The sequence below is a fragment of the Musa acuminata genome, chromosome BXJ2-2 (genome assembly GCF_036884655.1).
Source record: "Musa acuminata AAA Group cultivar baxijiao chromosome BXJ2-2, Cavendish_Baxijiao_AAA, whole genome shotgun sequence".
NCBI lineage: Eukaryota > Viridiplantae > Streptophyta > Magnoliopsida > Zingiberales > Musaceae > Musa > Musa acuminata.
The window spans coordinates 730,525-802,613 of NC_088339.1; the positions used below are offsets into that span (position 1 = coordinate 730,525).

The 72,089-nt window shown below is 35.0% G+C and overlaps 2 protein-coding genes across 3 annotated transcripts; one reads left to right on the forward strand and one right to left on the reverse strand.

Moving 5' to 3' along the window:
- Window positions 1-22,571: 22,571 nt before the first annotated feature.
- Window positions 22,572-28,279, reverse strand: LOC135605105 (peptidyl-prolyl cis-trans isomerase CYP22-like). The gene is made up of 7 exons (XM_065094805.1): window positions 27,953-28,279; window positions 27,835-27,858; window positions 25,294-25,381; window positions 24,127-24,219; window positions 23,435-23,467; window positions 23,087-23,143; window positions 22,572-22,859 (listed from the first exon to the last, which is right to left on the reverse strand). The coding sequence occupies exons 1-7, from the start codon at window positions 28,174-28,176 to the stop codon at window positions 22,749-22,751; spliced, it is 630 nt and encodes a 209-aa protein (XP_064950877.1). The 5' UTR covers window positions 28,177-28,279; the 3' UTR covers window positions 22,572-22,748.
- A 2,091-nt stretch (window positions 28,280-30,370) lies between these two features.
- On the forward strand, window positions 30,371-32,424 carry LOC104000727 (F-box protein At2g32560). 2 transcript variants are annotated; one of them, XM_009422843.3, is made up of 5 exons: window positions 30,371-31,459; window positions 31,526-31,605; window positions 31,688-31,866; window positions 31,933-32,007; window positions 32,189-32,424. In XM_009422843.3, the coding sequence occupies exons 1-5, from the start codon at window positions 30,824-30,826 to the stop codon at window positions 32,374-32,376; spliced, it is 1,158 nt and encodes a 385-aa protein (XP_009421118.2). In that variant the 5' UTR covers window positions 30,371-30,823; the 3' UTR covers window positions 32,377-32,424. The 2 variants fall into 2 exon arrangements, with proteins under 2 accessions (XP_009421118.2, XP_064950876.1); XM_065094804.1 differs by having other exon boundaries at window positions 32,204-32,424.
- The last annotated feature ends 39,665 nt before the right edge of the window (window positions 32,425-72,089 follow it).

The following is a 72,089-nucleotide window of genomic DNA, read 5'->3' on the forward strand; positions in this document are numbered from 1 at the left end:
ACTCGTTCCTAACAGTTGGTATCAGAGCTTGATTTTTCTCATTTGGTTTAACACCCATGAGAAATGACTTTTTTCGGCTTTCAAGAGATTCACTCTCTCTTTCGTCCTCTCATGTTCAAGGGACAAACTATACATATTGGAAAACTCGAATGTGAGTTTTCTTGCTTTCTTTGGATTTGAATTTATGGAATATTGTCAATAGCGGTTTTCAAAGGTCTTCTCTTCTGATGAACAATTGGAATGATTTGGAGAAGAAGATTTTTTCTTTAAATGCTAGAGCTATGAATGCTCTATTTTGCGCCTTAGATAAAAATGAATTCAATCAGGTTTCTACTTGCGAAATAGCTTTTGATATTTGGCACACTCTTAAATCACACACGAAGGCACTCGTAGAATTAAAGACTCTAAAATAAATTTTTGGATACATGAATTTGAATTATTTCGTATGGAACTAAGCAAGACTATTGGAGACATGTACACCCGTTTACGAATGTCGTCAATAATCTAAAAGCTCTTGGTAAAAGTTTTTCAAATCTTGAAGTTGTGAGTAAAGTTTTACGATCACTTTCTAAAAATTAGGATTCTAAAGTAATGACAATATAAGAATCAAAGAACTTAAACTATTTTTTGATTGAAGAATTTATTGGGTCTTTGATGACCTATGAAATGACTTATGTGACACTTGAACTTGAGAACAACCTTCCAAAGAACAAGAAGGATTTGACACTTAGAACAAATGAAGACCATTCAAGCGAAAGCTCAAGTGATGAGGACTTTGAACTATTAACTATAAAGCTTAAAAAAATCTTAAAATAAGAATCTAAGAACAAAAATGAACCTAAAAAGAAGAACCTACAAAAGAAGAAGAAAATACTCAAGGTGGCATGAGACGAATCAAGTTAATCCGAAGATAAAGAACAAACCAACAAATGGTGGCAAACTATGCCTTAACGACTTTCGATGACGAGGTAACTAAAATCCCTTTACTTTATTTCGAAATTACATGATGCATTTCATAGGCTATTTTTAAATTTAGAAATAAATAAATAAATAAATTATAAAAAAAATATCATGCTTCTTTTTCTAGCTATTTTGAAAAAATGATCATAACAAATTGCATGTTTTATGAAAATATAATAAAATGATACTTGTACACCTAATAAGATTAATCTTATATTTAAGAAGCAATAATGTGTATCATGTTGATTTCCATATTATTTTTCGATTTTGATTGAAGATGCCTTATGTTCAATGAAACCATTTTCATGTTTTAATGAAAATGCTAAGAGGTTTGATATCATGCTTAATGAGTTTATCTTTTAAAATTATGCATGATGATTTTTATGATTTATGGATTATCGATCTTTGTCATAATGAAAGTTTTTTTATTTTAAACGTTGATGCATATTTTTATTTGGCATAAAAAGACAAAGGCATGCTTGTATGAAACAAACAACTTCAAATGAAACATATAAAAAAGAAATACATTTTCCATCTCCATCTTATTAATTTTTCGATAAAAGATTAATGAATCCATGTATATTATGCTTTTGTGAATCTCTTGGACTATGAAAATGATTTGATGAATTTGAATGAGTTTTATCGTATCATAATTTCTTGAGACTTATAACATGAAATCTTTTATGAATCAAGATCGCTTATTTGATCTTTTATGCTTCTTCTTGTCATTTACTAAAGAGGAGAATTTTGTAGATGAATCATGAATTTTTCATAATTATAACTTTTTTTTTGAATTGAGACATTATGCATGAATCAAGTTCTCATGTGAATCTATCTACGTTGCCTTCATTGAATTTTCTGAAAAGTGATTTTGATGATGATTTTGGATTTATTTTTATATGACTAATGAGATGATATATCCAACTAAATCATTTATCATATTTATGACTTGTGATATATTCAACATGAAACATCTTTCTTGATGCGAAAATATTTATCAAATTGTGATAAGATGAGATTCTCTTTATACGAATCAAGATTTTTCATGATCTCCTAAGAATTCTTTTCGTTATTTATTCAAAAAGAGATTTGTTAAAATGAATCATGGTTTCTCTTGATTTCTTGGAATTATAACTTGAGAATTTTTTTATAAATCAAAATTATTTACTATGATTCTTTCTTTTCACTATTTGAGTTATCAAAAAAGAATTATAATATGTCTCTTGATATTCACAATTTGTCTTCATGATTTGTATATCTCATCACCAAATTTTTCTTGTTATCCTTCATGAGATGATATGAAATCGTGCAATATTCATGATATTATGTTAATGCATACAAATGAGAAGTTATGATCATGTATGGTAGGATGTAATGCAATTTGACATTTTGATACCATCATGATTTGAATTATTTATGATTTGGAATGATGCATGTAATACGTATGATTTTATTATGATGATATATATGATGTATTGCATATGATGTGAATCATGATTAAAATTGCTTTGACTTGAATTCAATTTTAATTCAAGATTTATTTTAATTATGATATATTAAAATAAGAATGATACTTTAACTTTATCATGATTTGAAAATTGATATAAAGGGAAATGAATTACAACATTATATTCTTCCCTTCTTTTTGACAATGACAAAGGGGGAGAAAAATTGCTAGCTCAAGATGCAAAATTTGGAAACTTACACATTGAAAAAGAAGCAAAAATTTGCTAGCTTGCTTGTTCTAATAGATGTAAAATTTTGCTAGCTTGCGCTTTGCTAAGGAAGAAAAAATTGCACTTCTCAAAAGAGAAGAAAAAGCTTGCTATCTTGAACATCACTAAGTTTGCTAGCTTGCATATTTCAAAAAGATACAAAAATATGCTATCTTGCATATCTTTAAAATTAATGATGATTTGGTGATTAGGAATGTTGTAAACTGATAAACAATTTACTAGCTTATATGTTACAAAACTTGCTAGTTGCACTTCTCCTTTTTGTTGATAACAAAGGGGGAGAAGTTATGATCACGCATGGAATGATGTATTGGATATTTTGATTATGCATGATTTTATGATACATGCAATGATGTGATAAATTAGTTATTTCAATACTCATGTTGCATGCAATGTTGAAATACTATGGTTTCAAAGCTTCTATCAATATGACATATTGATAGGGGGATTTAAGGTTAACTCCGTCATCAATTGGTTGTCATATCAAAAATGGGGAGATTATTGAATCTCAGATTTTGACGATGAAACCAATTGATAGTGTTTATGATTTGATTTACATTTTAAGTGACGTAGGATGCTTCGATCAGGGAGAGACAATTAAAGCAGGAAGAATCATGTTGGGCCAGAGAAAAACATATTAGAAGATTGGACGTCGAGCCGAATGATCGATCGACGTATCGATAGAAGGCTTCGAGCCATGAGTTCGAGCATTGGGCCAAGAAGAGCGAATATTGCGCAAAGAAAATTGGAGTTGCGAAGGTCAACTGGCCGATTGGGAAATAGGTCGCAACAGAGGACAATGCGTCGAAGAATCAGATGAAGCGTCGATGAACCAATGACATGCTGGACAACATTTGATTAGCTTAGTAATAATTGTCTAGATCAAAGTAGGTTTTAACTGTGCAGGATTAACTACGATAGCAAAGCATAAAGCAAAATGAAATCTCGGAGTCAAGAATGTGATTTTGTTGGGAGTTCAAGAGTTCGTCGGAAGTCCGGACGTTCATTGGGAGTTCTACCGGAATTGATCGAGAAGTCTAGGAGCTTGCCAAAGCAACTCATCAGAACTCGTCAAGAAGATCGTTGTGAAGTCCAGGAGCTTATTGGAAGTCCACTAGACCATTGCTGAGAGATCGCCGGAAGAAACCTAGACTACGGACTTGTTTAGCTTAGTAAATGTCTTAAATTTCGTAGTTAGCACATAATTGGGATTGGAATTGGGCCAACCCAATTAGGGGTAAGTTGGGCCCATGTATAGACTATGTTGGGCCAAGTAAAAGGCCCAAACAGTGACCCAATAGGTGGAACCATCATGGCACAGTCTTCGAGACTATGTCAAGCGGTGGTACCACCTAAACACAGTCTCCGAGTGACTGTCAGGCGGTGGCACCACCAGACTGGGCGATGGTACCGCCCAGTGTCAGTGTTGCAGGCAGTGGTACCGCCCAGCATAGGCGGTGGTACCACTAGGACCCGGGAAACCCGGGATGAGATATTTTTAGGTTCCAAGTTTGAATCAACTTAAGGCCTATAAATACTCCTCTCATCCTTGGTTAACATACACAAGAATAGATAGTGAAAAAGAAAGAAAACGCTACTGTAATCTTGTGTGAACTCCTTTCTGTTAGGAAAAGAGTTGGCACTAAGAGAGGGGTGAATTAGTGCAGCGGTAAAAAGTATGTCAGTTCAAAACTTCGTTGTGATTAAATCCATTTTCGACGAAAACCCATTTCATAAAGGTATTAACTTTGAAAGCGTACTGAAGAGTGTAATGGATATAAATCAAGTAAAGTAGTTGGTAGTAAAGTAAATTGGATAAGAGAAACGTAAACCAGATTTTTATAGTGGTTCGGTCGTCGTGACCTACATCCACTTCGTCGATTCCTCTTCCGTTGAGGCCACTAGCATCCATTATTGATCTTATTTCAATGGGCGAAGATCAACTACCCTTTTACACCCCTCTTTTCCTTTTCACATGTTTAGGAGATAACCTTTTACAACCCTCTTTTACAAGGTATCCCTCTTACACCTTCCTTAGAACTCTCTTTAAGCTTTGGGAGGAGGGAACTCAACTTTTTAAGGTTTATAACTTTAGAATCATAGAGTTTTGCTCAATATTTCTTACTTATCTATGCAGAAATAGCTGGGGAATTTATAGGCCCAAAATGGATTCAAATTTGGAGCCCAAAATTTAAACCCCCAAAATTTCAGGGTACAAGCAGTACCACCGCCTGCACTGGGCGGTACCACTACCTATAGCCTGACACTGGGCGGTACCACCACCCAGACAGTCTTGGAGACTGAATCTGGGTGGTACCACCACCCAGACTGGCGGTACCACCGCCTGATACAATCTCAGAGATTGTGCCACTACGGTTTCACTTGTTTGGTCACTGTTTGGGCCTTTCTCTTAGCCCAACATAGCCCAAACTTGGCCCAACAATCCCTTAATTGGGTTGGCCCAATTCTAATCCCTATTATGTGCTAACTACAAATTTTAAGATATTTACTAAGTTAAACAAATTCTGTAAGTCTAGGTTTCTTTCGGCAAGCTTCCGGCGATCTTCCAACGAACTTCTGACGATCTCTCGGCAATGTTCTAGCGGACTCCCGGCAAGCTCTTGGACTTCATGATGATCTTCTTGGTGAGTTCTGATGAGCTTCTCTAGCAAACTCTGAGACTTCTTGGCTAGTTCCTACAGAACTTTCGATGAACATCTGGACTTCCAACGAACTCTCGAACTCCCAACGAAATCATGTTCTTGACTCCGGGACTTCATTTTGCTTTATGTATTGCTATCATAGTTAATCCTATACATGTAAAACACACTTTGATCTAGACAATTATTACTAAGCATGAATCATGTTGTCCGGCGTGTCATTGGTCCATTGACGCTTCGTTCGATTCTTCGGCGCATCGTCCTCTCTTACAACCTATTGTCCAATCGGCCAGTTGACCTCCGCAACTCCGATATCCTTGGTGCAATATCCACTCTTCTTGGTCTGATGCCCGAAACCATGGCTTGAAGCCTTCTATCGATACGTCGGCCGATCCTCTAGCGCGACGTCCAATCTTCTGACATGTTTTCCTCGACCCAATATGATTGTTCCTACTTTAATTGTCTCATCCTGATCGAAGCATCATGCGTCACTAAAAATGCAGATTCAATCATAAACACTTATCAATTGGTTTTATCATTAAAATATGAGATTCAACAATCTCCCCCTTTTTGATGATGATAATCAATTGATGACGAAGTTTAAACAAACTCCCGGAGTTTAAAAAAACTCCTATCAATATGCCATATTGATATAATCTTGAGTTCAAGCTGAATTCAAGTCATTGCAAATTTCATCATGAATATTTGTAATCCGTTATCATGCATAACATGATCATACTTCTCCCCCTTTATCATCAACAAAAAGGAGAAGTGTAACTTTCAAGTGTTTGGATATTAGTTCAAATCATCGCATACTAAGCATAATCTTCAGTTTTATCATCATGCAAGCTAGCAATAATTTTATAATATTTTAAAACATGCAAGCTAGCAATTTTAAAATGTTCAAGAAAGCAGTTCTTGCTTCTTGAAATATACAAGTTTGTAAATTTTGCTAGATGTGCAAGTTAGCATATTTTGCTTCTTGAGATAAGGAAAAGCACTTCTTTCTCCATCCAATTTGCAAGCTAGCAAATTTTTGCTTCTTTTGCAATGTTTAAGCTAACAATTTTGCTTCTTTTGCAAAGTGTAAGGTTTTAAATTTTGCAAGATGAGCTAGCGATATTTCTCCCCCTTTGTCAATGTCAAAAAGAATGGAAGAATACAATGTTGTAATCCTTTTTCTTTTACGATAATTTTTAAAGTATAACAAAGGTAAGTAATCATTCTTATTTCAAAATACCATAATTGAGATAAACCTTGAATTCAAATCAAAGCAATTTCAATCATGATTTACATCATATGCAATATATCACATACATCATCATAATAAAAAGCATAAGTATTGTATGCATCATTCCGAATAATTCAAATCATGATGGTATCAAAATGTCAAATTACATTGCATCCTACCATGCATGATCATAACTTCTCATTTGTATGCATCAACATAGTACCATAAGTATTTCATGCATAATTTCAAATCATCACATTCATTTCATCACATGAAGAATATCAAAAATTAATTGGATGATGAGATATACACTAAATGAATACAAGGGGGTTTCTGAAAGAAAAATCAAGTTATGTATACTATGTTCCAAACTTCAAAGCACATCATCTCAAGTTGTGAGTATAAAAAAAATCATGGAAACATTGTGATTCATTTGGACAAATATTCTCATTAATAAACTACAAGAAATCATTCGAGAATAAAAAGTGAGGGATCTTTATTCAATTAGGGAAAATATCAAGATTTGATTCCGAGAATCCAAGATCATGAGTTTAATAATACTTCTTTTTAATATATAACAAGTAGAATAATAGGAGATCAAATAGTAAAAGATCTTCAAGAGAAATTTTAAGTCATGAATTCCTAAAAAGATGTTCTCTTTAGTAAATCGCAAAAGGAAATATAGGAGAAAAAGATTTCAATTCATGCATAAGAAATTTTATAATTCAAATTCAAATCTCAAGTAATTCCGAGGAATCAAAATCATGATACAGGTAAAAACTCATTCAAATTCAAATAATCAAAATCATCAACATCTTTTCGAAAAAATTAAATGAAGACAACGTAAATAGATTCTCATGAGAACTCGATTCATGCATACTGTCTCATTTTTCATGAATGTCATAAGACATGATTTACTTCAATAGATCTCTTTCTATAAGTGGATAAAAGAAACATAGGAGATCTTGATTCGTGCATAAGAAATCTAAGTTATAAATTTCAAAAAATCAAGATAAAGCTCATTTAAATCCAAATCGTCAAATCAAGATCATTTTTAAGAGATTACATAAGATAGATTCATCACTAAGAATCACTTTTTGAAAAAATTGAAAAGCTTTAGAGGTATTTTTAAGAAAAATATGCATTCTCCGTTTTTGTTTTAATCTAAGTGATTTGATTTCATACAAGCATGCCTAAGTTTTTTTTTTTTTTGTATGAAAACTATACATCATGGTTTAAAATTTGAAAAGGCCACGTTCATTATCGTAAAAATTGATAATCCATAAATCTCAAGAATCATCATGCATAAATTCAAAATATAAATTTATTAAGCATGATATCAAATCATTACTTCAAATCAAACATGATTTCATTAATCATAGAACATCTTTAATCAAAATCGAGAAATAATATGATTCATCTTGTTAGGTGTACATGCATTAGATTTATATCTAACATTCTATTGCATTATTAAAACATCAAGCATGATTTCATAAGACATTTTTAATCAAAATTATTTTGTTTGTTTATCATAAAACATGTAATTTTTATGATTATTTTTATAATCACTAGAAAGGTAAGCATGATCCAATTTTATATTTGCATTTTCATTAAACATGTAATTCAATATATATATATATATATATATATATATATATATATATATATATATATATATATAACTAATTTAAGAATAACTCATGAAAAGCATATGTAATTTCGAAATAAATTAAAGAAGTTTCATTTGAGTTATTTACCTCATTGTTAAATGCCGTTAAGGCGTAGTTTGCCACCTCACCTTTGTTGGTTTGCTCCTCATCTTCGGAGATATTCGTTTCATCCTAAAGTACTTTCTTCTTCTTCAATTTGTTTTTATTTTTTGATTCTTGCTTTAAGTACTTTTTAAGTTTTATTGTGAGAAGTTCAAGTTCATCATCACTTGAGCTTTCGCTCGAGTGGTCTTCTTTTGTTCGATGTCTGAAATCTTTCATGTTCTTTAGAAGGTAGTTCTCAAGTTCTTCACATGCATTACAAGTCATTTCATAGGTCATCAAAGATCCAATTAGTTCTTCGAGTGAAAAATAGTTTAAGTTCTTTGATTCTTGAGTTGTCATTGCTTTTGAATCCCAAGTTTTAGAAAGTGAGTGTAAAACTTTGTTTACAAGTTCAAAATCCGAAAAGCTTTTACCAAGTGCTTTTAAACCATTAATGACATCCATAAAACAGGTGTACATGTCAACAACGGTTTCGCTTAGTTCCATTCAAAATAACTCAAAATCATATATCAAAATATTAACTTTAGAATCCTTAACCCTACCAGTGCCTTCGTGTGTGATTTCAAGAGTGTGCCATATATCAAAAGCCGTTTCGCAAGTAGAAACCTGATTAAATTCATTTTTATTTAAGGTGCAAAATCGAGCGTTCATAGCTCTAGCATTTAAGGAAAAAGTTTTCTTCTCCAAATCATTCCATTCTTTCATTAGAGTAAAAGACTTTTGAAATCCGTTTTCAATGATATTCCATAAGTTTAAATCCAACGAAAGCAAGAAAACTCTCATTTGAGTTTTCCAATATGTGTAGTCTATCCCATTGAAAAAGGGAGGACGAATGAGAGAGTGACCCTCTTGAAAGTCGAAAAGAGTCATTTCTTGTTGGGTGTTAAACCAAATGAGAAAACGAGCCTCTGATACTAATTGTTAGGAAAAGAGTTGACACTAAGAGGGGGGGTGAATTAGTGCAGCGGTAAAAATTACGTCGGTTGAAAACTTCGTTGCAATTAAATCCATTTTTGATGAAAAATCATTTCATAAAGGTATTAACTTTGAAACATACGGAAGAGCATAGTGAATGTAAAGTAAGTAAAGTGGTTTGCAGTAAAATAAATTGCATAAGAGAATCACAAACCAGATTTTTATAGTGGTTCGGTCGTCGTGACCTACATCCACTTCACCGATTCCTCTTTCGTCGAGGCCACCAGCATCCACTATCGGTCTTCTTTCAATGGGCGAAGATCAACTACCCTTTACACCCCTCTTTTCATTTTCATAGGTTTAGGAGACAACCTTTTACAACCCTCTTTTATAAGGTATCCCTCTCACACCTCCCTTAGAACTCTCTCTAAGCTTTGGGAGGAGGGAACTCAACTTTCTAAGGTTTACAACTTTAGAATCACAGGGTTTTACTCAATATTTCTTGCTTATCAATGCAGGAATAGCTGGGGTATTTATAGGCCCCAAATGGATTCAAATTTGGAGCCTAAAATTCAAACCCCCGAAATTTCAGGGTATGGGCGGTACCATGACACCTTGTATAGCCTCTCTTTATAGTATATACTCTCTTCAAGTCTAGCCATAAGAGCGAAGGTTTCTTTATAGTATATACTCTCTTCTTAGTTGAAACCTTTAGTCACTAATATAGCATTGATTCCAACCACAATACCTTGTTTATCTTGCTTATTCCTGAATACCTATTTAGTGTCAATTACAAGATGGTCACTTGGTCTAGGAATAAGCATCCAAACTTTGTTTGTTTTAAATTAATTTAGCTCTTCATGCATTATCGAAACTTATGAGTCATCTTTTAGAGCATCATTAATACCTTTAGGCTTAATTTGAGAAAAGTAGTATTTGCACAAATATTTTAAAAAAAAATGAGTTTAAACACTTTTTGATGTATCTCTAATAATTAGCTCATTAGAATGTGCATCTATATACTTCTATTATTTTGGTAAGGTTTTTTAGGAAGTAAATATATCCAAGTTGCTTTGGGGAGAAGAATCTTCATTCAAATTTAATTTATCAAATTAAAAATTATCATCAAATTTTTTTTTTAGCTTTAAGAGATTCATTAAAAATAATATAAATAGATTCTTCAATAACTAAGACTCTCTTATTAAAAACTCGATAAGCTTTAGAGATAGAAGAATATTCAATAAAAATACCTTCATCAAATTTTGCATTGAATTTTTCTAAGGTATCTTTATCATTTAAAATAAGATATTTGTAACCAAAACTTTAAAATATGAGATGTTGGGCTTTTTATTATTCTACAATTTATAAGGAGTTTTAGATAGATAAGGTCTTATAAGAATCCTATTTATGGCATAGCAAATCATATTAATAACTTTGGTCTAAAAGTATTTGGATAGACTATGTTTATTAAGCATGGGCATTGTCATCTCTTGTATGTTTCTTTTCTTTCTCTCAACAATTCTCTTTTATTGTGAATTTATTGGAGTGAAGAAATTATGATTATACCCATTCAAATTATAAAATTCTTGAAAATTATGATTTTTAAATTCACCACCATAGAAAAAATTATAAAACCTTTTTTAGTTTAAGCTCATTTGCAAAACTTGGTAAAATATTTGAAGCAGTCATTTTTATATGCTAAGAAATATATCCATGTATATCTACTATAGTCATCAATAATCACAAAAGCATATTTACTACCTCCTAAACTTGTGATATCAATATGTCCAAATAAATCCATGTCAATTGGTTGTAATGGTTTAGAGGCACTTTAATTTTTGGGTTTGAAGCTACTCCTTATATGTTTTTCTAATTGACATGCATCATAAATTTTATCTTTAATAAATTTGATTTTTGGCATTCCTATTATAAGTTTCTTAGTTTCAATTTATAAAATTAATTTTATAATTACATGTCCTAGTCTCCTATGTCAAAGCTATGCATCATCATTCAAAACCAAAAAATATGTTACATTACAAAAATCATCAAGATCAATAGTATTAATATTATCACTTCTTAAGGCTATCATAGATTTGTTCTTACTTGATATTTCTATAATGCAAGCATGAGATTCAAATTTAACATTATATCTCTATTACAAAATTGGCCAATGCTTATTAAGTTGTGTTTCAAGTTATCTACCAAAAGTACATCTTCAATCAAGAGATTTGATTTGTTATCGATATTTCCAATGCCAATTATTTTTCCTTTATTGTTATCTCCAAAGATAATATATCCTCCATCTTGGCTAGTTTTTGAGAAGTTCATAAAATTTCTACATGAGATTCAAATTTAACATTATATCTCTATCACAAAATTGGTCGATGCTTATTAAGTTGTGCCAAAAGTACATCTTCAATCAAGAGATTTGATTTGTTATCAATATTTCCAATGCCAATTATTTTTCCTTTATTATTGTCTCCAAAGATAATATATCCTCCATCTTGGCTAATGAGTTTTGAGAAGTTTGTAAAATCTCTAGTCATGTGTCTTAAGATTCTACTTTCAAGATATCATCTTTTGCTCGTATCTCTTGTTTGAAAGCATACCTATAAGAAAAAAGTGTTTGCTTTATGTACTCATTTAGTTTTGGGTCATTCATGGTTAGATTTACCTTTCTTGTCTTTTGACTTTAAATCACTTATGGTTCCTTTAAGAATCCAAATTAGTTTAAGATAACTATATTTCCTAGGAGAGCATGTGTTATTATACTGACCAAACTTTTTACAAAAGTTATATTTAACTTTAGGATGTGTATGAGTACGTAATATAGGTCCTTTTACAAACTTGGTTAGCTTTTTAGGATGTGTATGAGTATGTGAAGCCAATGTCTTTTATTCTTAATACAAAACCTTGTTTAGCAAGAATCATATTAAGTGACCTATTTTTAATTTTAAAATTTTCTAATGTTTATCATAATAATATGTTATTCTTTTTATGTGATTTTATTACATCATTACTATCAATAGACTCCTTTAAGCAATGTTCTAGTTTTTTATTCATTGCAAGTCATTCTTTGTATTTTTCTAGACATGCAATTCTAGTGATTTTTGAATTAACTCATTTTTAAGTTCAAGATTAAATGATTCTAAATCTTCACATTTAATATAAAAAGTATAAGATGTTGACATCTAGTTGTCATACTTATTTTTCAATGCATCAAATCCATTAACGAGTGAGACATGATCCCTTTTTAGCAAACTATAATTTTTATGAACTTTTTGAACTTCATCATATAAATCATGAAATGCTTCAAGTAATTTATCGTTGAAAGTCATTAAAATATAATGTCACTTCTTATTCATTGATTTGCTCTTTCACTTTTGACTCACTTGATTCATCCCAAGTAATTCTGAGCGCTTTCTTCGTCTTTTGGGTTGATGTCTTCTTTTTCAATTGTGAACACTTATTTTCTAAGTATCCTGACTTTTTGCACTCGTAGTATATGACTGCATATTTCTTGGGTTCACTTTTATTCTTATCTTCTTGTCTTGTAATATTTGTCTTATTTTTTCTCACAAACTTTTTGAATTTTTTATAAGAAATGTCGATGTCTTTATCATCATCATTTGAGCTTTCACTCGAGTAATCTTCTTTGGATTTGAGAGTAATATCCTTTCTTTTCTTTCGAAGGATTTTGTTTTCTTCATTATGTGTTTTGTATATCATTTCATAAGTTATTAAAGATTTTATGAGTTCTTCGATAGGAAGATTATTCAAGTCTTTAGTTCTTAGATTATTATTACCTTTGGATCCTAACTTTTAGGAAGAAACCTTAAAATTTTACTCATTAATTCAAGATTAGTATAGTTTTTACCAAGAACTTTTAATGTATTGACAACATCTATAAAATAGGTGTACATGTCATCAATAGATTCATTTGGCTTCATTTTAAATAATTCATAACTATAAATAAAAAAATTAATTTTGGATCGAGTCGGCACTAAGAGGGGGGGGGGGGTGAATTAGTGCAGTGGATAAAAATGTCAGTTTGAAATTTCTTCATATGATAAAAACTGATCTCGGAAGATAACTTGAAAACGTACAAAAAAGTGTAATAAGAAAGTAAAGCAAGTAAGGCAGTTTGCAATAAAGGTCAATTGCAAGAAGTAAACGCAAACCGAGTTTTATAGTGGTTCTGTCGTCATGATCTACATCCACTCCCGATTCCTCTTCCGTCGAGGCCATCGGCATGCACTAACGGTCTTCATTCAATAACCGAAGACCAACCACCTTCTTACAACTTTATTCTCCTTTTAACGGGCTCATGAGAGAACCTTTACACCTTTCTTGACCTATCTTCTCCCTTTATAAGAACTTTCTAAATACTAGGAAGAAAGCACTCTACTCTTCAAGAGAAATTACAATTTTTACTCAAGGATTCTTTTCCCCTTTTCAACTCACTTTCTTGCTTTGCCAAGCAGGAAAGAGTGGGATATTAATAGGCCTCAAATAGATTCAAATTTGGAGCCCAAAATTTAAATCCCCGAGATTTCGGAATACGAGCGGTACCATCGCCTGCAACCTAACATTGGGCGGTAGCACTGCCTGACAGCCTTGGAGACTAAGTTTTTTAGGATTTTCAACTCATAAGCGGTTCCACCGCTTGTTTTGGCGGTGCCACCACCTGATCCAACATTTGGGTTATTGAATGAGCCTCCCAATGAGCCCAAATCAGTCCCAATTAAGGCTCAATTAGTCCCTAATTGAGTAGCATGATTACACCAAAATCTAACTCAATTAACCCCCTAAATTACTTCAATCTTAGATAAATTATTACAAAGCATGAATCATTTGTCCGGCATGTCATTGGTTCATCGGTGCTTTGTCTAATCCTTCAGCGCATCATCCTCTTTTGCAGCCTTTTACTCAATCGGCATGTTGACCTCCGCAATGTCCACTCCCTTTGGCGCAATATCCGCTCCTTCGGCTTGATGTTCGAATTCATGGCACGAAGCCTTCTGCCAACGTGTCGACCGATCCTCCAACCCGATGTCCAATCTTCTGACATGTTCACTCCGATCCAACGTTTGATTCCTCTTGCTTTAATCAATTTGCCACTCTTTGATCGAAGCTAGTCCTACATCACTCAAAACGTAGATTAGATCACAAACTCATCAATTGATTTCAGTATCAAAATTCGAGATTCAACAATCTCCCCCTTTTTGATGATGACAACCAATTGATGACAGAGTTTAAACTAAACTCTCCCTATCAATATGACATAGTGATATAACTTTAAATTCATAGAATTAAGAGCATTTCATCATTGTATGCATCATGAATATTGAAAAAACCAATTAATCATATCATTGCATGCAACATAAAATCATGCATAATCAAAATATCCAAGTACATCATCCCATGCATGATTATCATCATAACTTATACATCATCATCATCATATCTTCTCTCCTTTATTATCAACAAAAAGGAGAAGTACAACTATCAAATTACTGAGATATAATTTTAAATCATTGCATTATAAACATAATTGTAAGTTTTTGAAACATCATATATCATCATGCAAGCTAGCAAGTTTTTTAGATATAAAAGTTAGCAAAAAAAATTTTACTGAGAGGTGCAAGATAGCATATTTTCTTTTAATGTTCAAGTTAGCAAATTTTTGAAACATAATGCAAGATAGTGAATAGTAAGTTTTACATCATTTTAGAACATGCAAACTAGTAAGTTTGCTTTTCTTTGCAATGTGCAAGAGTGATTTGCTTCTTCTTGAATTGTGCAAGTTAACAAATTTTAGTTCTCTTTTGAGATGTGCACATTAGCAATTCTTTCTCCCCTTTTGTCATTGGCAAAAAGAAGGGAATAACACAAATGTGTAATTCATTTTCCTTTACATCAATTCTTTAAGCATCACATAATATATACAACCATAAATATAAAAGAATTATACATAATGAAAATCATGAAAGATATCACTATCAAAGATAATGAAGGATCAAGTCATGATTCATTTTAATAAGTCTTTTTTTTGTAAATAGTAAAAAGAAATCTTAAGAGATCAATTACAAGGCAATCTTCAAAGGAATTCTTAAGTCATCAATTTTGAGAAATCAAGAGAAAAATCATGTTTCATAACTATTCTCTTTAACAAAAGGAAATATAGGAAAACAAGGATTTTGATTCAAGTATCAAATTTTGAGAAATCAAGAATTTAACATGCCTAAGTTTAACATTAAGGCTAGCACTTTTTGCTTTCTTTTGCAATAATATTCTAATCATAACATAAATACAAAGGAGTCATATGAAAGATATGAAAGTTATTGATATGAAAGATCAAGAAGGATCAATTCGTGAATACCAAAAGACATGATTTATTTTAATAAATCTCCTCTTAAATAATCAAAATGAAATCTTAGGAGATCAAATAGCAATGATACCAATCATGATTCATTTTGATAAATATTTTCTTTAATAAAACAAAAGAATCATGGTGAATGATGTTGATTTACATAAAGTTTCAAAACATATTTATCGAGATCATGGTTAGTTTCATAGATCTCCTCTTTAGTAAGAAATATAGGAGATATAAGATTTTGATTCATAAATATCAAGAATATGTAAAATATTTGGATAAAAATAATTCAAATTTAAATCATCAAAATCATTTTCATAGTCCAAGAGATTCATAAAAATAGATTCATCAACCTCAAAACTCGATAAGGTAGGAATTGAAAAATTTTAAAGAAAAATGCTTTCCTCTTTCTTGTTTCAACTTATGTGATTGATCTCATACATGCATGTCGTTTTCTTTTATGTCAAATTCATGCATCATTAATTAAAACCAAAAAATAAATTTCATCATCAAAATCATCATAACAAAAAATATAACACATTAAACATAATACTTCTTTAAACAAGTGATTTGATTTATCATTTTGATTTCAATGATAATACATTTTCCTTTTTATGTGTTTTATTTTATGTGATTGATTTCATATAAGTATGCTCAAGTTTTTCGTATAAAAATCATCCATCATGTTTAAAACTTAAAAGCAATACAAAATCATCAAGATACACATAATTGTTTCTTATAACATACAAAGAATTAATCTTATTTGACGTGCAAGTATTATTACAAAACATGCAATTGTCATGATCATATATATATATATATATATATATATATATAACTAATCATGAAAAGCACTAAGTAATTTCATGGTAAGGAAAAAGATATTCGATTGAGTCACTTACCTTGTTGACGAAAGCCATCAAAGCGCAGGTCGCCACCTTGCCCTTGTTGGTTTGCTCCTCGTCTTCGAATGTACTCGATTCATCCTTGAGTGCTTCCTTCTTCTTTAGCAACTTCTTCAGTTTTATATACTCATCTTTGGAGTGCTTCGGCTTCTTGCATTCATAACAAGTAGTTTTGTTCTTTTTAAGTTTGTTTTTATATTTTTATTCTTGTTTCATGAACTTTTTAAGCTTTATTGTTAATAGTTCAAAGTCATCATCATTTGAGCTCTCGCTCGAGTGGTCTTCTTGAGTTCTAAGTGTCAAATTCTTCCTATTCTTTGGATGGTTGTTATCAAGTTCGTCATGTGTCATTTAAATCATTTCATAGGTCATTAAAGACCCAATAAGTTCATCAAGTGAAAAATAGTTCAAATCCTTCGCTTCTTGTATTGCGGTTACTTTTGGATCTCAATTTTTAGAAAGAGGTCTTAGAATCTTGTTTACAAGTTCAAGATTAGAAAAAGATTTACCAAGTACTTTTAAACTATTAATGACATCCGTAAAACGGGTGTACATGTCAACAATAGTTTCACTTGGTTCCATTCGAAATAATTCAAAATCATGTATCAAAAGATTTATTCTAGACTCTTTTACTCTATTAGTGCCTTCGTATGTAATTTCAAGTGTGTGTCAAATATCATGTGCAGTTTCGTAAATAGAAACATGATTAAATTTATTTTTGTCTAAGGTGCAAAATAAAGCATTCATAGCTTTGGCATTAAAAGAAAAAGTCTTCTTCTCCAAATCATTCCAATCATTCATTCGAAAAGAAGACTTTTGAAATCTATTTTTGATAATATTCCATAAATCGAGATTCAACGAAAGTAAGAAAACTCTTATCTGAGTTTTCCAATAAGTGTAGTATATCCCATTGAACATAGGAGGATGAATGATAGAATGACTCTCTTAAAATCCGAAAATAGTCATTTCTCTTAGGTGTTAAACCAAATGAGAAAAGTACCTGGCTCTGATACTAACTATTAGGATCGAGTCAGCACTAAGAGGGGGGGGGATGGGGGGGGGGAAGTGGTGAATTAGTGTAACGGATAAAAATATCGGTTTGAAATTTCTTCGTACGATAAAAACCGATCTCAGAAGATAATTTGAAAACGTATGGAAGAGTGTAATGAGAAAGTAAAGCAAGTAAGACAATTTGCAGTAAAGGTCAATTGCAAGAAGTAAATATAAACCGAGTGTTATAGTGGTTCGGTCGTCATGACCTATATCCACTCCTGATTCCTCTTCCGTCGAGGCCATCGGCATCTACTAACGGTCTTCCTTTAATAAGCAAAAACCAACCACCTTCTTATAACTATATTCTCCTTTCGACAGGCTCAGGAGAGAATCTTTACACCTCTCTTCTCCCTTTAGAAGAACATTCTAAATACTAGGAAGAAGGGACTCTACTCTTCAAGAGATATTACAATTTTTACTCAAGGATTCTTTTCCCTCTTTTCAACTCACTTTCTTGCTTTGCTAAAAAAGAGTGGGGTATTTATAGGCCCCAAATGGATTCAAATTTGGAGATTAAAACTCAAATCCCTGAGATTTCGGGGTACGAGCGGTACCACCATCTGCAACCTGACATTGGGCGGTACCACCGCCTGACACTTTCTTTCAACTCACTTTCTTGCTTTGCTAAAAAAGAGTGGGGTATTTATAGGCCCCAAATGGATTCAAATTTGGAGATTAAAACTCAAATCCCTGAGATTTCGGGGTACGAGCGGTACCACCATCTGCAACCTGACATTGGGCGGTACCACCACCTAGTCTAGCGGTACCACCGCCTGAAACTGGGCGGTACCACCACTCAATCTAGCGATACCACCACCCAGTCTAGTGGTATCACCGCCTGACACATTGTCACTGGGCGGTCCCACAGCCTAACAGCCTCGGAGACCGAGTTTTTTTTATTTTTTCAACTCACAAGTGATTCCACCACTTGACCCAACTTTTGGGCCATTGAATGGGCCTCCCATTGAGCCCAAATTAGTCCTAATTAAGGCTCAATTGGTCCCTAATTGAGTTAGTAAGATTACACCAAAAGCTAACTCAATTAGCCCCCTAAACTACTTCGATCTTAAACAAATGATTACAAAGCATGAATCCTTTGTCCGACATGTCATTGGTTCATCGGTGCTTCGTCCAATCCTTCGGCGCATCGTCCTCTTTGGCGGCCTTTTGCCCAATCGGCATATTGACCTCTATAACTCCGATCTCCTTGGTGCAATATTCGCTCTTTCGGCCCGATGCTTGAATTCATGACATGAAGCCTTCTGTCGACACGTCGATCGATCCTCCAGCCTGATGTCCAATCTTCTGACATGTTCACTCCGGTCCAACATCTAATTCCTCCTACTTTAATTAATTTATCGCTCCTTGATCGAAGCTAGTCCTACGTCACTCAAAACACAGATTAGATCACAAACTCATCAATTGATTTCATCATCAAACTCTGAGATTCAACAATATTATATATAGTGTCATAAGTAGCAACTCAATTAAATTTATTTTTATTTAAATAATAAAATAAAGCATTCATAGCTTTAGTATTTAAAGAAAACATTTTCTTTCCAAAATCATTTCATTCATCCATCCATTTAAAAGATTTTTGAAAATCAAATTCGATAATATTTTATAAATCAATATTCATATAAAGTAAAAATATTCTCATTCATGTTTTTCAATAAGTGTAATCTATCCCATTGAATATGAGAGGATGTGTGATTGAGTATCTCTTTTGATTGCTCTCTCTTAAGTGTTCTTCTAAATGAGAAAACCTTGCAAAGTGAACGATCATAAGCAATCACAAACAAAAGTCATAAGCAAGAGAAGAAATATAAACCGATTTATAATAGTTTAATCTTACTGGCCTATGTCCACTCCCGATTTCTCTTTCCTCGATATTACCGACTTCTACTATCGATCTTCTTTCTAATTAACAAAGATCAATTACCCTTATTATATCTTTTCTCCTTTTAATAGGCTTAGGAGAGAACCTTCACACTTATACTTTTATAAGAGATCTCTCACCTCCTATAACTTAGTATCACAACTAAACTCAAGAGGGAGGAAGAGACTTAAATAATACTCAAAAAGTGAGTTAATATACTTCAGAAACTTATGAATATATATTTTATCAACTAAGCCAAAGGTATTTATAGGCCCCAAAAGGCTTTAAGAAGGTGATACTATTATCGCTAGAGGTAATACCACCATCAGAAAGGCTAACAAGCACAAATAGTGGTTATCAACTAACTCATGTAGTACTATTACTTGGCCCTAGCAGTACCACTACCCAAGCCTTCTTTAGGCCACTTGTTTGGCTTCTAACAAGTTTAATTCGACCTAACTTTAATCCCAATAGGTTTTTTGATAAGTTGGCATTGTTTCAACTTAATACCAACTCAAATTGGCCTAAAATGATCTTGATCAAGACTTTGACAAATGAACCATATATCTGATATATTTACGAATCTTTCGACATATCGTACACTCTTCCGACATATTATCCAATCGTTCGACACTTAGTCTAAACCTTCGACACATCGCTCTTTCTTTTAGTATATCATTCATTCCACTAACATGTCTTTCCTATGACATTCAATCTTTTATCATAATATTTGATCATTTCGACATGATGCTCGAATCTATAACATAAAGTTCAATCTCCAGCATGTCGACCAATCCTTCGACTCGATGTCTAATTTTCGATATGATAATTTCTCAATGCAACATCCAACTCTCCTACTCGATAGTTGACCCTTCGATGATCCAAGTCAATGATTGAAGTATTTCTTATGTCACCTATCTTAAAAGCATATTAGTTTAATAAACTTATTAATTGATTTAATCATCAAAATCTAAGATTCAAAAAGATATAAATATATATATAATATAATTACATGATATGTGTTTTATCCATCATATAGTGAACCCCCAAATTAACAACCATTGATCCTGTGCCTAATTTATCGGAGTTAATATTGATACCATGGATTCTTCTTGGGACATTGACTAATCAATTGGAACAATATTACCATGAGTGATTTGGGATTGCGTGACATCAAATTTGTCTTGGTGCTAATCTCATCCATCCTAATCTCAACAATAATCACTAAGGCTCTATAACTTCATGATAAATACGCATTATACCTATTAAGAATTGATATGATCGGATGGAATATCAATGTTCTTACGATCAAACTATTCACTTTGAAATTCCGGAACCGTCTCCCCCTGGCTCTCAAACATCACACGTTGCTTCCCTTCTCCAACTCTATTGGTAGCTTTGTCACTGACTCATCAATCCACATTTTCTTTTATTCGTTCCTTTTTATTGGGATTATCTATAGTCTATTAGCAATTCTTCAATGTATAGCACATGGGTCGTTAGCTCTTTGAGGATAGTGACCTTCCCGAATGCTCCTCTTTCACCCTAAAAGTTATCATTTCCACCTCACTCCCCTACCCTGCTCTATTCTGCAACCCTACCCTCTCCCCTGCCACCATCTAGTGTAGAGTTCATGCTCTTATGGCCCTTCTCACTATAAGTATTCCAACTTCCAACAAACCATACCAATCCCCCGATTCACCAATAATCTTGGACGATCATTCGCTACCATGATACTACATCCAATGGCTCCGGCTGCTAGCAGGAACTTGAATCTGAAAGCTAGGCCATTTGGGATGAACTTGGTGTAGCGATGGCTTCCACCACATCCTTAATTCGATCATATGTCTTAGGGTTAACGTTCATCTTAGTCCTTATAATTTATTCGTGTCTAAAATAATTCTTATATTTTAAAAAACATAATATATAAGCTTCTACCATCAAATATGAGTTAACAAATATTAGAATCTCTTTACATGATATACTGACTCACAATAAATTATTAATATAACGACATATGTAATTTAAGTTAAAAAAAAAAATGAGATCATCATCAATGGTGAGAGAAGGCATTGTCGTGGAAACGATCACCAACAGTAACACCGAGCCGCTACTGCATAATAGGGCATCGTACGCACGCAGCATTTCCGACGCTAACAACGGGCTCATTAGCTTTCGGTCCTGCATCAGGTGGATATGCATTGACCAATCCAACGCTAGACACACAATGGTCTCTTGATCCCTCTTTCTCCTCCTGGACGCCTTCGTTCCCACCGTCTCCCACTTTATCCTCTCTTGTGCCCCCACCTGTCGTGCCTACAATGTGATGGTCCAACTCTCTCTTACCTCCGCCTTCGACCTCTCCGCCTTCATCTACTACCATGGACTCCGTTGCTTCCTCTTCCTCAACAATATGGATATTGATCTTTTTAAGTTACGTAAACAAACTCTAATGATTGTTGACTCAAACTTAACAAGAAAGACTTATATATTATATTTTTAAAAATATAAAAATTATTTTATATACAAATAAACCTTAATTATTTTTTAAAATTTAAATTATATATATCATTATATTAATAATTTATTATGAATCAACATACAACGTAAATCGACTCTAACATCTATTAACTCGAACTTGATGGAAAGAACTCGAACTTGATAGAAAAAAATTATAGCTATATTTTTAAAATATATAAATTATTTTAAACATAAATAAATTATAAAAAAATTAAGTAATTTATGATTAAAACTACATACGCTAAAATAAACCTTAACCGTTGATAGAGACGGCACCAAAAGGAGGGCAGGAGGGGGAGGGACAAAAGAATGCAAGGATACAATAAGAGATGGGAAGGCATACAAAGGAGTCAGTAGAATTTAAAAAAACAATATTTTTAAATACATTTTAATTAAATCTTTTCCAATTAATTGATCCCCTTATCCAATAAAAGACCGAGAAAATCAAAGCTTGGCTATGTCAAAGACCAATCAGATTATCATAATTATGACATCAGGAAACTTCGGCACACCCAAAAAAGAAAAAAAAGTTGTTAGACATGTTCAGGTAGAAGCTACACAGAAGCAAAATAGCATACAGGCTAAGTTCATGATACTTGGCTGCTGTAGGTTGGTTGGTGCCATTGCGAAAAATTAAATATTTCTCCTGTCGGTAGTGAGATACATACACCAACCTGACATTCTCAACACCGGATCTCTACAAGTTTCGGATAAATGGTAGACAAATTTCAATACATTCTACATCTCTCCACATTCAGATATGAGGCACGCGAGCTTTGGACGATTGTTTGGTCCAGTAGCAACATTCTCGATCTTCCTAACAACCAAGAGACCTTCTCCCAGAACCCTCTGCAATGGAGAACAAAAACTGATTAAGACCTTAGTTCAAATTGATCTCGTTTTGTGATGATAAAATTCACTGAAGAGCTCGAGTAATGTGAACCACTGCGCTTTGTAAGACTGGCACCATGTAATACTAATGCCATGTAATACTAAGGCTTCGTTCATCAATTTTTCTGTGCTTAAACACCAACTATTGGAGCAACTGAAATAATTTTGAGAAAAAGAAAACTTACCCCGAAGACTACATGCTTATTGTCTAGCCAATCACATTTTGCACATGTAATAAAGAACTGCAGGCACAAGAAACCAAATAAGAAGTGGTCGGAAGTGGAAAAGACATGCGTTTTGCAGAAATACCTTCTCAAGTCTCAATTTAAAGGAACAAGTCAAGCAGAAGTTGAAGCTTACCCTCAATAAAAGGTGTCTTCTATGATTTAACTTTTTAAATTCTCAATCCTATAATTTGCTAAAATAAAAGGTGTTTTCTATGATTTAGCTTTTTAAATTCTCTATCCTATAATTTGCTAAGTCTTAAATCGGAGATATTGAAATCATTGAAGTGGAGTAAGACATACAAATACCTGACAACCATTAGTGTTTGCTCCACTATTTGCCTGCAAAATTATGATACTAATGAGTACAGCAATGAAGTTAATTGCATGTGGAGTTGCATTGGTCTAAAAAGTTATGCCAAGCTGTTACATAGCAAGTGAAGCCTACAAGCTGAAAATGCACCAAACAGGTTCCTTTGTTGAAGATGAACTGCATAGTTAATGACACTCTAAGAAAGTGAAAGGAGAAAAATTACACAATCTTACCAAGATTTTTAACTCTCTACAGATGAGACCGCACAGTAAATATGACTACTAGCAGCAAATACCAAATAATCATAGTGATCAATAATGACAGAATTACAGTTACCAGACACAGAAGCTACTCTAATAAAACGACTTTCTCAACAAGCCTTTTAAACAAGTTAACCATACAAAATTCTTTATTCAATATTTATAAGTGGTCAGTCAGAATATGAAGCCTACCAAAGTACTGCATAGTAAACACATTGCACATGACACACGTGCTACACTATTTAACAATTGCTATATGCAATAAATAAGCTAAAAGAAAAGAACAACAAAATGTGAACTCTGAAAAAAAATAAATGAACAGAAAGGAAGAACTATTAAAACCTATAAATTAGACAAAAAGATCCAAACAGAAAGAACCAACAAAATTCGAGCAATTAATAAAATAAGAGCTGCATAAGACTACATACCATAGATAGTAGGCCAGGACCAGTATGCTTTGCTATAAAATTTTCATCCTCAAACTTGCTCCCATAGATACTTACACATCCACTTCCATCACCCTGCAAAATCATGAACATATTCTTGTCAAATAAGATGAGAGCTTCTTAGATAAAGTAAGCAGCACGAGTCATCATATAGAGGATTATTTTGCATAGTTCACAATGCCATCTGATTCCAATGCGATATAGCAGACCCATATTAGTATGTCCAAGACCAATCCTACTTCAGAAGATCTTTCAGCTGTATGGCTGGAAATGATTGGAAAACAGCATGATTAAACTCAATCCTTGATGACCGATTTTGGCCAATTTTCCAATTTTATAGCCTCAAAAGTAGCAAGAGAAGAGGGAATGAAGGGAACTAGAAGAAGATCAAAGAAAAGACTAAGAACGTGAAAAGAAAACACACTATTGTTTTCTTTTCGTTGCAAGCCGCACATTTTCCATCTACCACCATTTCATCCATCATCATATAAGATATGGAGAAAAGATTATAGTAGACATTTGCCATCTACTACCTTGGTCAATTTTCTATCATTTTATACTCAAAAGGTACTACCTAAGACTTATTAAATATGCAACCTTGAGCATATTTTATTTTCAAAATACACTCATCAATCAACATTCTTAGGCATTTGCTGCCAAAAATATGCTTTCTAGTAGCTCTCATAAAACATTCAAGATCAAAGGGTATATGTTGTTCATACAACAAATGACCGGACATATCCACTTAAATTATCTTGTTTTTATTGTCTCAGCAATATCCTCTTCAATCTGATCCCAATTTTCTTGATTTGCATTTCTAATATTTTCTGCCACTTCAATTATACTGTCAGTTCTGTTTCTAATGTAGAAAAAGTTGTAATACACACATTCCCTCTTCAAGATTGGTCCTACTTATTTTGATAACCAAATTTTGTCCAATTGTAAAAATCCAAGTTGCATTAGTGTGCATCTCAAAAAAAAAAAAAAAAACTAGCATAAACTTCAACATAGCTGTCTTGTTTCAGAGATAAAAGAAAAAATCACAAATGATAAAACTAATCTTAAGAACGCAAATTTAACATTTAGCTGCAGATAAAGTGTGAATAATACTTGCAATGATGTTCGAAGAATTAAAGTTAAGAAACCTACCTTCAGAAAATCACCTGCCTGAATCATGAAGTCCTTAATTATGCGATGGAACTGGCATCCCTTGTAACCAATTGGTAAGTTCGCCTTTCTGCAACACATTATCACGATATGGTTCTTAACAACATAATGCACTTTATGTGCAAGGAATACATCATGATGTAAGAAAAGGTGATACTAGTTATAAAAGTCAATATTGTTCCTACCCTAACTTGAGTTGACCCTTTCAATATGTTTTACGCCCTCCGACCTTCACAATATACAGATGATCTCTAGGCTACCTAGATGGCTGCATGGATTGAAATATAGAAACTTGTTGAGTGTAAGTGTCCCAGTGTCCTTAGATTACTAAATTTGTACTAATGAACACATGCCCGATTATTACCAATAGCAAGATGCTTCCAAGCCCAAGCAGCAGAAAGAGAAACTCCAACTAAGGTGTCAGGCTTGAGAAGAGTCATGGTTCCCCTCAACTCATAGAAAAGGATTTGCATAGAGAAGGGACAGGAACTCTCGAATAAACTGAAAAAGATATCTTAACATTCATGTAAGCTCATTTGATAATAAGCATCATCCAAGTTTCACGTTTGATTTGACCAACCATAGAAGTTAAAAGTGCAATATAACATCCAAGGCACTAAAAAATAGTTCAAAATTTCTCGATGAGTTTTTTAGTAGGAAATCTCATAGGTCAAAAGATAGAAGGCAATTAAATTCTAAAGTTGAATATTTTCCCAAATTAATTTGTCTCTCACGACCAAAACATGGTTAGCATTCTGTAAACTTCGTCAAAACTTGATTGCAAGTGCCTATAGGACAAAGGAGTTCATTGAAATGTTTCTAGACAAGTCACTTAAGAAATAAAAAGAGATAATTGTGTTCATTTGGCATACCGCTTGAAGCAAATCACTCAAACTTTTTTCCCTCATATTCTTCTTCCTCTACGATTTTACATATCATTTTTGAACCAAACAACAGACTAGCAATAAGGCCACCATGTACTCTAAAAGTGCTTTCACTAAAATGCTGGTTTTTATGTCTAGATTTCTACTTGAGTAGAAAGTCCACAGATGTAATTGGATATATGAATATTGATTTTCAATGAACCTGACTTCACCTGGTTTCTGAGGATCTGAATGACAATCAACCAAAGTTGGTTTTCCTAATGTGATAGTAGCTTGGTAATGGTATCTAACAGATATTTTGGCTTCTGACCCCTTAAATCATAGAATTATTCCAAATCATAGGCTTGCAGATGTTCTTATTCTGTAAACACATAATATTTTTAATATTTACTAATTTTTTAAAGTAATTTTGCCTAGGTCAATTCTGCCTGTTTTCCATCAGTTCTTTTGCTCTTTTACATTTTCTCCTTCATAATAAGCATATCTAAAACTTCTACTAGTTAACCACTCCAAAATCATGTTAATTTAGGAACATGGCACCAACCTGAGAGGCTTGGCATTAGGTTAACTGCTGGTCACCAAATTAGGTGAACATGACTTTCAGTACTCAAACAAAGATGTATCCATATAGACTGGAAAGGCTTGGATTAATATCTTCATGCAACCTAGCCGTTATTGATGAAGTGTCAGTCCTAATAAAGTTTATTCCAAGTTGAACAAGTAGTATAAAATTTAAAATGACTTGACTAATTTCATATTAACTCAATACTGATCGAAGCTAAATTTAGGCTCCCAAACATGAACCAACCCACAAGGCTTAGTCCAAGAAAAAGCTAGTAATCGACTAAGGTCAAAGATACTACAAGCTTTTTCAATCTTAGGTTTAAGAATGTAACACCCAAATTCCAAGAAACTATTAGCTCGAGTTCATGATGTTAAGCCAACAAAAGCAAAGAGAAATAAGATCACTTATGTCATCTCAGATGAAGTTTAAATGAATAAATCTCACCACATATGCACCTTATATACAATACAAAGATAAATAACTGATACATACATATACACCTGTACATCAACGAGAACATCTGTAGTTTTAAGATAAGACAATGCAAAGTAAATATTGATGAAGATGAAAAATTTTTGGGCTCTGCTTGAGTAACAACCCAAAGGTATTCTTCAACTACTGTATCTTCTTTCTTTTCTTTTTCCTTGAGCAACATCCACGTTTAATATCTTCATAATATGGTATAAATCAAAGACATCTCAACAGGTATCCCCCACGGGGGTCCACCTCAATATTTTTTCTCTGAGTCATGTGTCTGAACCCTTCATCTACATATTAAGCTGTGGGTAGTGATTTCACAGCCCTAGAACCGCAAATGATGGCCTGCACAATCTCATCTCCTAGTTCTCCAAAAGAGCAATAAGTTGTCTATGAAACCCAACTACCCTTCACCCAATTAATCTAGAAGCCTAAATACTTAGTTTAGAATAATTGGACCTCAACCATATTAATCAACTACCATAAGCCAGAAAGTCCACATTTTGTAAAAAGAACACAGAATAATTCGAAATTAAGACAAGTCTCGCACTTGAAATCTCTCAACTTACAACCAACCGTAAAGTTGATGGTGCTTACCTGTATTCTCCAGTGCAGAACTGCCTGCCATCAAAGCCAATAAACCAATCACCAAATTGAGTCCGTATCCTTTTCATTTAGTATCCCTAAGAAATATCAACAGAAAGAGAAGGGAGACCTAAAGTTTTCAGCGGTCTTGGGGACGATGTCGGCGAAGAGCTCCATCTTGATGCGGCCGGCGGGGATGGACCCGATTGTGACGTCGAAGAAGACGATGGGGTTCTTCGGGTTGGGAGGCCTTAGGTGCCACTCCACCGCCACGGTCGGTGTTGCAGCGGCAGCGGCAGCGGCGACCACGACGCTATTGTTGTTGTTGTTCGTTGCAGCGCCGCCGGAAGCCATTGCAGCGCGCGAGAGCGAAGGAGGGTATACGAGGGAAGACGAAAGCCGAAGGGAAAACCGAGCCGGAGGCACAATTCAGATGACGGTTCTAGAAGACGAATGGAGGCACAACCCTAAACTTGGATTGGGCTTAACTTCGGCTCGACTCGGCCTATTTGGACGACCGATTGCAGTCGCCTTAGGCAATCATGTACTTGGATTGGGTTTAACTTGGGCTCGGGTTAGCCAATTTAGTTGGAGGAACCGATTGCAATCGCTTTTGGCAAACTTGAACTTGGTTCAAGTTCAACTTGTACCTGGGTGGACCAAATTGGAGGATCAATTGAAATCCCCTTAGACAATACTTGGATCGGGTTTAACTTGGGCCTGGGTTAGCCAATTTGGTTGGAAATCGTTTGCAATCGCCTTAGGTAATCCTCAACTTGGATTGGGTTCCACTTAGGCTTAGGTTGGCCAATTTGAAGGATCATTTAGAGTCGCCTTAGGCAATCCTTTAGGATTGAGTTTCAATTGGGATTGGGTTAGCCACTTTTGAGGGTCGATTCCAGTAGCCTTGGGCAACCTTCAACTTGAATTGGGTGGTTCACCTTGAGCTTGGGTTGATCATTTTGAAAGATCAATTGCAGGATAATTTATTATAAAGAGCATATTATAAGTGTTTAGTGGCCTAAAAATATGTCACTTGCAATATATACATGCAATTAGACCCTTATGTTGCAAGTGGAGTTAAATTTAATATGAAATGTGTTGCATTTAATTTTAAAATAAATTTTTATTTATATATTCTTTGTCTTCTTATAATTGTGGATTAGTGTAAGTGCCCCAACTCTATACACTAATTGTTCTCTTTTTTTTTTGTTCCTGATAACAACATGTATTAAAAACAAGATAAAATAGAGTATAAAATTAGTCTTTACATGTCAACTATATCTACCACCTTTAATAAGAAGAGAATGGGAGAATAAATGAGGATGGAGTATGGATAAGGGTATTTTTTATTACCTATACAAATATTGAGTGGGGACTAATAGCATATTCCTCATCTTGTCCGTGTACTCATCCTTGCCGGCCTAATTAGTAGGCTTGAATGTTTAGCTCACCATATTCAAATCAAATTGGATTGAGTGTTAGTTGAGTTGATTGAGAGTTAATTTACGAGTAATTTTTTTTATTTAATTAAACTAAATGAAATAATATTAACACCCTTTTTCCCATGACCTATGTGTTGGAGGATTGGATTCAACATTCAACCATTATTATTTATTTATAAATTTTATATTATTAATTTAATTTTAATAATTATTTTATTTTTTTAAAAAAAATAGATTAATTAGAATAATATTGAGTACCTAAGTTCCTTGACTCTAATGGATTTTCTATCCTCGTCTCTATTCCTATTCCATGTAAATGATGAATGAAATAAAAAATGAATTGGGATAAGACGAGAATAAGGGAAGCACTCCGCACTTGTCTCATCCGTATCTTTATCTATAGTAAATAAAAAAATAACTAGAGGATCATTTTCTGTTCAAGCAAGAGGATTTAATAATATGATGCTCCTAGGATTGATTCACTTTATTTTCCTCTCTCTCTCTCTCTCTTTCTTTCTCTATATATCTATAATTACATAAGCCTCCTCTCTCTCTCTTTTTCTTTCTCTATATATATATATAATTACATAAGCCTAATGTGGGGTCTCAACGGCTAACCTAGTGTTGACGAAAACTAAGATAAAATTTATTTCTCAATATAATTCCGACACTTAAACAGTAATAATTGATAAACATTTTTATAATAAATTCAATGAAAAAATATTCTATAATATAAAATAAAAATATATTATTTAAATATTTTATATTAGGATTTATACGACTCAATTGTTGATCGAGACATATCCTCTCCGTACTGAATGTGCTGCCACATGCCAAGAAATAATTAAGATAAAGATTTCTTCTATCATGATGCACGTTACCTCCCGTGGACACAAGCTTGATTGTGTCCATGGACACCTTTTTATTGTTGATCGAGACATAGACACAAGCTTGATTGTGAAACATACCCAGTAAGGTAACCTAAATGAAAGCTCCAAGACACGCAATCATGAGCACCGTAGGAGGTTAAGGGGGATGGTGTTCAGTCAATGGAACCTGTGTCTGACCCCTCTCCTCTCTCTCTCTCTCTCAGGAATTAAAGGTTGGTACTAGTTTGGTGGGAAGGAGTTCCTGCTGGAGCTGAGATCTTTTTCCTGTTCAGCTCCATCTCCTCTTCTTTATCTGAAAGGAAAGAGTCCCAACTTCATTTGGAGCTCAAAGACTCACCATCTCCCCCAGTTATTTTAATAGCTTGGCTTTTTCTTTGTGATACGCAAAGTTGGTAACCTCCCGATCGTAGTTGATAGTTGCACCTAATTTAAGCTACTCCCAACAATCCCAATCCGCTCCTCGAGTTCGCAGATTCCAAGATTTCCTTGCAGATAAATCTGATATCCTAATCCCATGGCATCTATCTGTGCAACATCTTTGTTATCCGTGTAATGTCGAACAAACTTCTTGTACAAGGAGAAGATTCCTTGCAGGATTTATATACATCTTACATCGATTCTCTTTGTCCTCAGCTCCTGTGACTTTCCTTCTCCTTGCTGCTCGTCATGTCCAAGGCCTCACCCCCTGTCAAGTTCCTCCCTCCATGGGCGTATGAACTGGGACTGTTACTTGCGCTCATCTGTCGAGAACTTTTGTGCTCGCTGATCGATTTGATGAAGAATTGCTGTAGAGTTAGCACTAGTGTTTCTTGCAAGAAGGCCAGCACGAGCAGGAAGAAGAGTGCTCCAAGAAGTGAAGGTTCAGAGGAGAGGACGGCGGAGAGGGGGACGAATATCCTGGATCTGCCTGAGTTGACTCTGGACTGCATTCTGGAGAAGCTCTCGCCGAAGGAGCTGGTGACGGTGGCGTGCGTTTCTAGGTGCCTGAGGGACAGGTGCAGGAGCGATCATCTCTGGGAAAACCACATGAGGAAGAAATGGGGTCGGTTGCTGGGCGAAGCGGCACGAAGGGCGTGGGAGTCCTATGCAGCTTCGAGGAAGCACGCTTTGGGTTCTGCAACTCTCGTCCAACACACGAAGCCCAAGAACTGGATGGGATACCTCTTCTCCAGGTCCAACTCGGATGCAGATAGAAGGCTTAACATCGTCAATAACACTTCGCCGGCAGATGTGACAATGAGTTGGTATTCAGCACTGGAGAGTGGTAGACTTTGGGTACCTGCACAGATCTGCAACAGAGAGGTACCAAGTATTCTTGATGCTATGTTGTTCTCTTCTGGAGTTGCTCATCGTTGAGGATTTGTGCAGAATGGAAATGTGGGGTTTGTGCTGTCTTGCTACGATGCTGAGCTTAGATATGATCGCCATTCTGACACTTTCTACGCAAGGTGCATAGCGAACTCCTCCACACTGCTCTGTTTCTGCTGAGAAATTATGTAGCTTTCATTCAAGATGGAGTCTTCTGCATAGGTATTATCCACATGGAAGCAAAGCTGTACAGGAGGAGGAAGGGGTTTCGTGGAACAGAGTAAGGGTTCCTCCTGTGGATATCTCTCCCCATGAAATCCATGTCTCTGAGTGCTTAAGTGAATTGAGCCCAGGAGATCACATTGAGGTCCAATGGAGGAGGAGCCAAAAGTTCCCTTGTGGTGAGTTCCTCTTTGTCATATGTCAGATCATGAAATCTGTGAGTTACTGTTTCTTTCCATTTGCAGGTTGGTGGTATGGAGTCATTGGTCATCTGGACTCGTGCGATGGTGATGAGCAGCAGTGCCTTTGTAATCTAAGTGGTGAGATGATCCCAAAATTACATTCATCTTTTATATCATCTCAAGTAACCTAAAGAGATCACTCCTGCTTCCTTCATGGGATGCATTCTAACATGCATACAACATAAGATTATATGGGTTGAATGATTGCATCCTCTGACTACTTTCTTGGCAATTTATGGATTGGGTGTTGCATTGAAAGATACGATCATACTAGAATTCAAACAATACCCACCTGGATCAAGATGGCGGCGGGCAACAGTGAGCAGGAAGAATCATGAAGAAGGGAAAGGGAATGAAACGACCGGTTTCTACGGAGGGATCAGGAAACTCCATTGCAAGGATGAAATATGCATGTGGTTGCGGCATTGGCCTGAAGAATCCTTATGATTGCTTGCTCTTGTTCATGTCCAGTATGATCTCTCTCTGCATTCTTTACCTTGGTTGTGCCAACATGGAGATTCGAGAAGACGCATGTCTTCAGTGATTTGTTTTTACGTAATGTTAGTTTAGGAAAAAACCGATATTTTGATATGCTGACCGTGATGTAGATAGCAAGCAATTAATTTAGCCTAATTCTTTCGCTAGTTCATCAAGCATTATGTTGAAGATACTCTATTAAGAGTTAGGAGTTTGTTTTTCGTGATGGTTAAGAGAAGCGAGGACCACTTCCCCCTTGCTCTGTCTCCCTCCGTGCCGCCCAAACCTTCAGATCCAGGCAAGTTTGTTTGATCCCATGTATCATCTTTTTCGACCATTCCTTATCAGATTTCTCGGGCCTCCATCCTTCATCATCATCATCACCCTTTACGGGCAGTATAGGATATTTGCTGCATAAATCTTCAATTGTGAAGATCAAATCTTCCTCTATCAATTTTATGCTCTTCCAAGAAGAGAAATTTCTCAAGTCCCTCCCCAATTCATGGATCTTAAATCTGATTTCTTTTTTTTTTCTCTCCTGTTTTCATATGGATGCGGATGCTGCATTTGGGGTGATATTTACAACTCATACGTTACGTTGGATTCATCTGTATATTTTTCCTATTGAATATTGGAATGAGGAATCTCTTTTTCATATTCCTCCTTACTTCGATGGGCCAATCCAATCAATCTTAGATCTCTTCGCTTTGAAAGAGATTGATTTGCTTACATATGTATTGAAATCAGCATTACCAAAACCCTTATACAGATTATTTGGATTGATGAATCTTACCTGCATATTTTTCAGGTTGTTTCCTATAAATAACATTCTTTAATTTGCTACCGATGTGATTGTCTTGGTCATCGTATTGTTATCTATTATTAATCCCCAAATTCCTCTCTAACTACATCCCTTTCCATGCCATCGAGTTTCAAGGATGGACTTCCTTCCTTGACTAGAGAAAAAGAGGATGAGTCTTCAGTTTACGGTCCATGGATTTGCGTACAATAAATGTCGTTAGTTTCGGAAAAAATCTTCAGCAAAGTCATCGTCATTGGAAACATCATGTAGGCATCCGGAAGGTTCAACGTGTGCAACTCACATGATGGAACATCTTGGTACCTTTAGCGGATATTCGACGTTGTTAGTGGCACCACTTTAGCACACTAATTCCCCAAACCACTGTCATACATCTCATACCTTTTTCCTTTCTTTCGCTAACTGTTAGTTTCTCTAGCATCTGTAACACACCTTGCAACTTTTCCCCCCACATGGATGGCACCGACCACCTATTCCACTTCGTCTAACGAGGGACAATCTCGAGCATTAAACCAATCGGCCCCTATCAAAGGGCTTTTTAAGCAAAACTCATATCATAATAGCTCACTTACCTTAATCAAAGTTCTAATAGAACGTGGATTAGGGCTGTCCTCAACCAAATTAGGCCAACCATCAAACAAAGGGGTGCAACAGTCCTACAAAGAAAGTACTAACTGCCTATGCCTTATAAAAAAAGTCCTTAAAACCTTAAGGACTTGGGGCATCGACCACTCTATGAAATAAGAGATGTGCTCTAATCTAAAACAATCAAAGAAGTCTCGAACAAGTGCTCAACTGACCCTAACTATTCCAGTATTAAGAGAGAGAGAGAGAGAGAGAAAGAGAGAGAGAGAGAGAGGAAGGAGAAGGAAGAAGGGAAGAACTCTACGAGTTTCTTCTAGTCACAACCTTCTTCCTTGAGTTTCGGCAGCCAAAGCTCTACAGCAAGCTATGCCCAACTATTATCAGAAGCCCCCAAAGCATCTGCCTACTATCCAAACCTTTAAAGAAGATTTCAACAATGAGAGAGAAGGAGACCAAAATCGGTAGTGTTATGTAATCTATCTGAGAGCACTTATATACTATCCAAAGACAAGTCTAATTGTTTTAATTTAATTACTTTAAGTCTAATAGTTAGCACTTTCACTTGACAAGTAATAGGGGTTGTTTTCTTTCAATTTTACGCTTGATCTTTAGTGATAGTAATCACCCTATCAAAACTTTCACTTGGATAGTGGTATTGAGTCAATAGATTATGAAACTCGAACCTGGTATGAATAAGATAGTATAAGAGCAGCAATCTTGTGGATTGTGACCATGAGATAAGAATACAAAGAGTCTATTAAAGAACTACAAAAATTGGAGTTCACATTGTGCTCACCCAAAGAAAGAAGCACAGATGGGATGACGACCAAAATTCTTGGCTGACATTACTGGCTAGATAGAGATTGTGATGAGCTAATGCAAGCCCAAATCAACCCCACTATACAAGACAACCAAGAGAAGAAGGTCTCCATCCAAGACACACAACCGCGAAGAAGATGCTGCCAAATAGAATATCATAGTAAGGGCTCACCCTTTCAAGTTAAGGCTCACATCAATACGTTAAATCTCAAATTTTGATAATAAAATTAATTGATGAGTTTATAATCTAATCTATCTTTTGAGTGACACAGGACTAACTTCAATTAGAAAAGATAAATCGATTAAAGCAAGATGAATTGATCATTGGGCCAGAGTAAAATATGTCAAGAGATTAGACGTCGAGTCGGAGGATCGATCGACGTATTGGCAGAAGGTCTTCATGCCATGAGTTCAAGTATCAGGTCGAAGGATCGGACATTGCGCCAAAAAGATCGAAAGTTGCGGGAGTCAACATATCGATTGGGCAATACCCCAAAGGAGAGGACGATGCACTGAAGGATCGGACGAAGCATCGGATGAACCATTGACATGCCAAGCAACGTAGGATTCATGTTTGTAATTAATTATGTCTAGATTGAGTTAGCTTAGGTCTAATTGAGTCGATATTGGGGTGAAACAATACCAACTCAATCATCAACTAATTGGGCCTGAATTAGGGCTATTTTATGCCAAGTGGAAGGCCCATTCAATGACCTATAGCTAGCCCAAGCGGTGGCACCACCAAACTAGGCAGTGGTATCACCCAAACACAGTCTCTCATACTATTGCAAGCGGTGGTACTGTTAGGACATGGAAAATCCAAGATAAGATCTTTTTTGGCTTTATTTTTTAAGTTATTTATGGTCTATAAATACCCTAGTTATTTTTGCTTGGTAGAGCATGAAATTGAGTAGAAAATGGGGGAAAGAATACTTGAGAAGAAAAAGGAAACTCTCTTAGGGTTTAGAGTCTCTTTATCTTAGAGTTAGAAATTTTCTAAGGGAGGAGTGAGGTCTAAAAGAGAGGTGTAAAGGTTCTCTCTGAGCTTGTGAAAAGGAGAAAGAGTTGTAAGGGTAGTTGATCTTCGCCCATTGAAAGAAGATTGGTAATGGAAGCTGGTGGCCTCGAGTGAAGAGGAATCAAGAGTTGATGTAGGTCACGATGACCAAACCACTATAAATCTGATTTGTATTTGCTTTATGCTTTTCATTCATATTACAAATTGATTTACTTATTCACTATGCTTACGAATGTTTTCAAGTTAAACTCTTTTCCTATATCGATTTTTCATCGAACGAGAATTTTTATACCAACGTGATTTTACAAAAGCATTAATTCACCCCCCTCTCTTAGTGTCGTTACTATCCTAATAGTTGGTATCAGAGTCCAATTTTTCTCGATTGGTTTAACACCCAAGAGAATGTCATTTATCGATAATCTAGAAGGTCACTCTATCATTCGTCCTTTTATGTTTAATAGGACGGACTACACTTATTAGAAAACTTGAATGAGAGTTTTTTTACTTTCTATGGATTTAAATTTATGAAATATTATCGAAATTAGTTTTCAAATGTCTTATAATCTAATGAACGAATGGAATGATTTGAAGAAGAAAACTTTTTCTTTGAATGCTAAAGCGATGAACGCTTTATTTTGTGCTCTAGATAAAAATGAATTTAATTGGGTTTCTATATGCGAAAATACGTATAATATTTGACATACACTCGAAATCAGGCACAAATAGAGTTAAAGTGTCTAAAGTCAATATTTTGATGTATAGTTTTGAATTGTTTCGAATGTAGCCAAGCGAAACTATTATTGACATGTACACCCGTTTTATAGATGTCGTCAATAGTTTGAAAGCTCTTGACAAATGTTTTTCTAATCTTGAACTTGTAAAGAAGATTCTAATATCCATTCCAAAAAGTTGGGATCCAAAAGTAATGGTAATACAAGAAGCAAATGACTTAACTAATTTTTTACTTGAAGAACTTATCGGGTCTTTAATGACCTATGAAATGACTTGTATTGAACATGATAAACATAAGAACTACTTTTCAAAGAACAGGAATGATTTAACACTTTGAACAATAGAAGACCACTCGAGCGAAAGTTCAAATGATGATAATATAGAACTTTTGACAAAAAAATTTAAAAAGTTCATGAAATAGGCTAATTTTAAAAATGAACTTAAAATGACATAATAACTTGCTATAAATTGAAGAAGCTGTCAAAGAAAAAGAAAGCATTTAAGGTGACATTGGATGAATCGAGTACATCCAAAGATAAGGAGCAAACCAACAAAGACAAAATGGCGAACTACGCCTTAATGGCTTTCGACGATGAGGTAAATGACTCAATCGAAATTCCTTTATCTTACAATGAATTGATTAATGCTTTCCATGATTTATTTGATGAATTTAAAGTAGTTGGTAAAAATTATAAATTGTTAAAAAAGAATCATACTTTTCTTTCTAATGAATTTGAAAAATAAAAAAAATGAGCATGATAATTGTATGTTAACTCCTTACACTAAATGTGAAGAATTAGATTCATGCAAAAAAAACAAATTATTACAACAAACGTCAGATAAATTTAAAATTAGTAGCAAATATTTAAACATGATTCTTACCAATAAGATTTATGTTCATAGAAAGGAAGGAATCGGCTTTGTGAGTAATTACACTCAACAAAAGCCAACTACTTTTATTAAAGGACCCACATAAATTGGTTTAAGTTCCTGAAGGAACCATGAATATCTTAATGCTAAAAATTAAAATAGATAGATCAAACCATGAGGGACCCAAAGCTAAATGGGTACCTAGAACAAACCCACCCTTTTTGTAGAAATATCTACAATCGAAAGCTAAGAGTAAAAATAAAATTTTGATAGTGGATGCTCAAGGCTTATGACCGGAGATCTAACACACTTCACAAAGCTCACTAGCCGAAACAAAATAATTTTGAAAATACTTTATATTTAATGAAATCATGCTTGATGATTTAATGATTTAATTATGCATGATGATTTGAAGTAATGATAATTTTTATAATTTATAGTTTATTGATCTTGATGATTTTTATACTGAAATTTGCTCTTTCAGTTTTAAATGATGATGCATATTTTTATTTGACATAAAAGATAAATGCATGGTTGTATGAAATAAATCACATAAATTGAAACACGGAAAGGGAATACATTTTTCTTGAAAATTTTTCTATCTTATCAATTTTTCAATAAGAGATTAATAAATCTATTTATACCATTTTGACTCTCTTGAAAGTGATTTTGATGATTTAATGATTTGAATTTGAATGAGTTTTATCCTAATCATGATCTTGATTTCTCAATATTTGACACTTCAGATTTTTTTTGTGAATCAAGATATCTTATTTGATCTCTTATGTTTCTTTTTGCTATCTACTAAAGACGAAAATTATCTAAATGAATCATGGTTATTCTTTTGATCTCTTGGAATTACAACTTGAAAGTTTTTTTTATGAATCAAGATTTTTCCTTCCACTGAAGAGGAGATTCATTCAAACAAATCTTGATTCTTTCACTTGATATTTAAGAATTGAGATCTATCTTATATGAATCAAGATTTTACATTATTTGTTCTCCTACGTTCTTCTTGGTATTTACTAAGAAAAAGATTTATCTAAATAAACCATGATATGTCACTTGACTTCTTAATATTTATGACTTGAATTTTATTATGTACAATTGTCTTGTATTTATGATTTATATATCTCATGTTATGATTAAATCATTGATGTAAAAAAGGAGAAAAAAATATACTATTGTATTCTTCCCTTCTCTTTGACAAAAAAAAGGGGGAGAAAGTCTTGCTAGCTTGTACATCGCAAAGAAAAGAAAAATTGCTAGCTTGCACATTGCAAAAGGAAGCAAATATGCTATCTTACCCATCTCAAGAAGCAAAGAATTGCTAAACTTGCATATCTCTAAAACTTGCTAGCTTGCAAGTTCTAAAGTGATAAAAAACTTGCTAAATTACTTGCTTGCATTTCACAAAAACTTGCTAGTTGCACTTCTCCTTTTTATTGATGACAAAAGGGAAGAAGTTATGATGATTATTTGAATTTGTAAATCATGCATGTTATACCTTGATAGTTTGAAATTATGCATATGATTTTCATGATTCAAAGTTTCTTTTAATATGGCATATTAATAGGGGGAGTTTAGTTTAAACTCCATCATCAATTGGTTGTTATCATCAAAAATGGGGAGATTGTTGAATCTCGGATTTTGACAATAAAATCAATTGATGAGTTTATGATTTAATTTGCATTTTGAGTGACACAAGACTAACTTTGATAAAAAAAGTTAAATCAATTAAAGCAATAGGGATCAAATGTTGGGCCGGTGTGAATCATGTCAAGAGATTGGACATCGAGCCGGAGGATCGGTCGACGTACCGGTAGAAGGTCTTCATGCCATGAGTTCGGGTATCGGGCTGAAGGATCAGATATTATGCTAAGGAGATTATAAGTTGCGAGAGTCAACATACCGATTAGGCAATACGTTGAAGGATCGGACGAAGAGCCGTATGAACCAATGACATACCAGACAAAATAGAATTCATACTTCTAATCAATTGTGTCTAGGTCGAGTTAGTTTAGGTCTAATTGAGTCGGTATTGGGGTAAAATTATGTCAACTCAATTAGGGCCAATTGAGCTGAATTGGGGCTATTTTGGGCCAAGTGGATGGACCATTCAGTAACCCATAGTTGGCCCAAGCGGTGACACCACTAGATTGGGTGGTGGTACTGTCCAAACACAATCTCTCAGATTGTGTCAAGCGGTGGTACTGCCGAACTAGGTGGTGGTACTGCTCAAACACAGTCTCCTAAACTATGTTAAGTGGTGGTACCGCTCAGACACAGTCTTCCAGATTGTGTCAAGCAGTGGTACCGCCCAGTGTCAGTGCTGTAGGCGGTGGTATCACCAGGATCCGGGATGAGACATTTTTTAACTTCATTTTTGAAGTCATTTGAGGTCTATAAATACCCTAGTTATTTATTCTTAGTATAATATGAAATTTAGTAGAAAATGGGGAAAGAATACTTGAGAAAAAAAAAATGAAAACTCTCTTAGAATTTAGAGTCTCTTCCTCCTAGAAGTTTTCTAAGGGAGGAGTGAAGTCTAAAATAGAGGTGTAAAGGTTCTCTTTGAGCATATGAAAAGAAGAAAGAATTATAAGGGTAGTTGATCTTCATCCGTTGAAAGAAGATCGGTAGTGAAAGCCGGTGACCTCGAGTGAAGAGGAATCGGGAGTGGCTGCAAGTCACGATGACCAAACCATTATAAATCTGATTTGCATTTGCATTTGCTTTATGCTTTTCAATTATATTGCAAACTGATTTACTTATTCACTATGCTTATGAACGCTTTTAAGTTAAACTCTTTTATGATATCGGTTTTCATTGAACGAGAATTTTCAAAGTGACGTGATTTTACGAAAGCATTAATTCACCTCCCCCTCTTAGTGCCGATACAGTCCTAACACAACATACCCTTCTACAATACAATGGATTAATCAACAATGATGTATTAGACTCATGGATAGATCAATTTGAAACTTATTTTGATGAATATGATTATAGTAATTAGGATAGGGTATTGCATATGCGACTTAAGTTGACTGGATATGCACTCGTATGGTAGAAAACCTATCTTCAAACTAACTATGACAAAGACATATCATAGACACGATTTAAAAAACTCATACGAGAGAAGTACTATCCTATGGGATAATCTCGAAGAAAGATAGAAGAAGTGACACTACTTATGCTAAGGAAGGGACCAATCTATATAAGAATACACTACCGAGTTTTGATGACAAGTGGTGGCACTTGGAATCTCCCTTGACGATCACTCAATGGTAATGAAATATACTACCAGTCGGCTTCCATGCATAATTTATATAGGGTTGAGCCTCTTCAAAGTATATGATATTTCAATTACTAACAATATAGAGATGATGATCAAGAGAAAGAATCACACTCCGTTGTGACAAGCCCATGGAGAAGGCCAAAGGGAGCCACCTAAAAACCAAAGAGAATTTTGGGGATGGTATAACTTTTTCTTCCTCAAAATGAAGTGATTTATTCTATGATCATTATAAAATTATAGGCCACTATAGAGAAAAGTGTTGGAAGGTTCACCCATAACTCTTCTCAAAGAAGTAGTTAAAGAATGATCAAAGTTAGCGAACCGTGGCTACGACCATAGGAGATGATTGGTCAAGAATCTCATCTCAGTAAGCTTGGTCAAGAAGCTCAACCTAGAGATGACATCATATCCATACCTAAAGCATTTTCAATCAAACTTAAAGCATTTTCAATCACGTTCATTGTAGTCATGCAATTTTCTTTTTAGGTCAATCTAACTTTTCATGCTTAGTTTCCATACAAAAGCCATGCATCATTTTTAAAATCGGAAGGTAAAATGAAAATTATTAAGATATATATTATTTCTTCTCAAGCACATACATAAAATTCATCATATTTGGTATGCAAGCATTAGATTAACATTTTATTATATTTTCATACAATTTTCATGATCATTTTCAAAAATTACTTAGAAAGATAAGCATGATTTCTAATTTTTACATTTTCATTACATTATATAATTTTAAAAAATAAATTTTCTAAACTAAATAAAAAGGAAAATGCATCATGGAAAGCATCAAGTAATTTCAAAATAAATTAAGGGGGTTTTGATTACCTCATCGTCATAGTTTGCCGCCTTGCCTTTCTTGATTTTCTCCTCATCTTTGGAGGAGCTCAATTCATCCCAATTTGTATTCTTCTTCTTGCGTTCATAGCAAGTAGTTCCATTCTTTTTATTCTTTAATTTTTGTTTCATTAACTTTTTAAATTTCTTAGTTAGTGCAAGTTCATCATCACTTGAGCTTATGCTCGAGTGGTCTTCAATTGTTCTATGCCCCAAATCCTTCCTATTCTTTGGAAGGTGGTTTTGTCCATCATGTTCATCATGTGCATTGTGCACTATTTCATATGTCATCAATGAACTGATAAGTTCTTCAAGTGGAAAAATATCTAAATCTTTTGTTTCTTGTATTGTTGTTACTTTCAATTCCTAAGCTTTATAAAGTGATTGTAAAATCTTATTAATGAGTTCAAAATTTGAAAAACATTTGCCAAGAGCTTTTAAATTATTGACGACATCCGTAAAGCGGGTGTACATGTCAACAATAGTTTTGCTCAGTTTCATTTGAAACAGCTCGAAATCATGCATTAAAAGATTAATCTTCGAAACTTTTACTCTACTAGTGCCTTCGTGTGTAATTTCGAGAGTATGCCAAATATCGAAAGTCATTTCGCACAAAGAAACCCGATTGAATTTATTTTTATCTAAGGCGTAAAATAGAGCATTCATAGCTCTAGCATTTAAAGAAAAAGTCTTTTTCTCTAAATTATTTCAATCTTTCATTAGAAGAGAAGACATTCGAAAATCGGATTCGACTAAATGCCATAAATTCAAATCCAATGAAAGCAAGAAAACTCTTATTTGAGTTTTCTAATATGTCTAGTCTGTCCCATTGAAAAAGGGAGGATGAATGAGAGAGTGACCCTCTTGAAAGTCGAAAAGATCTATTTCTCTTGGGTGTTAAACCAACTAAGAAATCACGAGGCTCTGATACCAATTGTTAGGATCAAGAGGTCGGCACTATGAGGGGGGGCGGGGGTGGGTTGAATTAGTGCAGCGGTGAAAACTATATCGGTTTGAAACTTTCATACAATAAAAACCATTTCCGACAAAAAACTGATTTCGGAAACTTAACTTGAAAGTGTACGTAATGAATTGAAGGCAGTAAACAATTAAGGAGGTTTGCAGTAAGGTAATAGCAAGAATAAAATGCAAACTAGAGAACACAACAATTTTAGAGTGGTTCGGTCAATATGACCTACATCCACTTTCGGCTTCCTCATCCGACGAGGTCACCAGCATCCATTAGAGGTCTTCCTTCAATAGGCGAAGACTAACTACCTTTTACACCCCTCTTCTCCTTTTCACAGGTTTAGGAGACAATCCTTACAAACACTCACACTCCTCTTACAGAATTCTAAACTTAGAGTAGATGAGGGAATTTCTAAAGAGATTGCAATAGCGTTTCTCACTTTTGAATACTCTGTGCTTGTGTGTTTTAACCAGGGATGAGAGGAATATTTATAGGCTTCAAGTTGATTCAAACTTGGAGTCTAAAACTTTTCCATCCCGGTTTCCCCGGGCATGGGCAGTACCACTACTTACGCTAGGCGGTACCACCGCCTAGTGTCAGTTTGACATTGACACTACCTTGGGTGGTACCACTGACCAGGTCTGGCGGTACCACCACCTGAGGGGTAGTGCTGGGTGGTACCACCGCCTGACACCCTGCTAAGGGCGATACCACTATCCAGACTGGCGATACCACCGCTTGACATAGTCTCGAAGACTGTGCCATGACGGTGAGACTTCTTTGGGCACTGTTTGGGTCTCTTATTAGGCCTAACACAGTCCTTACATAGGCCTAACTGGCTCCTAATTGGGTTGGTCCAAATCCAAACCTAATTACATGCTAACTACGATTCCTAAGACATTTACTAAGCTAAATAAGTCCCTATGTCTTGGTTTCTTCCGGTGAACTTCTGATGATCTCTCAGCAAAGTTCCAGCGGACTCCCAGCAAGCTCCTGGACTTCACGATGATCTTCTTGATGAGTTCTGATGAGCTTCTCTAGCAAGCTCCGAGACTTCTCGGCTGGTTCCGCCAGAACTTCCAACGAACGTCCGGACTTCCGACAAACTCTTGAACTCCCAACGAAGTCACATCCTTGACTTCGGGACTTCATTTTGCTTCATGCCTTACTATCATAGTTAATCCTACACTTGTAAAACACACTTCGATCTAGATAATTAATACTAAGCATTAATCAAGTTGTCCGGCATATCATTAGTCCCTCGATGCTTCGTTCGATTCTTCGGCACATCGTCCTCTCTTGCGGCTTATTGCCCAATCGGCCAGTTGACTCCGTAACTCTAATATCCTTGATGCAATATCCGCTCTTCTTGGCCCGATGCCCAAATCCACGGCCCGAAGCCTTCTATCGATACGTCGACCGTTCCTCTGGCCTGACGTCCAATCTTCTGACATGTTTTCCTTCAGCCCAACATGATTTTTCCTGCTTTAATTGTCTCATCCTGAGCGAAGCATCCTGTGTCACTCAAAATGCAAATTAAAATATAAACACTTATTGATTGGTTTCATCATCAAAATCTGAGATTCAACATAAGCATGTGTATGTATTTAGGAAAAGTGGACACAATTCCTCCTTGTCATGTTGTAATACTATGTTGTTTACCTTAATGTTGTAAACTTTTTATGCGACTCATTTTGATGATGGCAATGCTACTTACTTTGATGATCGCAAGTCCTTGATATATTTAACTATTGGTATCTATGACTTGATGTAATATTTTATGAGCATTTGCGGAGTTAGGAATGATAATATGTCCGAATGTATGAATTTGTTAAATTTTGATTTCGAACTTTCTTGATTCTTTGATCACTCATTTAAATTATGTGCTTATAATTTTATGATGTGAAAAGGTTGTGTGCCTTAATATTATGTTTACTTTCATGATTATGATTTCTATTGAATATTGAGAAGTTTTAATCATACATCGGATTCTTAATCTTTGAGTACTACAAAGCACTAATGGTTTTGCCTCATGCAAATAGTGATGAAAAGCTATGACAAAACACTTTATAAATACATGAATTTGATACATATTTTCTTTCAAACTATCTTTCACTTAATGTATTTCTCGAATGGAACTTTATGAGTCTATGCCATATCAAGTTTATTTCATATCCGTGCTCCATCACTTAATTATTTTTTATACATAAAAGTCATTGACAAATGCATCTCTTATTATGAAGATTAATTCTCGGAATTTCTTTTATCCTTCATATGATGATTCTTTCACATCAATTCTTTCTTAATGAAGGAAGAATTTTTTTTTTTTGAACACTTGCAAGAATGAGGATTTAATTTCATATGAATATCTTAATCCTTGTGAAAAATGAAGCATGATTTAATAACACTCTTTTATCATTTTTAACTTCATTCAAAGTTGGTTCTCAATGGTTTTTCCTCCTTACTTTCCTCCGTGCAAAGTTTTAATGAAAAATAAAAAGGGAGAAGTTGATGGAAGCTATCTTGTTAAATATTTATTACTTTTAATGTCAGAACATTTGAATGATATCATGTCATGAATTCTTGAAATATGATTTGTATGAATTTCTTTACAATTTGAAATATGACATGAATTTTTACCACACTTGCTTTTATTGTTAAATCGTTCTCCGTTTTGTTGATGACAAAGGGGGAGAAATAATACCAAAATATGGTAAATTGATGATAAATATATGTAATTTTACACTTAAAATGTTTGGATGTTAACTTTTCTTCGTTATGATAAGATATCTGGAGCTTAAATTGTAATTTTATAAATTGATATCTTGTCATAAAATGAATTGCTATGTTTGTCATCCTTTATATTTGAAATATCAAGACTTGAAAATGAATGTCATGCCTTGACATCATTTTCAGAATGTTACATTATGATAGGAATCATGATGTGTGTATTGATAAGTTTAAATAAACTTAACTTATTAATATATCTTTTGAATTCAAAAATGACTTTTCTCAAGTATAGCATATAGATAGGGGGAGTTAAGGTTAACTCCGTTATTAATTGATTGTCATCATAAAAAAGGGAAAGGTTATTGAATCTCAAATTTTGATGATAAAGTCAATTATAATTTATTTGATCTAATCTATATGTTGAGAAAAGTGTGCAGGATTAACTACGATGGCAGTAAGACATGAAGCAGGTGTTGTATCGGAGTCAAGATCAAGATCATATTGGGAGTTTGAGAGTTCGTCGGAAGTCCGAACGTTCGTCGGAAGTTCTGTGGGAACCAACCGAGAAGTCTAGAAGCTTGCTATATAAGCTCATCGGAACTTGCAAAGAAGATCATCGCAAAGTCCAGGAGCTTGCCAAGAGTCCGCTGGAGCATTGCCGAGAGTTCGTCGAAAGTACATCGGAAGCTCGTCGGAAGAGCGATTGACGCATCGGAACACAAATTATAGTAATCATGTCTTAATTATCGTAGTTAGAGTGTAGATTAAGTTAGGATTGGGAGGTAATCGCACTAACTTAACTAGGGGCCAACTAGGCCTAAGATGGGCTGGTTTAGGCTGGATTCAAGGCCCAACCAGGACCCAGAATTTTCGACCAACGACGGCACCGCTTGGGAGACTCGGTCTCCTAGGAATTCTGGGCGATGGTACCGCCCCTGTCAGGCGGTGGTACCGTTGGCAGTTATTGCTGCCAATGGTGGTAGCACCCCTGTCAAGCGATGGTACAGCCAAAGCTCGGTCTTCGAGCTCTGTCAAGCGGTAGTACTGCCCAGACTGAGCGATAGTACCGCCCAGTGTCAGATGTTAGGCGGTAGTACCGCCAGGACCCCGAAAATCCGGGATGAGACACTTCTTGGCTCCATTTTTTAAAGTCATTGGGGTCTATAAATACCCCACCCTTCCTTGCATGAAAGGGCACTGAAATCTTGATATATTCTTGAGTCTTTGAAGTGTTAAAGAGTTGCAAAAGTGCTAAGAGTTCTCCTCCTTTTCTAAGTGTTGAGATCATTCAAGAAAGGAGTGAAACTTATAAGGGTTGTCTCCTAAGCCCGGCAAAAGGAGAAAAGCTATAAAAGGTGGTTGGCCTTTGCCTATTGAAGGAAGGCCTCTAGTAGACGCCGGTGATCTCGTCGGAGGAGGAAACTGAAAGTGAATATAGGTCACGATTGACCGAACCACTCTAAATTTAGTTTGCATTTCATTTTGAGCAATCTTCTTTAACTGCAAATCATTTTATAGCAAAGTACTTCTTCTCCTCATCTTGCTTTCACTACACTTACGCTCTCTTATGTTTTAAAGTAATTATCTTTTCGAATTGATTTCCTTCGAATGTACGAAATATTTTCTGAAATCGCATAAGTTTTCCGCTGCACTAATTCACCCCCCCCCCTCTTAGTGCGCTCTTGATCCTAACACATACATGATTCCAAATCATCATGGTATCAAAATATCAAAGTACATTACATGCTACCATGTATGATCATCATCATACTTTCTCCCCCTTTATCATCAACAAAAAGGAGAAGTGTAACTAGCAAGTTTTTGAGATATAATTTCAAATCATTCCATTATAAACATAATTTCAAGTTTTTAAAACATCATCGCATATATCATCATGCAAGCTAGCAAGTTTTTCAGATAAAAAAGTTAGCAAAATTTTTGCATCTTTTTAGATATGCAAGATAGCATGTGTTTATATTTTCTTGAAATATGTAAGCTAGCAAGTTTTACTTTTGCAATGTGCAAGCTAGCAAATTTTACAATACTTTAGAACATCCAAGCTAGTAATTTTATCCCCCCTTTTGTCATTATCAAAAAGAAGGGAAGAATATAATTTTATAATTCTTTTCCCTTTACGTCAATTTTCATATCATGACAAAGATAAATTTAAATCAAATATGATGAGGTATATAATTTATGAATACAAGGGAGTATCATAAATAAATCATGACATAAAAGATATAATATCAAAGATCATTTGAATACCAAAAGACATGATTCATTTTGACAAAGCTCTTCTTTTGTAAATAGCAAAAAGAAACATAGGAGAATATAATAGAAAAGTATCTTGATTCAAGCATAAGAAATCTCATGATTCATAAAAGAAAATCTCAAGTTATAATTCCAAGAATTCAAGATCATGATATAGATAAAAACTCATTCAAATTCAAATCGTCAAATCATCAAAATCACTTTCAAGATATTCAAAATGACATAAATAGATTTATCAATTTCTTATTAAAAAATCAATAAAATAGAGATAGAGAAATTTTTAAAATGCATTCCCTTTTTAGTTGTTTCAATTTATATGATTGATTTCATATAAGCATGCCCAAGTTTTTTTTTCATGTTAAAACCATGCATCATGTTTAAAATTGAAAAATAAGATTTATCACAAAAATCATCAAGATCAATAAACCATAAATCATAAAAATCATTATTACTTCAAATCATCATGCATAATTTCATCATTAAATCATCAAGCATGATTTCAAATCATCATTACTCCAAATCATCATGCATAATATAAGATCATCAAGCATGATACCAAAACTTTTAACATTTTCATTACATCATTAAATCATCAAGCATGATTTTATAAAACATCTTTAAATAAAATCATTTTGTTACTAATAGTTCTAATTCTAATGATCTTTCCTTGATTGTTTTGGCTAATGAGCTTTATGAAGTATGTTGTATCTTCGGTCATAAGCCTTGAGCATCCACTATTAAAATTTTATTTTTGCTCCTAGCTTTCAATTGTAGATATTTCTACATGAAAGGTGGGTTTGTTCTAAGTACCTATTTAACTTTGGGTCCCTCATGTTTTGATCTATCACTCTTAGCTTTTGGCATTAAGTCATTCATGGTTCATTTAGGAACCCAAACCAATTTATGTGTGTCATACTTTTTGAATGGACATTTAAATGCAAAATGATCATGTTTACCACAAAAATTACATTTATTTTCAAGGGAAACATGTAATGTGGGTCCTTTAACAAAATTAGTTGGCTTTTGTTGAGTGTTACTCACAAAGCCGATTCCTTATTTTCTACGAACATGAATCTTATTAGAAAGAATCATGTTTAAATTTATCTAACGCTTGTTGTAAAAATAAATTTTCCTTTTTAAGTGAGTCTAACTCTTCACACTTAGTGCAAGAAGTTAAAATGTAATTATCATGTTCATTTTTTAAATTTTCAAATTCACTAGCAAGAGAAGCATGATCCTTTTTTAATAACTTATATTTTTTACCAACTAGCTTACATTTATCAAATAAATTATGGAAAGCATCAAGCAATTCATTATAAGATAAATGAGATTCGATTGAGTCATTTACCTCGTCATCGAAAGCCACCAAGGCATAGTTTGTCATCTCTTCTTTATTGGTTTACTCCTCATTTTCAGATACACTCGATTCATCCCAAGTTGCCTTGAATGCTTTCTTCTTTTTGGTAGCTTCTTCTTTTTAAGTTTGTTTTTGTTCTTAGTTTCATGTTTTCTGAATTTTTTAAATTTACTTGTAAGGAGTTCTATGTCATCATCACTTGAGCTTTCACTCAAGTGGTCTTCTTTTATTCTAAGTGAAAAGTCTTTTCTATTCTTTGGAAGGTTATTCTTAAGTTTATCAAGTGTAATACATATCATTCCGTAGGTCATCAAAGACCCGATAAGTTCTTCAAGCGAAAAGTTATTTAGGTCCTTTGCTTCTTGTATTACCGTTACTTTAGGATCCCAACTCTTTGGAAGATATCTTAATATCTAATTAATAAGTTCAAACCTTTTATCAAGTGCTTTTAAATCATTAATAACAACTGTAAAATGGGTGTACATATCTCCAATGGTTTCGCTTGGTTCCATTCGAAATAATTCAAAACTATACATCAAAAGAATAATTTTAGAATCTTTAACCCTACTAGTGCCTTCGTGTGTGATTTCAAGAGTGTGTCAAATGTCATGCGCAGTTTCACAAATAGAAACCCGATTAAATTTATTTTTATCTAGAGTACAAAACAAAACATTCATCGCTTTAGCATTCAAAGAAAAAGTCTTCTTCTCCAATCATTCCATTCGTTCATTAGTTTGGAAGTCTTTTCAAAATCGCTTTCAACAATGTTCCATAAATCGAAATTAATAGAAAGCAAGAAAATTTTTATTCGAATTTTCTAATATGTGTAGTGTTAGGAATAAGGTCGACACTAAGAGGGGGGGTGAATTAGTGTAGCGGTAAAATAACATTGGTTTAAGACTTCATTGCGATTAAATCCGTTTACAACAAAAAACCGTTTCATAAAAGTATTAACTTTGAAAGCATATGTAAGAGAGTAGTGGATGTAAAGAGCAAGTAAGGATGTTTGCAGTTAAAGTAAATTGCTCAAAGAAATGCAAACCATATTTTTATAGTGGTTCGGTCGTCGTGACCTACATCCACTCCACCGATTCCTCTTCTATCGAGCCCACCGGCATCCACTATCGGTCTTCCTTCAATAGGGGAAGACCAACCACCTTTTACAACTCGATTCTCCTTTTACCGGGTTTAGGAGATAACCCTTACACCCCGACTTACTCCTTTCTCAAACTATTCTAACACTTAAAACTTTTAAGAGGAGTTCACATAAGATTGCAACAGCGTTTCTTTCTATTTTCACTCTCAAGTCTTATGTTTCTTAACCAAAGATGAGAGGAGTATTTATAGGCTTCAAGTTGATTCAAACTTGGAGCCTAAAAACATCTCATCCCAGGTTTCTTGGGTCTGGGCGGTACCACTGCCTACACTGGGCGGTACCACTGCCAGTGTCACACTAACAATGCACTGGGTGGTACCACCACCTGGGATGTTGTGCTGGGCGGTACCACCGCCTAGCACCTTGCCAGGAGTGGTACAACCGCCCAGACTAGCAGTACCACCACTTGACATAGTCTCAAAGACTGTGCTACGACGGTACCATTTCTTGGGACACTGTTTGGGCCTCTCATTGGGCCCAACACAGTCCTTACATGGGCCCAACTAGCCCATAATTAGGTTGGCCCAAATCTAAACCCAATTACGTGCAAACTATGATTCCTAAGACATATTTTAAGCTAAACAAGTCCGTAAGTCTAGTTTTTCCAGCGAGCTTCCGGTGATCTTCCAACGAACTTCCGAAGACAGTCTCGAAGATTTTGCCATGACGGTGAGACTTCTTGGGGCATTGTTTGGGCTTCTTATTGGGCCTAACATAGTCCTTACATGGGCCTAGTTGGCCCCTAATTGGGTTGGCCCAAATCCAAACCTAATTACGTACTAACTATGATTCTTAAGACATTTACTAAGCTAAATAAGTCCCTATGTCTTGGTTTCTTCCGGCAAACTTCCGATGATCTCTCGGCAATGTTCTAGTGGACTTTCGGCAAGCTCCTAGACTTCACGACGATCTTCTTGGCAAGTTCCGATGAGCTTCTCTGGCAAGCTCCGAGACTTTTCAGCTGGTTCCGACAGAACTTTCGACGAATGTCCGGACTTCCGACGAACTCTCGAACACCCAACAAAATCACGTCCTTGACTCTAGGACTTTATTTTGCTTCATATCTTGCTATCGTAATTAATCCTGCACATGTAAAAATATATTTCGATTTAGATAATTAATACTAAGCATTAATCATGTTGTCCGGCATGTCATTGGTCCCTCGACACTTCGTCCGATTCTTTGGCGCATTGTCCTTTCTTGCGGCTTATTGCCCAATCGGCCAGTTGACCCCGCAACTCCGATATCCTCGGTGCAATATCCGCTCTTCTTGGCCCGATGCCCGAAGCCTTCTATTGATATGTCGACCGATCCTCCGACCTGACGTCCAATCTTCAAACACGTTTTCCTTCGACACAATATGTTTTTTTCTGCTTTAATTGTCTCATCTTGATCGAAGCATCCTGCATCACTCAAAACATAGATTAAAACATAAACATTTATCAATTGGTTTCATCGTCAAAATATGAGATTCAACAATCTCCCCCTTTTTGATGATGACAATCAATTAATAACGGAGTTTAAACAAACTCCCCCTATCAATATGCCATATTGATAGAACACTTGGATTCAAAAATCTAAACAACATGTTATCATAAAACTTATGTATAACATCATCATACTTCTCCCCCTTTGTCATCAACAAAAAGGAGAAGTCTAACTATCAAGTGTTTAGACATACAAATTTAAATCATTGCATAAAAAATATAATATCAAGTTTTATCATTATACAATTGTTGATGATTTAGCAAGTGCTATATCATGCAAGCTATCAAGTTATAGATATACAAGGTAGTAAGATAGCAAGTTTACAACATACAAGCTAGCAAAAATTTCGAAAGCAAATACAAGATAGCTTTCTTGTTGAAGTGTGTAAGATAGTGATTCTTGGTTCCTATTGCAATGTGCAAGTTGCAAATTTTGCTTCTTGAGATAGGCAAGATAGTGATGTTCAAGATAGTAAGCTCTTTCTTATCTTTTGAGAAGTGTCATTTTTGCTTCCTTTGCAAAGTGTAAGCTAGCAAAATTTTACATTATTTTACAACATGCAAGCTAGCAATTTGACAAGTGTTACTTCTCTTTGAAGTATGAAGGCTAGCAAGTTTTTGAAAAATAATGCAAGATAACAAACTAGCAAGATAACATGAAGCAAGCTAACAAGTTTTACATTATGTAAGCTAGTGAGTTTTTTTTTGTAAACTTTTTACACCTTTTGATATATGCAAGATAACATTTTTTTTTTTTTTTTGCATCTACTTAAAACGTGCAAGCTAGCATTTTTGCATTTTTAGCAATTCTTTCTCCATATATCATCATGCAAGCTAGCAATGTTTCTTGAGTTTTACAAGTTTGTAAATTTAGCTAAATGTGCAAGTTTAGCATGTTCTTGACTTGTGCAAGATAGTTATCTCTCCCTCTGTCATTATAAAAAAGAAGAGAAGAATATAATTTTGTATCTTTTTTTATTTATAATAATTTTTAAATCATGACAAAGGATGAATGAAAAATCAAGTTCTGAATGTCAAAACAATTTTTCATCATGAATATTTTATCATTCTTAATTGCAATATGGTATCATTTCAGAAAATGGTAATTGTTGACTTTCACATCATAAAAAAATCATAGTATTGCATACATCATTCCGAATAATTCAAATCATGATGGTATCAAAATATCAAATTACATTGCATCATACCATGCATGATCATAACTTCTCATTTGTATGCATCAAGATAGTATCATGAGTATTTCATGCATAATTTCAAATCATCACATGAAGAATATCAAAAATTAATTTGGTGATGAATACACTAAATGAATACAAGGGGGTTTCGAAAGTTGAAAGAAAAATAAGTTATGTATGTTAGAGCTAGCCTCAGGATATTTACCAAAGGGTAATTTTGGCAACCCAACAAAGATAATAAAGCAGAAGAATAAAAGAAATGATAAGAACACCAGATTTACGTGGTTCGATCAATTGACTTTGACCTACATCCACAGACGAAAGAGGAGCAAATCACTACTATAAAAGGGACAATTACAAATGCCTTAGGAAGATGTTCCTAGGCCATAAAACACCCGCAAATACTAAATAAGAAAAACCTCAACTATAAGCCCAAACTATTTAACTGAGTATGGACTTAAACCCAAAGCAAACACTTAGGTTTTTCTTGTGGTGCCACTTATGGTGCATCTGACTTCAAAGCCCAGGCCCTTATTTATAGTTCCAAGATGAGACAACAAGTCTGATTTTCCCGATGTGGGACTATGGGACTTGCCAAACTAACAAATCTCCACCTTGGCATGTTCCAACAAAACTTGCTCCACCTTCTTCATAAAAGCCCCAACGGGCAATCACCAACAATGAACACCAACCAAGTCGAAGCACTGCTTGAACTTGTAAACCGGAATAGGCTTCGTAAACATATCAGCTGGATTGTCCTTCGTATGAATTTTCTGAACAAGGACTTTTCCCTCAACAATGATATCCCGAATAAAATGAAACTTCACATCGATGTGTTTTGTCCTCTCATGATACATCTGGTCTTTAGTCAAATGAATAGCACTTTGACTATCACAGTAAATTGTAGTAACACTTTAACGCAGACATAATTCGCTGAACAATCCTCTTAACTATAAAACTTCTTTAATCGCCTCTGTCACTACCATATATTCTGCCTTTGTAGTAGATAAAGCTACAACAGGTTGTAAGGAAGCTTTCCAACTAACTGCATAACTGCCAACGCAAAATACATAGCCTGTCAAAGATCTTCGTTTATCAAGATCCGCAGCATAATCAGAGTCGACGTAACCAACCAAAGTGTCACGATTTTTCCCAAATTCCAAACAAACATCTGAAGTCCCTTGCAAGTATCTGAGAATCCACTTCACCGCCTGCCAATGTGTTTTACCTGGGCGAGATATATCTATTAACCACACTGACTGCTTGTGAAATATCTGGACGAGTACAAACCATTGCATACATAATACTGCCGATGGCACTAGAATATGAAACTTTCACCATATATTCTTCCTCTTCAACTGATTGTGGTGACTGAGCAGCACATAGCCGAAAATGGATAGCAAGAGGAGTACTCACTGGCTTAGCATTTTTCATGCCAAACCTCTCCAAGACTTTCTTGAGGTAATTTTTCTGAGTCAGAAATAATTTTTCAACTCCTCGATCTCTTTTGATCTCCATGCCAAGAATTTTCTTAGCTGCTCCTAAATCTTTCATTTCAAATTCACTACTCAGTTGCATTTTCAAAGTATGAATTTCTGACAAATTCTTAGCTGCAATAAGCATGTCATCAACATAAAGCAACAAATATACAAAAGAGCCATTAGTTAACTTCCGGAAGTAAACACAACTATCATACATGCTCCTCATGTAACCATGACCCAACACAAAAGAATCAAACCTCTTATACCACTGTCTTGGAGATTGCTTCAATCCATACAAGGATTTCTTTAACAAGCAAACATGGTCTTCCTTACCATCAACTTCAAATCCATGAGGTTGCTCCATACATGCTCCTCGTGTAACCATGACCCAACACAAAAGAATCAAACCTCTTATACCACTATCTTGGAGATTGCTTCAATCCATACAAGGATTTCTTTAACAAGCAAACATGGTCTTCCTTACCATCAACTTCAAATCCATGAGGTTGCTCCATATAAATTTGTTCTTCAAGTTCACCATGTAAGAAAGCTGTCTTGACATCAAGTTGCTCCAATTCCAAATCATACATAGCAACTGACTATAGCCCTTTGCAACCAATCGTGCTTTGTACCTTGCATTTTCAACCCCTGGAATACCTTCCTTCCTTTTGAAGACCCATTTGCATCCAACAATTTTCTTACCCGAAGGCGGCTTCACAAGATCCCAAGTTCTATTCCGATGGAGAGACTCAATTTCTTCATTCATTGCAATCAACCACTTAACGGAATTATCACAAGAAACTACATCTGAGTAGGAAGTAGGCTCACCAACTTCACTTGTCTCTTCTGCAACAGACAAAGCATATGCAACCAAATTTGTATATCTTTGTGGTGGTCAAATTTCTCTCCGTGGTCTATCCTTGGCTATGGAATATTGCTCTTCCTCTGGATCATCTGCGTTAGTAGACTCAAGACCACCTATAGGCATTTTTTGAGTAGAAGAGTTCGACTTAAAAGAATCTGAACTACCAATCTCAAGCTCCACCTGCTTCTGCGCACTATCATTTGTACAACTAGTAGAATCCTCTTTGGAAGATAACATAAACAATTCATCAAAAGTAACATCTCTACTGATTATAAATTTTGGGGATTTGGGATCAGAACACCATAATCTGTATCCTTTCACCCCAGAAGCATACCCAAGGAAAATGCACTTTTTAGCCCAAGGCTCTAATTTTCCTTCATTTACATGCATGTATGCTGGACATCCAAACATTTTTAAATCAGAGTAATCAGCAGGAGTACCTGACCAAACTTCCTCCGGAGTTTTAAAGTTAACTGCTGCAGAAGGAGCGCGGTTGACAACGTAACAGGCTATATTAATCGCCTCTGCCCAAAAGTCCTTTGTCAACCCTGCATTTGAGATCATATACCTCGCTCTCTCCAAGAGTGTTCTGTTCATACGTTCGGCCACACCATTTTGCTGAGGCGTCATCCTAACAGTGCGATGCCGAACGATTCCTTCATTTTTGTAGAATTCTTCAAAATCACCTTCACAAAATTCCATGCCATTATCTGTTCGAAGCCGCTTAATCTGTTTACCTATTTGCTTCTCAATCAAAGCCTTCCATTGTTTAAATGTTAGAAAAATATCATTTTTATGCTTCAGAAAATAAACCCAAACTTTTCTAGAATAATCGTCAATGAAAGTCAACATATACTTGACACCACCCTTAGATTGAACATGAGTTGGACCCCAAAGGTCTGAATGAATATAGTCAAGAGTACCTTTCATTTTGTGAACTGCCGAAGAAGTGAAGTTGACTCTTTTCTGCTTTCCAAAAATGCAGTGTTCACAAAAATCAAGTGGCCCAGTACTCTGTCCGCAAAGTAAACCCCTTTTGCTTAATATGCTCAAACCTTTTTCGCTCATATGACCCAAACGCATATGTCATAATTTGGTGATGTCAGAATCAAACAATGATGATGATGAAACTGCAACCGAACCTGTGACAGTAGTTCCCTGCAGAATATACAAGCTACCAGACCTATAAGCTTTCATAACAACAAGAGCACTTCTAGAAACTTTCATAACTCCACCTTCAACTGTGTATTTACACCTAAGGGCCTCTAGGGTGCCTAAAGAGATGAGATTCTTTTTTAAATCAGAAATATGTCTAACATTAGTGAGCATCCTCACAATACCATCATGCATTTTAATTCGGATTGTGCCTCTACCAACAACATCACATGCGGCATTATTGCCCATCAAAATAATTCCACCATTACAAGATTCATATGTGGAAAACAAATCCCTATTGGGACACATATGATAAGAATAACCTGAATCTAAAATCCATTTATTTTTAGACCTCGTCCTGTCATCAATAGTAGAAAAAATATTTCCAACAATCTCATCAGTTGCTACACTAACTTCAGCGGATTCAGTAGTTTTTTCAACAAATTTTTCCTTTTGCTTTAATTTATTTTTTAATTTAAAATAATCGGATTTAATGTGCCCCATTTTATGACAATATCTGCATTCCAAATTTCTATGTCTGGATTTAGATCTAGATTTAGATCTACTACTATAAAATTCTCTTTTATCCATTCTCCCCCTAACAACCAGACCCTTAGCCTGATTCTCTCTACTTTCCCTAGTGATATTCCTATCTATCTGCTCCTTAGATTTTAGTGCAGATTTAATTTCTTGATACAAAACTGTTTCTTTTCCATAAATCAAAGTATCACGGAAATGCTTAAAAGATTGGGGAAGAGAACACAAGAGTAACAAAGCCTTATCCTCATCATCAATTTTTGCATCTATATTCTCCAAATCCATAACCAAAGAATCAAACTTATCAAGATGCGAGAGTATAGATGTACCTTCAATCATCCGAAGCATATACAGACTCTGCTTCAAGTAGAAACGATTCTCCACTGTCCTCTTCATGTACAAGGCTTTAAGCTTGTCCCACATGCTCTTAGCCGTAGTCTCCGTAGCTACCTCCCGTAAAACCTCGTCAGAGAGATTTAGAATGATGCTTGATCGGGCCTTCTTATCCATACCCGCAAGCTCTTCTTTTGACATATCATCTGGAATACTCTCGGCTCCCTATAGTACCAAATCAACTCCGTCTTGAACTAGAATGGCCTCCATCTTGAGTTGCCACAAGCCGAAGTTGACATTTCTATCGAATTTCTCAACAACAATCTTTATTATTGTCATCGTTGCCGAAAGATCCCAAAACCAGTCTCTGATACCAATTTGTTAGAGCTAGCCTCAGGATATTTACCAAAGGGTAATTTTGGTAACCCAATAAAGACAATAAAGCGGAAGAATAAAAGAAGCGACAAGAACACCAGATTTACGTGGTTCGGTCAATTGACTTTGACCTACATCCACGGACGAAAGAGGAGCAAATCACTACTATAAAAGAGACAATTACAAATGCCTTAGGAAGATGTTCCTAGGCCATAAAACACCCGCAAATACTAAACAAGAAAAACCTCAACTATAAGTCTAAACTATTTAACTGAGTATGTACTTAAACTCAAAGCAAACACTTATGTTTTTCTTGTGGTGCCACTTGTGGTGCATCTGACTTCAAAGACGAGACAACAAGTCTGATTTTCCCGATGTGAGACTATGGGACTTGCCAAACTAACAATGTATACTATGTTCCAAACTTCAAAGCACATCATCTCAAGTTGTGAGTATATAAAAAAAAATCATGGAAACATTGTGATTCATTTAAACAAATATTCTCATTAATAAACTACAAGAAATCATTCAAGAATAAAATGTGAGAGATCTTGATTCAATTAGAGAAAATATCAAGATTTGATTTCGAGAATCCAAGATCATGAGTTCAATAATACTTCTTTTTAATATATAGCAAGTAGAATCATAGGAGATCAAATAATAAATTTAAGTCATGAATTCCTAAAAAGATATTCTCTTTAGTAAATTGCAAAAGGAAATATAGGAGAAAAATATTTCAATTCATGCATAAGAAATTTTATGATTCAAATTTAAATCTCAAGTAATTCTGAGGAATCAAAATCATGATATAGGTAAAAACTCATTCAAATTCAAATAATCAAAATCATCAACATCTTTTCAAGAGATTCAAAATGGCATAAATAATTTTATTGATCTTTTAGTGAAAAATCTATAAGGTAGAGATTTGAGAAGTTTTCAAGAAAAATACTTTCCTCTTTTTGTTTCAACTTATTTATTGATTTCATACATGCATGTTCTTTTCTTTTCTGAAAATATATATCATCTTTTAAAACGAAAGTGCAAGATTTATTACAACAAAGATCAATAAGCCACTTTCATTATGGTAAAAATTGATAATCCATAAATTGCTAAAATCATCATGCATTATTTCGAAAGAAAAACTCATTAAGCATGATCATTATATATTACTTCAAATCAAACATGGTTTCATTTATTTTTGAAATATTCATCATGATAGGACATACAAGCTAAAGAAATCATTAAACATAAAGCATATTCATCAATCATGGTTTCATTGAGCATAAGATATTTTCAACCAAAATCATTTTATTATTAAACATGTTATTTTTATTATCATTTTCGAAATTACTAGCATGATTTCAATTTTTTGTATTTTTATTACATTTTCATACATGTAATTTTTTAAAAAAAATTCTAAACTAAATAAAAAAATACATCATGAAAAGCATCATGTAATTTCAAAATAAATTAGGGGTATTTTGATTACCTTATCATCGAAAGTTGTTAAGGCGTAGTTTGCCATCTCGCCTTTGTTGATTTTCTCCTCATCTTCGGAGGAGCTCGATTTATCCTAATTTGTGTTTTTCTTCCTACATTCATAGTAAGTAATTACGTTCTTTTTGTTCTTTAATTTTTGTTTCATTAACTTTTTAAATTTCTTAGTGAGGAATTCAAGTTCACCATCACTTGAGTTTATACTCAAGTGGCCTTCAATTGTTCTAAGTACCAAATCCTTCCTGTTCTTTAGAAGGTGGTTTTGTTCATCATGTTCATCATGTGCATTGTGCACCATTTCATATGTCATCAATGAACTGATAAGTTCTTCAAGTGAAAAAATATTTAAATCCTTTGTTTCTTGTATCGCCGTTACTTTTGATTCCCAAGTTTTAGAAAGTGAGCGTAAAATCTTGTTAACAAGTTCAAAATTCGAAAAACATTTGCCAAGAGCTTTTAAACTATTGACGATATCCATAAAATGGGTATACATGTCAATAATGGTTTCACTAGGCTTCATTCGAAAAAATTTAAAATCATGCAATAAAAGATTGACTTTAGACTCTTTTAACTTTATTCATGCCTTTGTGTGTGATTTCGAGAATATGCCAAATATCGAAAGCCGTTTCGCACAAAGAAATCCGATTGAATTTATTTTTGTCGAAGGCACAAAATAAAGCATTCATAGCTTTCGTATTTAAAGAAAACGTCTTCTTCTCCAAATCATTCTAATTGTTCATTGGAAGAGAAGACATTTCAAATCCATTTTTGATAATATTCCATAAATTTAAATCCAACAAAAGCAAGAAAACTCTCATTCGAGTTTTTCAATAAGTGTAGTTTGTCCTATTAAAAAGAGAGGATGAATGAGAGAGTGACCCTCTTGAAAGCTGAAAAGAGCCATTTCTCATTGGGTGTTAAACCAAATGAGAAAACGAGGCTCTGATACCAATTGTTAGGAATGGGGTCAGTATTATGAGGGGGGGTGAATTAGTGCAGTGGTAAAATAACGTCGGTTTAAGACTTCATTGTGATTAAATCCGTTTATGACGAAAAACCATTTCGTAAAAGTATTAACTTTGAAAGCGTACATAAGAGAGTAGTGGATGTAAAGAGCAAGTAAGGAGGTTTGCAATTAAAGTAAATTGCTCAAAGAAATACAAACCAGATTTTTATAGTGGTTTGTTCGTCATGACCAACATCCACTCCGTCGATTCCTCTTTCGTCGAGGCCACTGGCATCCACTATTGGTCTTCCTTCAATAGGCAAAGACCATCCATCTTTTATAACTTGATTCTCTTTTTACCGGGTTTATGAGACAACTCTTACATCGTCACTCACTCATCTCTTAAACTATTCTAATACTTAGAACTTTTGAGAGAAGTTCACCAAGATTGCAATAGCGTTTCTTTTTATTTTTACTCTCAAGTTTTGTGTTTCTTAACCAGGGATGAGAGGGGTATTTATAGGCTTCAAGTTGATTCAAACTTGGAGCCTAAAAATATCTCATCTCGGGTTTCCAATGTCCGAGCGGTACCACCGCTTGCGCTGGGCAGTACCACTACCAGTGTCAGTCTGACATTGACACTACACTAGGCGGTACCACTGCCTAGGATGCTATGCTGGGCGGTACCACCACCCATACTGGCGGTACCACCACCCAGACTGGCGATACCACCACCTGACACAATCTCGAAGACTATGTCATGACGGTGCCACTTCTTGGGACACTATTTGGGCATCTCATTGGGCCCAACACAGTCCTTATATGGGCCCAACTAGCCCATAATTAGGTTGGCCCAAATCCAAACTCAATTACGTGCAAACTATGATTCCTAAGACTTATTATAAGCTAAACAAGTTTATAAGTCTAGTTTCTTCCGGCGAGCTTCCGACGAACTCTCAGCAATGCTCTAGTGGACTCGCAAGCTCCTGGACTTCATGATGATATTCTTGGCGAGTTCCGACGAGCTTCTCTAGCAAGCTCCGAGATTTCTCGGCTGGTTCCGATAGAACTTCTGACGAACTCTTGAACTCCCAACGAAACCGTGTCCTTGACTCCGAGATTTCATTTTGCTTCATGCCTTACTATCGTAGTTACTCATGAAGATATAAAAACATACTTCGATCTAGGCAATTAATACTAAGCATTAATCATGTTGTCTAGCATGTCATTGGTCCCTCGGTGCTTCGTTTGATTCTTCGATACATCATCCTCTCTTGCGGCCTATTGTCCAATCGGCCAGTTAACTCCGCAGCTCCGATATCCTTGGCGCAATATCTACTCTTCTTGGTCCAATGCCCGAATCCACGGCCCGAAGCCTTTTGTCGATACGTCAACCGATCCTCCAACCTGACGTCCAATCTTCTTACACGTTTTCCTCTAACACAATATGATTTTTCCTGCTTTAATTGTCTCATCCTGAACGAAGCATCCCGCGTCACCTAAAATGCAGATTAAAACATAACACTTATCAATTGGTTTCATTATCAAAATTCGAGATTCAACATATAGTCCATCCCATTGAACATAGGAGGATGAATGATAGAGTGACCCTCTTGAAAGAAAAAAAAAAGCCATCTCTCTTGGGTGTTAAACCAAACAGAGAGAAACAAACTCTGATACCAATTGTTAGGATCGTGAATGGGCACTAAGAGGGGGGGTGAATTAGTGCATCGATAAAAAACTCAACGATTCGAAACTTTCGGCTTGATAAAAATATATCGAAAAAGATATTGAAAGAGTGCTTGACTTAAAATAAAAGTGATAAGCAATTAAGACATAAAACAATAGTAATAAAGAGTAACAAGAAAGTGCACAAAAATTTTACAGTGGTTCGATCGTCGTGACTTACGTCCACTCCTAATTCCTCCTCCGTTGAAGCCACCGGCATCCACTAACGGTCTTCCTTCAATAGAAGAAGACCAACTACCCTCTTACAACTCTTTTTTCCTTTTCATAGGTTTAGGAGATAACCTTTACACTTCTCTATTACAAGTATTCCCTCACATTCTCCCTTAGAACAACCTCTAAGTATATGAAGGAGGGAACTCAACTTTCTAACAAGGATTGCAACCTTAGAATCATAAAGTTTTGTTCTACTTTTGATGCTACCTCAAGTAGAAAAGATTAGGGTATTTATAGACCCCAAATGACTTCAAAAATTAGAGCAAAAAATTTGACTCCTTGGGATTTCGAGGTACTGGCGATACCACCGCCAGTACTTTCTAACAATAGGTGGTACCACCGCCTAGTCTGGTGGTACTACTGCTTGACACCTTGACATTGGGTGGTACCACTGCCCAGACTAGTGGTACCACCACCTGACATAGTCTGAGAGACTATGTTTGGGCGATACCTCCGCCTAGTCTAGCGGTGTCACCGCTTGGGCCTGCTATGGGTCACTGAATGAGCCTTCTTTAACTTGGCCCAAAACAGTCCTAATTTAGACCCAATTGGTCCCTAATTGAGCTGGTCTAATTACATTCTAAACCAACCCAATTAGAACTAAAACTATTTCGATCTAGATAATTATTATAAAGCATTAATCATATGTTGTTTGACATGTCATTGGTTCATCCGGTGCTTCGTCCGAACCTTTGTGCATCATCCTCTCCTTCGGCATATTGCCCAATCAACATATTGTTTTCTCGCAACATTCGATCTCCTTGGCACAATTTCGATCTTTTTGGCTTGATGCCCGAACTCATGGCATAAGCCTTTTGGTGACACATCGATCGGTCCTTCGGCTCGACGTCCAATCTTTTAACATGTTCCACTTTGGCCCAACATTGATTCTTCCTACTTTAACCAAATTGTCTCAAAATGACTAAGGTATTTATAGACCCTAAATGACTTCAAAAATTGGAGTAAAATATTTGAATCCTTGGGATTTCGGGGTACTAGCGATACCACCGCCAGTACTTTCCGACATTGGGCGGTACCACTGCCCAGACTAGTGGTACCACCGCCTGACATAGTTTGGGAGACTATGTCTAGGTGATACCTTCGCCTAGTCTAGCGGTGTCACCGCTTGGGCCTGCTATGGGTCACTGAATGGGCCTTCTTCAACTTTCTAACAAGGATTGCAACTTTAGAATCATAAAGTTTTGTTCTACTTTTCATGCTACCTCAAGCAGAAAAGATAAGGATATTTATAGACCCCAAATGACTTAAAAAATTGGAGTCAAAAATTTGAATCCCCAAGATTTCGGGGTACTAGCGATACCACCGCTAGTACTTTTTGACATTAGGTAGTACCACTGCCCAGACTAGTGGTACCACTGCCTGATATAGTCTAGGAGACTATATCTGGGTGATACCTTCGCCAAGTCTAATGGTGTCACCGCTTGGGCCTGCTATAGGTCACTGAATGAGCCTTCTTCCACTTGATCCAAAATAGTCCTAATTCAGACTTAATTGGGCCCTAATTGAGCTGACCTAATCACATTCTAAACCAGCCCAATTAAAACTAAAACTACTTCAATCTATATAATTATTACAAAGCATTAATCACATATTGTTCGACATGTCATTGGTTCATCCGACGCGTCGTCTGAACCTTCGCGCATCGTCCTCTCCTTTGGCATATTGCCTAATCGATATGTTGTCTTCTCGCAAAATTTGATCTCCTTGGCACAATTTTGATCTTTTTGGCTTGATGCTCGAACTCATGGTACAAAGCCTTTTGGCGACACATCGATCGATCTTTCGACTGAACGTCCAATCTTCTGACATGTTCTACTTTGGCACAACATTAATTCTTTATGCTTTAATCAAATTGTCTCTCCATGATCGAAGCTAGTCCTACATCACTCAAAATGTAAATTAGATTATAAATTTATCAATTGATTTCATCATCAAAATTCGAGATTCAATAGTTTATTAGAGAATGAGGAGTGATCCAAATGTCAAAGTAACATTGCAAAAAGATGGTCATAATATTATTTATATCCTCTCTAAATTATTGATTAGAATTCAAAATACCCCTAATAAAATTATTGTGCCTACGGGTAAGGTAGAAGGTTATGAAAATATTTAACTTTTTGATTCCTATCATTAATCTATGTACAGTATTTAAGGTTATAAAGAGAGTCTAAGTCTGCATGCAAGACATTATCAAACTAAGCCTCCAAATCATTAATAATATTTTGAAGTTTGAACTAGATTAACTTCAAGTTTCCCTAGAGAGTATTTATTCCAATGAGCTAATGTACCTCTTATTTTACAAAGATTGTTATGGAAGTGAGTAAATGGATCTAAGACATTAACATTATGTTTTCAAAAGGAATGCACTAAGGCCCTTTGCGTCTTCGTAATCAGTCGAACAATTTTGAAAGCAAAAGAGACAAGGACTATAATAACAAGTACTCCAAATAAGGAGTCTAAAAGGAGCATTATAAGAGGAAGTTTTAGGAAGATGGTAAATAGAAGATTGATCATAGAGGAGTATGATCATAGTTTAAGTCAATAAAAATTACTAAAAACATGATCTAATATAACATAGATACTAGCACAACCTTTATGATTGTTACACCAATTATATTTAGGTCCATAAAAGCACAAATCAATTAAATTATAATGTTTGATAAAGTCTCTAAAAGTTTGAATATAAAGATTAACATGAAAAGATCTACCTCTAATTTTATCATGACTATGAATTCTATAGTTAACATCACCAAGAATATACTAGGATAATTTATAGAAATCCAAAGCTAGAAAGAGTGTTCCATAAATTATTATGAGAGATCATATAAGTACTAGTATAAATCCCCGTTAGAAACTATGGTTTGTCATTTGGAAATTAAACAATCGCATAAATTAATGGACTTTGGGTGGATATCACTTAGACATGAGCAGTAGGTTGGGAGATTCCCATCTAATTCTTACCAAAATTGTGGATCAATTGTTATGATTGTTCTTCCAAAGTATGAGTTTCCTATAAAAGGATTAAGGCTGAGCTATATTTTCGTTAGGTATACATGAGAAAATCCCTAACGGGATTCCTACTTATGCTTAAACAATTCCAAAAGATATCAAAATCAAGAAGAATGAGGGGGAGATCCATCAGGAGGACAAGTAATAACAGTTAAAAGGGCATCTTCAAAAATCAAATTTGAAGTTTTAAGTTTTTTTATATACTTAATAGCTTCACTAATCACATTAAAGCTGTTTTGAGTGTGTGCTCGCAACGTGGTCGATTTAACAATTTAAAGTTACTTTGTGTCTTTAGTCAAGGAAATTCTTCGACTGATCTAAACCCTCAGCTCTTTGAGCTAAGAGTCTATTTTCTTCTAAGCTACTCATTGTATCAATCTTCATCATGATTTGAGTTGCCATTTCTTAGGTTTTTAGGGAACCATCTAAGCTTTGAGATATCACCAGAGCGAAGGTAGAAGAAACATATTGTTGTTGCCGTGTCTATGAAGAAGAGATAATGGCAAGAGTTGGAAGTGCAAGGGGTTGTAAAGAATGTATTTGATCTGCTTCTATATGCATCATTTCCTCAAGAGGAGCCGAAGAGATCATAGGAGATATAGATGACCCTTTACCATTAATATCTTATTAGGTCTCATTTGTAATGGATTTGGGATCCACGTTCATTATAGGATCCATTTCCAAATCTACCTTTGAAATCCCATTAATATCACACATCATGTTGGTTTCAGAAAAGTTAATACCCATGGTAGTAATGCCAGGAGTTATTAATAAGAAAAGATGTTCTCAAGACTAACAACCGGGATTTAAGAAAATAACATCAATTGCAACAGGCGTTGGACAGGTGACCATAGTCATAGAAAAGGTGTTAGAGAATGATCCATCGGCTCGATACCAACTTTCGAATGAAAGTTTTAGTGGATGAGAGAACCATCCCTAGAAGATAAGTGTAAAACCGAAAACATGTTGAATCTCGAATTTTAATAATAAAATTAATTGATAAATTTGTTTGATCTAATCTATATGTTGAGAAAAGTGTGCAAGATTAACTACGATAGTGATCAATGCATAAAGCAAAATAAAGTGTCGAAGTCAAGATCGAGAATTCGTTAAGAGTTCGAGAGTTCGTTTGGAGTCTGAAGGTTCGTCGGAAGTGCCGTTGGAATTGACTAAGAAGTCCAGAAGCTTATTGAAGAAGCTCATCAGAACTCAACAAAAAGATCATTGTGAAATCCAAGAGACTGTCATATGGTAGTACCGCTAGATTGGGTGATGATACTGCTCAATCTGCAAATGGTGGTACCGCCCAATAATGGCGGTGGTACTGCTAGTACCCCGAAAATCGGGGATGTGACACTTTTTGGCTCCAATTCTGAAGCCATCGAGGGCTATAAATACCCCTTACTTCTCAATTGGTATAACATAGAGAAGTGATAAGAACTGAACTGAAATCATAGTGAAATAGCTTGCAAAAGTTGAGAGTTCACCTCCATCATTTCTAAGTGTGAAAGTTTGTAAAAGGAGAGCGAGCCACTTGTTAAAGTTTTGTAAAAGGGTGATTGATCTTTATCCTTCAAGAAAGATCAATAGTGGAAACCGATGATCTCATTGGAGAAGATGTTGGTAGTTGAAATAGGTCGGACGACCGAACCACTATAAAATTGGCGTATTCTCTTCTTGGTGTGTACTTTACGTTTGCTGCATTCTACTTTACTTCATTGCAAATTGTCCAATCCCCTCATCTCTACTCACTTACAAACTTATTCAAGTCAAACATCTTTCCAAAATGGTTTTCGTCGAACTAAGGGTTTTATCATACGAAGTTTTTTAAAATAATTTAAATTTATCATTTTTATCCACTAAACTAATTCACCCCCCCTAACAATTAGTATCAGAGCAATGTCACTCTCATTTTGGTTTGAAACCTAAGAGAGATAGATGTTTGTTAGTAACCAAAATGGCCACTCAATCACACATCCACCCATATTCAATGGGACGGATTACACCCATTGAAAAACTAGAATAAGGATTTTTATAATTTCTATGGATTTTGAGTTATGGAACATTGTGAAAAATGACCTTCAAAAATCTTTTCTTCCGATGAACGATTGGAATGAGTTGGAGAAGAAAACTCTCTTTAAATTCCAAGGCTATGAATGCCTTATTTTTTGCTTTAGATAAAAATGAGTTCAATCGAATGTCTATTTGTGAAACGGCTTTCGATATTTGGTACACACTTAAAATCACTTATGAAGGCACAAGTAGAGTAAAAGAGTTCAAAATAAATCTTTTAGTTCATTCTTATAAATTATTTGGAATGAAACCAAGTGAGACCATTGGAAATATGTATACCCGGGTTTACGGATGTCGTCAACGGTCTAAAAGCGCTTGGTAAAAACTTTTCTAACTTTAAACTCATTAATAAAATATTAAGATCCCTACCAAAAAGTGAGATATCTTCCGAGTTAAAGTTTGGATTTGAGCTTTTGAAGGATGTGCTCGTGATCCTCTTTGATACCAAGCAAGCAACAAATATTAACTCTAATATGTCAAGGTATTGATTTAGGAAAATAAATTTGAGATTCGAAGATACTAACATGTTTGATTGGTTAGCGGCTCATCATTTTAAAAATAGATTAAATAGTTAAATAAGATTATTTTGTTAACCCAAAAATAAAAAAGAATATCATCAACATAAATGATATGACTATTCTACAAGTTAAACTTCAATTATATAAGTTTATTAAAATCAATAGCATGAGAGAGAAGTTGAGTAAGAATCTAAGCTACCAAGATACATAGATAAAGAGAATGGATCATTTTGCCTAACACCACATTTACTAGAGAATGAATTGAAGATATGCCCATTAATTGGACAAGCAAATAAAGGGAAGGAGAGGCAAGCATGTATCCATTGAGTACATTTGAAAGGGATTTCGAACGATAGTATCCCAAGGGAAATCATAGCAGAAAGAAAGAATTTGAATAATGGTATCTATCCCATGGGAAATCATAGCAGAAAGAAAGAATTTGAATAATAGTATCCCAAAGGATGGATTCTTATCTTTGGAGAACATACTATTGTATCTTCTTGTACAATTAAAATATTATTATATATGCTTTGATTTGAAAGGAAAATCGATTGATTGTAATTATTGATCGGATAAAAGAGGCTTTAGTCGATTAGAGATAATCTTAAACGATTCTATAATTTAGATTTTTGATCTTTGGAATGAAAGTAAGATAAATTTCAGTCCAACTATTTGGGATATGTGCATGTTGATAAAAGAAGGAACTAAGGTGTCTTTGTAAACCTTGTAAAATTCACAGATCCCCAACTTTTTACGCACACCTAAAGAAGGGATTGCAGTGTGCTAAAATAGAAAACAACCATTTGGTATGAGTAATTTCTATGAGAGTGCACTTTCACTTGAACTAAATTGATTTCTCAATAGAAAACACCCATCAAGTTGAATTATTACTGATAAGTTATGGTAAATTTTGGATGCTTTATGGCTTTCTCTCCCCTCCTACCCACATTATTGTACTGGAATTTCCACTGTAAGAATGTAAGCTATCTATCTATCTATCTTTTGCTTCATGGGTAAATAATATCATAAATAAAATTGCTACTGATAGCATCTACCACTGCACAGCTTCTGCTTTTGTGCTTTATTTACCTCCCCTATTAACAGTCTTGTAGCAAAACATCAGCCACATTTGTGTCCCAGTAGTTTTTCCATACCAAATGCCTGCATCCAAACACAAAGATTTTATTTTTTCTGATCACAAGGTTTATCTTATCAGACAGATAGTTATCACAATCGAATGGAACAATGACTTACTCGATCAGGTCATTGGATCACTGGACAATCGTTGAGTCAATTGGTTGGATTGCATATTTTAAAATACATTAAGTAATTTTAAAATTTAAAATTCTAAAATATTAAAACTAATTAAAATAAGAAAAGAAAATTTGTATAGAAAATGATAATATAAATTAATATTATAAACATAAACATCGGTGGTAATTACAGTAGACCGAATCGGTTTTAATTTATTTATTACATCAATCCTAATTCCATAATTGACTTAAATGTCTTCTCAAATAATAAATAATAAAAAATTTAAGTTAAAGAGTATTTACATAATCATTTATTATATGACAAAACTGAATCAGTTTTATGTAAGTTATCGAAGAATTTTTTAACACGTCCGATCCAATCCAATCCGATTGGATTGGATCGGTTTCTAGATTTTCTAGTCCAACCGTCCAATTTGGACCGGCTCTTATAACTATGGTTCAATCGTTTGATTGGCTTGCAACTTTGACTAATATGGAATTGCGAATGAAAGCTAAGCTAAGAAAACGTTTGACATGTAGGTGATAGCTAATCTGATTGGGAAACACTTCATTGGATTACCACAAGGTATTAATTATTAGATCAAAATCGAGGGAGCGATGATACAAACTGGTTCTTGTGATTCTATTATAGTTATGGTGTGAATTTTAAGACGGAGCCATAATATTTGCTAGTGAGTGGCCCGATGATTTATTATAGGCTTGACCGACGTGTTGTCACTTTCTAATTAATTGACACTCCACGTATCAAATCTTCATCGATTTATAGGCTTCACTGACTGACGTCGTGTTGTCACTTCCTAATTAATTATTTTATACTCCCACGTATCAAATCTTCATTAATTTTTTGGACATATGCCTCTGCTGTAATCATCCCAGCCGAATTAGTCGTTCTCGCTTGCACTGACGATTAAACCGTGACGAGGCCCATGAACGCATCGTTTGGATCGATTTCCTCGAGTCTCATTCGAACGTCACATCGAACCAACTCACCAGACTTCGACTTGCTCGTTACGTACTCAATGAATCAAATCGAAGCGGTCGGGTCTACTTTTACCTGCCGGTCGTCTGCTTCCGTCCCCCAGAAAACTCTAATGCCGCCGTGAAGACTCCGTCGAGCAAACAACGAAGTCCACCCTACGTCAAATTCAGTATGCATCCGTAGTCAAAACAGGCTGCTATTGCTATTGGTAATCCAAGCAGTCAAACAGCCCCCCTCACCAATGTGAAGAAGACTGACCCTGGAACTCCAAGATCCAGATGGCCTCAACGTGAACTCTCCGCTACGTCACTCGTCTATATAACTATCGTGAGATAGCATGATAGAAGACAGTCGAAAACAAGCCATCTCTGTAGAGACATCCGTCCATGGAAGCCGCTACAGCTCCTTCGAGCCCTACCAACCCTACGCTTCACTCCTTTCACAACTACTTCTACAGCGTACCGCCGAGTCCGGCCGCCCACTGCCCGTCCTTGTCCGACCGAGCGACGACGTCGAGAACCAACTCAGACACCGAATCCGAGACCTGCGAATTCAAGTTCGCGACGAGCCCAAACGAGCTGCGCCGGCCCTTCGGTGGTCAGCCCGTCCATCACAGCGATATCCTCCCTCTTAAGCTGCCGCCTCGCCTGCAGAGCCCTTCCTTCACTCCACCACGGTCGCACAGGGGCTCCATGGCCAAGCGGAGGTTCCTGGGCCTCGGCTTCAAGAACAGCGACTTTGACCCTTTCATGGCTGCAGTAGAGCGCATCAGGAAGGAGGACAGCCCATCTTATCAAAGGACTCAGTCTTGCGAGCCGCTTTGTGGGAACGATGGACGTAATGTGACTGGAGAGACTGCTCCAAGTGAACATACTGCAAAGGCGAGACTCGAAGCTATCAAGGAGAGAAAGACCACAGCGGCATGTTACACACAATCTATCAAGCGAAGGTTTCTGGGCCTCGGCCTCAAAAACGACGACTTTGACCCTTTCATGGCTGCAGTAGAGCGCATTAGGAAGGAAGACTGCCCATCTTATCAAAGGACTCAATATAGCGAGCCGCTTTGTGGGAAGAATGGACGAAAGGTGACTGGAGAGATTGCTAGAAGTGAATACACTGCAAAGGCGAGACTGGAAGCCGCCAAGGAGAGGATGAACAGACAAGGCATTTTGGCTTGTTTCAGGTTCAGAAAATGAAGATAAGTAGTCGGAGAAGAGGAATAACAAATCGGTCTATGTGTTTGTTTAGTTTATTTCCTTGATACAGTTGTGAGAAGATTCATATGGAAGGCAATCGTTTGAACTAGGCACTGTACCTATCCAGAGAAACTGATGCTTAATTGTCATCCATGATCATAAACATCATGGATCAAAGATATGTATTATTGTTTGTAATGGAAAGATAAGATCATCAAATACTTAGAATTAGATAAAACAAAATATAAGAATTTAAATTAAGATAAAAAGATGAGAGTGAGAAATTTTATTGAGATATGGTGGATTTTTTATTATTTAAAAGATTTACTTTATATTTTGACTAATATAAATAGTATTATTAGAGAAATCTAAATCACTGCATAGAAAGTTCCATAGAAATAAACTTGAGAAATTTTCCTTCTTCTCGAGTTCCATAGAAAGTCAATAAGTGTGGTATCAAACATAGAATATATCAATTAAAAAAGAAGAAAAGATTAGTAGATCCAAAAAAAAAATTTAAAAAATAACAAACATTTGAGTAAGCATTTTTAATCAACATTTTCTTATCTTCAAATGTGAAAGTTATCATTTTTAGATGGTTAAAATGAGAACTCTATTTATTTCACAAGGATAGTAAAATTTGATAGAAAATAATTTTGTTGAGTCTGATCTGGATCTTAATATTAGATCAAAAAGATCAAATGAATGAGAATATGAAGAAAAATAAAAGAGCCCTCTATGTACTATAACAAGCAATAGATGATCCTTATTTTCTCAAATAATAATGACATCAATATTAAAAAATATTAAAAAGGAGACACAAATAAGGTAAAAATTTCAATGTTTCAAATTCTTCAATATAAATTTGAGACTTTTATAATGATAGATTATGAATCTGGCTTTTTCTCAAAAATCTCTTCTATTATGAACCAAATAAGATCTTATGATGAAAGCCTAAAAGATCAAATTATGGTAAAAAAGTTTTATAAAGTTTATCTCCAAAATTTGATATGGTTTCTATGCAAACTAAAGATATAGTCTTTTGATGAATTAATGAGCTCGCTTTTAGTTCATAAACAAAAAATTGAAGAGATCTTCATTGAAACTTCAAAACATACTCTTCAAATGAAAATAAATTAGGACAAAAAATATATCAACAATCAGATCTTAAGGGAGAGATCAAAATAGTAAAGATTATTGATGATCAAGTGCTCAGGAGACGAGGTCAATTAAATAAAGGTCAGAAGACCTCTAATGAAGGTAATAAATAAAACCGTCAATATTTTATTTAAAAAAATAGACATATCAAA

What these genes read in the sequence shown, in the direction of transcription:
- LOC135605105 (XM_065094805.1), bottom strand. Translation starts at nt 28,176, where the DNA reads ATGGCTTCCGGCGGCGCTGCAACGAACAACAACAACAATAGCGTCGTG. An exon ending in AAGACCGCTGAAAACTTTAG is followed by an intron (nt 27,859 to 27,952) that starts GTCTCCCTTCTC and finishes CTTTGATGGCAG; the next exon opens with GCAGTTCTGCACTGGAGAAT. An exon ending in GTCCTGGCCTACTATCTATG is followed by an intron (nt 23,468 to 24,126) that starts GTATGTAGTCTT and finishes ATAATTTTGCAG; the next exon opens with GCAAATAGTGGAGCAAACAC.
- LOC104000727 (XM_009422843.3), top strand. Translation starts at nt 30,824, where the DNA reads ATGTCCAAGGCCTCACCCCCTGTCAAGTTCCTCCCTCCATGGGCGTAT. An exon ending in GAGCCAAAAGTTCCCTTGTG is followed by an intron (nt 31,867 to 31,932) that starts GTGAGTTCCTCT and finishes TTCCATTTGCAG; the next exon opens with GTTGGTGGTATGGAGTCATT. An exon ending in GTGCCTTTGTAATCTAAGTG is followed by an intron (nt 32,008 to 32,188) that starts GTGAGATGATCC and finishes TTGCATTGAAAG; the next exon opens with ATACGATCATACTAGAATTC.